Genomic DNA, 72,089 nt, shown 5'->3' with positions numbered 1-72,089 from the left:
AAAATCATCTACTAGACACTAGCATAGATTACAGTGTTTTAATTAATTTTTGTGTACCTGTGTGTATCACAGTGCATTTGTAGAGGTCAGAAGTCAGCTTTTTGGCATCTCTCTCCTTCTCCGAGATGGCTCTCAGTGACATAACTCAAGTTATCAGGCTTACTAACAAGCACCTGCACTCACTGAGCCATCATCAATCTCTCAAAACAGGATTTTTATCTTATACAAGTTACAAGGCCATAGCCATTCAGTAATATCCATTCTAATGCACAAATTGTAGATTCTTCTTTAATCCTAACCCTAGTACTTAAGTACAACAAATGGCATTATTATTATAGACTCTGTATGTGGCAAATTGGTGAGAAATAACAAAGAGTACATGAACATGATCACATCCAGGTGATGATCCTTTGCTTTCTCCTTCTGTACACGACTATTGCTATTGTCTAATACCTGATACTTATAATACTGTAACTATTAAACTTGTCTACTGCTAACCATGTTTAGCAAATGCTAATACAAAACCAACAGTAAGGTTCTGTAAGACCCGTTGACACTAAAGTTGTGTCCGATAGACACAAATTGAAATGAAATGAGATTTTGTAGTTCATCTGACAGCCTCATTACTACAAGATTTGGGTTTTAAGAACAAAATATATTAACCTATCCAGAATTCTGAAACCACATACAGTAACTGCAAGCAAAAATACCCTACCATCATCACATACAAAGGCAGGATTTCTAAGTAAACTCATATATCTTTGTATACTCAATTTCCACACAAAATCTGATGTACAGTGAACTCAAGATACATTATTGAATGGATTGAATTGGTGATTTGATACAATTTCTCTAAGTACAAAGAGTTCTTTCACCATCCTTTCCAGGTGAGTTATTGGTAACAATTCTCTTCATACATCATAACTCCTGATTCTAGCTTAGATCCAATTTTTCGCTATTTTGTAATAATATTAGTAAGTCCAAGTGATACCAGAATGTTTATCAAACATATTCGTTTCCTGGAGTTGAGAAAGCACAAAACAACAGAATTTTGTTTTATTACATTCTGGAAATTAAAAATTAGTAATACACATATAGCAAATATAGCATACACAGATGCTATAACATTTCAATGAAACATTACAAAGATTGAAATAATTGAATAAAAGGAAGAAGGAAGAGATACATCATACACATAGTAAATTTACTATGTTAAGGAATTGGTAGAACTATGCCCTGCTAAAGCCTTCCTTTGTGCAGCCTCTAGGGTTCTGGTTGTTTCTTAGATTGGAGTTGCATCCTTCAGTCACTCCCTCCCTCATCCCTGGGCTACTGTACTACTGTTGACTCATGTCATTCCTTTAATTTATTTTATTTTTATTTCATTTTATTTTTTGAGATCGGATTTCACTATATATCCCTGGCTGGCTTGGAACTAACTCACTTTATAGACCATGCTGGCCTCTAACTCACAGAGATCTGCCTGCCTCTACTTTCTAAATAGTGGGATTAAAGGCATGTGCCACCATGTCCGGCCTGGCATTTCCTCTGTAAGTTCAATTAGTACTCATACTGTTTAGCATTTGTTCTCAACTCAATTCTATCTGCAAGGGCTCTGTCTCCAACAAGGTCATACTGATAATATTAGGGTTCAAATATTAATACATTCTTTTATTACAGAAAAAATTCAACTCATAACACTAACCTATTACAGCCAATATAATTTTAGCATAATACTCGGTTTCTGAACAATCTCACAGTCAGAATTCACATAACAAATATTCCTAACCTTTAGTCCCACAGACTTTTTCATCTGTATCATTTCCTTTCATCAAAGACCTCAATAAGAATCAGTGCTCTACAGTGCACTGAGAAAAGAGACTGGGAATGATGGTTGCCTGTTACATGTTGTATGCACATCATGTCTAGGTTATCAATCTGACCCAATGGAGCAATAATTACCACAACTGTGTCATTTTGACACATGAATATTATTACTAACATGTATCTTCCATCTGTCCCCAGCCAGTAAGTATGTGGTGTTTATATGCATGCCCTACATTTCTAAGGATGCAAATTGGTAATGGTTCTGCATATAAGATACAGGCCAGTCTTATCAAGAACTGTTCAGTTGTTGTTGTACAGTTCACAAAAGAATGAATACTTCCTATTTTGATATAGTTGTATATATTATGTTAACTTAAACTATTACTCTCACTATCGTTCATTTTGCCTGATACATTTTTATGCCCATACCCTGTACAGATGCTATAACATTTCAATAAAACATAACAAAAATTGAAATAATTGAATAAAAGGAAGAGAGATACATTACACACTCATACACTCCCACACACATACACAATAAATGAATATGTAACACATAGTAGGTAGAAATAAAAATAAATCATTCTGAAAAAGCTATCAGTTTTACTTTGATTTTGAGTTCTTTTGGATACAAAGTAATCATGATGAAAATTACTCAATATTTACAGTTACCCTAGAAGGAAAATTCTTTAATAAACGTTTCAGTTTAACCTTATATCCAGAACCCAATTTGTATTTATAGGCCACTAAAATTGATTCAGGTCAGCACCAGCATGAACAAATTCTGTAGGCACTTCCCTGCATGAGCTGATATTTGTGTCCCTTAAGCTTAACAGATAATTGCCTTCTCTAGGGAGACTACTGGGGCCTTTTGTAATGTGGAAAGCTGCAGCATTAGCAAGCTCAGGTATTTTAAAGTGAACTAGGTAAGAGGGTGGACTTTCTAGGATGATAAGGGGGGCTGTAAAACTGCTGACAGCAGTTTGCAGTAGACAATAGGGAAACAGGCAAGTGAAATCAGAAACGTGCACCAAGTCAGAGGCACAGGCTCTTTGGGGTCAAAATAAATATCTTCTTTCATGTAAAATAGCTAGAAAAAAAGGTTTACATTACTCTGATGAGCTGGAGATCACAAAACCCAACTTTTCTTTATATATAAGTAAATTAAGTCATCCTATTTATGAAATCAGAGAGAAACTCTTACATCCCTCTTTAGTTTATTCAATTAAAAAGTTTATATGTTAGGGTGTATGTCTGTGCACCACTTGTATGCAATGCCCACAAAGGCCATAAGAGGATATCTAATCCCATGGAACTGGAGTTACATGTGGGTGATGGGAACCAAACCTGTGTTGTCCAAAAGAGAAATAAATGCTCTGAAATATCAGCCTTCTCTTCAGGCTTGATCTCTTTCTGTTTTATAAAAATATGCATTTGTTGTGATGGATGCTTCTAATGGAATTTTGATATTTGAAGTGTAGGTCGTCTTTCTGCTAAGAGAGCAATTGAACCTGGAGGCTGTGGGCTAGAGTTTATCATGGAGTGATCTTTCTGTATATTAATCAGTGTATTATTTGCCTGTGCTTTTCATTTGAAAGAACAGTACATATATGTGTGTGTATATGAAAGAAACAGAGAAAACTTAAATAATCAAATACCAATCCAATTGGATTCAAGAACAAACAATGCCTTCTCAGTTCAGAAAATGCATAAAGAGAACAAAATATAAAGAAAAAGTGCAGGATGGTAAAAAATATTACAAATAAAGTCCTGATGTTCTCATGGTCCACAAAGCAGGCAGAAACATTCACCAACATAACATTCTTTTAATTTGTTTTTAAAATCTTAAAATCTGCCCATGAACAGAAATGTAGAATTTTAAACATTAATTTTGGTTCACTAATATTAGATGTAGAAAAAAACTGTCTCTTGCTTTAAAATTTTTCACTCTTATTTTGCATTTAAGATCATCTTAGGTATAGAAATTCTGCAATGATTGTGTTTTCTCTGCTCAGTGTGTTTCTGAGAGTTCAGCTTAGCCCCCTTTGCTTCTTTATGCTATGTTGTCCTCACCTCTGCCCAGGGTCTCAGCAAGTGTGACTTTTGCCCTAAAGCTTGCAAATAAAGCAGAAGGTGAAATCTAGGGTTGTAGAAAGTAGGGAGGATGGGTTAAAACCATAAGACATTCTACAGCATGTGTGGCCTTTTATGATAAAGTCATAGTCAAGATCAAATGTGGCTCAGGTTTCACCAAGGGTAAGGGGCAAATTAAGTTCAATTTAACAGGAAAGGCAACAAAAAGTAACATGCAGAAATGTGAGATGCAGCTTTCTTAATTCAGCAATGTTTTTACTTTTTTGTGGTGGAGCTGGGGATTGGACCTCCCCCCCGCCCCCAAAGGACACTTGGAAAGCATCCTGCCTCTAAATACCACTAAACTTCATTCATTTTGAAGAAACCTGTGTGTTTATTTTCCATTACACTAGGAGTAAAACCCATGGCATGGTGCGTGTGAGACAGGGACATTACCACTGATATCCATCTCCAGTGCAAGAAAGCCAGGAGGGCTTGTTGTCTAATGCTGGGATTCAAATCCAGAACATGTATTCATTAGGTGAGGACTCTGCCACTGAGATACACTGTAAGCCCAATAAATCTTTTTCTCTCTTTCTTTCAGAAATTAAAACGAACCATTCCTCCCGTGAATATGAAAATGATAAGAGAAAGAAATACTCTACTTTCAATTTGTAAATTATACGTAATTATAAGAGAAAAGACTGCTATTTTCAAGTATTAAATATAAAGACAGAAGTTCCATGTGTAACCTTAGGAATACAAAGAGCCCTCTGAATAAATCACTGTCTAGGGAGCCAAATAATGAGACAAAAGTAAACTTCTTGGAGAAAGAGGCTGTTATTTTTCCATATTTATGATTCCATGGTGGAGCAAGAGAGAATTCTGTTAGCTGGTAATTAACTATGAAACAAAAGAACTAATACTGAGGAGAGAGGAACTCACATGTCCTCAGCCAAGCTGTGACAATTATAGTGTAAAGTTGAATGATAACCAGGAGTGCCAGCCAGGGACACAGAAGTATTTACTGCTTCTACGTTGTCAAATTAAGAACTTGCTGTTTTCAATCATTTTACTGTTCTTTAAGTGAGCATAAAATCCAACATCCTTCATTCTAATTAAACAGGAATAGTCTACGAAATAGATGTGTTTCCACGGGCTGAATGCTATTTTCTTACTTACTTATCAGCTCCTAAACAGTGCTTAGCACCTGAATGCACAGCTACTCACCAATAGAGATAAGGTTGCCCATCATCAAGGACACAGACAAGCCACAGAATCTTTTATCCTATTTTTTACTTTCAAGAACATTCTTCATGATACAAAAATTAGCCTACCCATCTGAAGAGAAAAAAAAAAGTGCAAATTCAATTTATTTCATTGGTGAAGCTGCAACTCATTCTGCAGAACTACAAAGAAAGTATTGAGGTTTTTATGATGTGTCAGTATAGGTATTCAGTCCATTCAACGTGTGCGGTAATGGTTTCCTGCTGTGGGAATGGTAATACAATGGGCAAGCATATGAAGTTTTAAAAAACACATGAAATTGGATGCTCTGTACAAAATTAGTACTATATTTGTTACTATTTAGAAATTACTGGTTGCTTCTTAAAATGTATTTATTATAATCAACTTGTTAAACATATAGGATATGCATAGGAAATAATTTAAAAGGAGTCACTTGATTAACAAAAGGTATCTCATTCTGATTTTGATCAAGCTAATGATCATCTCTATGACTTTGAATGAACTGCTCCCTCATTAATCCTCACGCTAACCATCTGTGGAATGGGGATGATGCTTTATGAATTATCAGCATCACTGGGGAAATTTACAAAATACAAAATATCTGTGCAGAGTACCTGGAACAAAATATATTCCAATAATATCAGTTCTGACCACTCCACCCCTGTCACTGCCATTATGGTTAATCAGTCACTTAGAAACCAAGGTCAGGTAAATAAAACCATGAGAAAAACAAGCATATGTTTACAGCTAAAAGTTTTGAAGCAAACTAATTCACACCTCTCTGCTTTGTTTGATGGTTCTCGACTTATCAATTTTAAATGGATTCTACTTACTCCACATCCCCGAAAAAAAATTGCTGAGCAGGCATTATGATCTGTCCCCATGTGGCTGAACTTAATTTTTTTTTAGCTAGATGTATGTTATTGGATAAAGGGAGAGAATTTCAAAACTACTCTTGGAGTTTTTGTGCTTTTTGAGAGTTTAGTTTCTAGATGTAATTTGGGTCCCTGTTTATTTTAATTATGTGTATTATTGAAGATATTTTAGTATGAAATTCTGCATCTACATGATAGAGGTTTGAATTTATCTGTCAGTTACTTGGTCCAAATTGCTACCCAGGCTTCACTCTTCCTCCATTATGAACATTTCTCCCTGTTTAAGACTCTAAAACACGCTCTCATATTGATCTCCTTTGATCTTAATAACCACTGCTGTGTGGAGTCAGGTATTGCAATTACTATTCTCATACTAAATAGGAGAAAGCTGGTATCTGAAGACATGGTTATCTCTGAATAGATTAGGTAGCACATAGATTGATAGGTGCCTACAGTAATACTCTGATTATCTAGTCAAGGGTTGACAAACAAGCATGTATAAAGGGCAAATGCAACATGGAGGTAGTTACAGAGCCTAGTTTAAGAAATTCAATACAGATAATCAAGATTATTAGCTTTGTAACAAAACAGAGTGCCCTTAGAATATCACCCTTAAGAAATGCTATTGTAGCAACCTAAAATCAGTGAAATACACTGAACTTCCTAAGGCTAAATATTGTGGGAAGGTCTTAATTTGGAGTCTATGATTGCTATGAATCCATTACCTTTCCTAGCCAAAAGAAGGCAAACCATATGGACATGTTCACGCTCTTAGACACTTTACGAATTTGTCCTCATTGCAACATAGGGACACCTCATATAAAACCTTGGTTCTTTAGACTTAGCTTTCTTGCCAAAATGTTACACAGAAGTTAAGGAGGGAAATCAGCCAAGCTTGAGGGCATTGTTTAGCAGTTAAGTGCGATATACTAGCTATCCATTCCTGTGTGCCAAGAAACATATACTTTCCATCTGGTTGTACCTCTGCTGTGTGGTTAGGTAAATGATGCAGAGTGTGTTAATTGCCTGTGGCAGAAATTCTTAATCAGTGGGGCTAGCACAGGTAAGTTAGTGCCAACTGACTCAATGCTGTGAGTAAAGGACCATTAGGAACAGTTAAGCCATTGCTGAACACTCAGATCCATTCTTGGAAAACAGGATGGGGATAAGAAGATGAGTGTCATGGTGACCAATACCCTAAATCATCAGGGATCACAAGATAGCAAAGAATAGGGCTAACATAATCTCCCACAATGTTCTTTAGATTTCAATTCATTAGTTTTAATTAGAATAAGGTATCAAATATTAGGAAATCTACTATAATTTGGTTTTCATCAATAGTTTATTTGGAACTGGTAACTGCTAAGATCTTGGGTGGCAAGGGAAACCTAAGAGATGAAGAAACATATTCTAACAATACTGATTCTCAAAGTCTAAGAAACAATGAGATGTGTAGTGTAGTCAGATAGTGCTGTAATGGGAGCTATAAAGAGGCATGTGCTGGATTCTGACAACAGAGAACTGGCTAATTATGATCGCAGATAAAGAATGGCTTTCATTCAGAGGTTGTTTAGAAAATAGATCTTAAAGGATGAGGCAGACAAAGATATACTGTCCAGGAGACAAAAGAAGTCACACAGGAGAGCAAGAACGCTCATGGTCAGGCACAGTTGTTGAGAATTCGCTCTATACCATTTGAATACTTTCATCCCCAGTGGAAACCAGCTTATTCTTAGTACACAAAGCTATCTCAGTTTATTTTTACCATAATGAATTTATTTTGTGGACAAAAAAAGAAGTTTAGAGATATTAAATCACTTGCCAGTCTACATTCCAACTGGTAGCTGTTGCCAGGAGTCAACAAATACCTACAATACTCGAACTACCACTGAGTTTTCTGGAATAGGCTCAAGTTGATGTATACCATAGACAAGAATGGAGAATGGGAAAGATGAGTTTGATGTGTAGTCTTAAGACACCTGGTAGAGAAATTTGTCATATTTCAAGAGGAGCACAGAACTAGCACTTAGTGTACAGAGAATCAACAGGTGAGCCAATGGTGTGAACAACAGGCTGCAGCTGAACTGCTAATATGGAAGAAAACTCAAATCAGGGGACAAATGCTAAACTTTATCTAGAGCTAGCACAGTCCCCAGACTGTCAGCCAGGCTAGAGTTATGAACAGAATGACAAAGTTGAGGGCAAGCTGAATCATTCCCCATTAAGAAGCAGGCTACAAAGCAAACAGCCTGCCAGAGAGGCAAAAGTATTGATTGACCATTTAGTGCAAATGATGGAGAACTAATTAATAACTGCAGCTGTCAGGAAGCAGTGATTGTTGAACCTAAATATAGATTTCTTTCCCTCACCTTCATGAGCTTTAATGTTCAAAGCATTGTTTGATGTGAGTTTAATGCTTCCTTTTACCCCTTCTGTAAATTCTCTGGGTATTTTATGCTGTGTCTTTTTGTGGGTATCTGTTTGCATATGTTCTTTCATTATTACTACTATGATTACTACTACTACTACTGCTATTGGGGTTGTAAAAGTCTGAGATTTCCTATAAGTTTTAGTACTAAAAATCATAAGCTGCTTCAGGAAGACAAGTGATAGGGAAGGTCATCAAGGGCGTTTCAACTCTGACTGTGACATTGAAACGAAAGAATCAAGTCAGCCTGTAATTAGCACAAAGGTGTGAGTGTATGTTGGTGTGTGTAAAGGAAACGGAATATGAAAATAAAATGCATAAAAAATACAAATTTGACCACCCCAAGTCTATGGTTCTGAAGTCAAAGTGAAAATGTTTGAATTAAGCGACAGAAAAGAACACTCTTAAAAATGAGCTTAAATATCAAAGTGTACTGTGAAAAGGGTCCATACAGTTTCCCATCAGCTTCAGCTGCACTGTATAGGGGATGCTAAACCATTTGTTTTACTGGACATTGATAAAGTGAAGAACAGAAAGCTAATGGGAATTACTGAGGTTGGGTGGTGTGTGTGTGTGTGTGTGTGTGTGTGTGTGTGTGTGTGTGTGTGTGTATGTGTGTGCGTGTGTTCAAGCAATAAATAGGAACTTACTGACACAGAAAATAGTCACATATGACTGTTTCTTCAGAGGCTGTTCTTCATACCAATTGTTCCCATCTCCCTGTTTTTCTCATAGCTTCACGGGGCGGGGGAACTACTTGTCAAAGTCCAGTCAAAATACTTATAAATAATTCTCTTCTGCATACTTTAAAATCATATTTTTCTTCTCTTTTTCAATTTATTACAGATACATATTTTAAATTTTAAATTAGTTCTTAAAATTAGTGCTGGCTGGGTAGTGGTGGCGCACGCCTTTAATTCCAGCACTCGGGAGGCAGAGGCAGGTGGATGTCTGTGAGTTTGAGGCTAGCCTGGTCTACAAAGCGAGTTCCAGGAAAGGTGCAAAGCTACACAGAGAAACCCTGTCTCAAAAAACCAAAAAAAAAAAAAATTAGTGCTATTATGTATGTATTTGGGGTTTTGGGGATAAAACCCAGGCTTTTGAACACACAAACCAAGAACTGTACCAATGAATTATATCCTCTGCCCAACATAGGTTTGTATTTTTTTAATTTATTTGTTTTTAAAAATGTATGTCTTATATTTTAGTAAGTTTATTTTTGAAGGGTTCTTTTTTATTAATCCTTTTGGAATTCTCATACATGTATACAATGTATCTTGATCATATAAAGCCCTTTTCCCAATTTCCCTCTAGAATCACACATGTATATATGTTTTTAAAGAGAGCAATTCTTTTTTTAACAGACTTAATTCACTTTATTTTTCTTGTAATAAAAATTTTTATGTGGCAGCCGTAGCTGGAGACCAGGTCCTCTGAATGGAGAGTTCGAAGTGGGTTTTCACAGATGGCCAATGAATTCCTGATAAGGAAACTTTGTGAATACAGTATTTTTCCAAAGATTAGGGGGCAAGTAGTGTTAGAGGTCTTGGAGAAGGCATCAAAGGTGTCCTTGGAAAAGTTTGAAATTTCAGGCTATGAACAACGCTTCTGTAAGTAGCCAATGGTAGTGATTCTTCAGCAATGACTAACTTGACTGCAGATAAACAAAAGTTAGGAGTCCTGGCTACTAGACTTTTATTCAGAAATAACTTGTAGTTTATCTCATAGCTCTGAAAAGACAGCAAGTGGCAACTGAAACCTGCTGTGGAATATTTGTTTAACTATATGAAGATTTGTTGCATTTGTTTACATTGAAGAATATTTGTTTAACTATGTAAAGATGTATTACATTGTCTAACTATGTATAGATGTATAGCTGTTTTACCTTGCCTGCCTAAGGCACCTGATTAGTTTAATAAAATGCTGAATGGCCAATAGCAAGGGAGGAGCTATAGGAAGGACATCCAGGCAAGGAGAGTAAACAGGAAGAAAGAAATGAAATGTCAGGGAGACATCAGACAGACACAGAGGAAGCAGGAAAGTAGGTCATACAGAATGAATGAAAGGTACAAAGCTCTGAGACAAAACGTAGATGAATAGAAACACATTAAATTAAGTTATAAGAGCTAGTGAGACAAGCTCAGGCTAAGGCTGAGTATTCATAATTAATAATAGGTCTCTGTGTCTTTATTTCTGAGCTGGTTGGTGGCCCAAAGAAAATTCCAACTACAGACACATAATAAATGATTACTATTACGAGTCAGAGCAACACTTCCATGCCCAGTGTCTCTATAAAGCATCACTTGCAAAATAAAACAGCAAATCAAAGAAGAAAGCAGAAAAAAGTAAAGCCAGAAGTGCCTACTAGAGGAAGTTGTACCTCAGTGTAGTGCCTCAGATATCCTGTAAGTGGTCAGTTTGTTGTGAATTCCGCTCCTTTCTTTCTGCACTAAATGATTGTAGTAAAACCGTGAGAGACAGTGTTGAAGCTAGAATGAGAGAACAACATCGATTTCCCTTTCTCTTTGTTTCTGGGAAAGATTGTTCTGGGGGCTAATTTAAATTATCAGTTAAAAATCTGATAACAGGAGGGAGTACTGAGAAGAAGACAAAAGTCAGGTCCTTTGTCTTTTGACCTTTCACATTTGTTTCCAGCATCCCACATTGAGGATCAGTGCCCGCTTCCAACCTGGAACCTTTCACCGTGAGTGCCACTTGTCCTCTGGCACACCACAGCTGACCGGTGACTAATAGCCTCTATGGTGTGTCTAGGCTTGCAATCATTAGCTTCCAATTCTGACAGTAATCTGTAATCCTTCCCTTCATCCCTCTGCAGCCTCATCCCTTCTGCCTCCTACACTGCAGGCCAACTGGGAGCCACACACTCCACCCTGGTCTCTGTCCAGTCCCTGTCTTTGCTCTTGGGCCATGTTCAGATCACCCCTTTCCAAGCTCATATTCTTGCCAGCCTAATTCTTTGAAGCTGCCAGACCATTGTGAAAACATTGAGCTTCTCCAATAGAAACGTTAACCTTTATTTTTTTTTTTTTCTAATGTTTGGTACTAAGAGCTAGTCTGTGTTTTCTAAGGCTGGTGGGTGTAAATTCTTGGACAGTGAACAGAGGTTGTATATTTAAAATTTTTCTTTCTTTTACAGCTCCTCTGTGGACCTGAAGTAAGCAAGATACTCCATACAAAGCTAATTCTTCGAGTCACCAAACCCAACATAAGGTCTGACCTTTGTATCCTCCTCCATTCTAATGTCATTCAATTTCTTTTCTTAATATGTAGAAACTGAAAACAAAAGCTGAGATGTCATGATTGGGGCCCACTGTGACTCAAGTTTGTGTGTTGCTCCCAAGTTGTTCTTTTATCTCCTCCCATTGCCCTATTGGCCTGGTGATGTTCTGTACAATTCCATGAATCTGTTTCTGATGGAACCAACTTGTTTAATCAAACATAGTTGAATATAGGAAGTGACCCACACTCATGAGGCAGGAGAAGAGAAATTCTGACTCATGATTCTGAATCTAGACACAGCATTTTACTACTCTTAAGAACCTGATTTCTCCTATTTAGGTCTCTCTGTTATAAACAGGAGCTGTTATCATGTAGATGTATATCTACAGTCCATTTCTTGATAAGGATCCATACTGGCAAGAACCTTGAACACAGCCTGTTCTACCACAATTCACTAAGGACTTGAGACAAAACTTGACAGGCTTTGAATCACAGCCTTTCTTTTAATAGAAAAATCAGTGACCCAAAGATAGATCAGTGGTTAAGAGTACTGGCTGCTCTTCCAGAAGACCTGAGTTTGATTCCCACCATCCACATCCACATGGCATTTGACAACCATCTGTAACTCCAGTTCCAGGGGTTCCTACACCCTCTGCTGGCCTCCCTTGGCACAAGACACACAAGTGGTTCATAGACACACATACAGGTAAAATACTCATATAAAGAATATAGAATACAATAAAATTAATATTAAAAATAATTAGATTATTACTGTCCAACATTTATTACAAAATATGGAAAATGTGTTGGATCTTTATGACACTGGCTTATCTTTGTCTTTGTAGATGAATTCACAGATACATATTTTAGATAAATGACAAATGATGCTTATAATTGTGATAGAATGTGTTAATACATGGGAAATAGCTCTTAAAAGTATCTCTTAAAAGATATTAAATTCTCAAGGTGATTACAAACCTTCATGCTTCTGAAATCTAATTTTTTTGGAGGGGGTTTGGTTTTTTCAGACAGGGTTTCTCTATATAGCTTTGGTGCCTTTCCTGGGTCTCGCTCTGTAGACCAGGCTGGCCTTGAACTCACAGAGATCTGCCTGGCTCTGCCTCCCAAGTGCCGTGATTAAAGGCGTGCACCACCGCCGCCATCCTGAAATCTAATTCTTATCTCAAGCATCTCTAAATCAAGCAAGACATCCAAATATAAGAAGCATCATTTTTCTTAACTGGAGACTGAAGAGTACAACCTGGATTTTTTTTTTTATTAAGAGATTTTCTATTCATTTTACATATCAACCACAGATTTCCCTGTCCTCCCTCCTCCCACTCCCCAGCCTTCCTCCCCAACCCACCCCGCTTTCCAACCTCCTCCAAGGCAAGGTCTCCCATGGGGAGTCAGCAGAGCATGATACATTTAGATGAGGCAGGACCAAGGCCTCCTCCCTGCACCAAGTCTGTGCAAAGTGTCTTACCATAGGCACTAGGTTCCAAAAATCCAGCTCATGCACTAGGGACAGGTCCCAGTCTCACTGCCTGGGGGCCCCCCAAACAGTTTAAGCTAAACAACTGTCTCACTTATCCAGAGGGACTCCAGTACCTCTTTAGCTATTGGTCCACAGTTCATGTGTTTCCACTAGTTTGGCTAGTTGTCTCTGTACTTTCATGATTGGAAAAAGTACAACCTGGAATTTTAATAGACAGGAAGACATTTCCTGGAAATGGCCCTTTAATGTTTTAGTCTGAAGAGCTCATTTATATATACTAATTATTATAATTATTTTAAAATTATTTTAAAGCATTTAACCTTCAGCCAAAAATTTCTCAAAAGAGAACCACCAAAAAAATCTTGATTCTGCTGACATTTATATCTACTAAGCCCTTTGTAAATGTGTATTGTGGAGACCTGCTTCCCAAGTAGACACTCCATTAATGTGAAGACACTGTGGCAATACAGAGACTCGCTGTGTATGAGGGATGCACAGGAGCCAGGCTTAAATTATACATTGTTGAAGTTAACAAGGTGTTAGATGAAGTGACTAGCTTTGCTTATAATATATGTATTTATTCAATATTTTAATAGAATTTTCCCAAATTTCTTAACTAGAAGTGTCACCTCTCAGCCTCAGGTGTGAGGATAATAGTTACGTTTTTGAATTGCAAACCTTTCATTCACAGAGCTGATACAAATAGGTGCTATAAATCATATGTGCTAATGTACACATGACAAAGATGTTGCTGTGTGTTACCGAGTCCCTCTGTCACATGACAAAATAAATCATTTATGTCTCTACCTTGTAATTCATCCTCAATTATCAAGACAAGATATATTTTATGGTTGAGCACAAGAAGTTAACATTTTGTAGAAGTTTGAACGGGAAATATCACCATAATCTCATTTGAACCTTGGCCCACAATAGAGAATACAGTTTGGGGCCTATTTAGAGCTGAATCCAAGCTGGAGGAAGTACTTCACTGGGGTGGGCTTTGAGAGCTTAAGGCCTCACCCTACTCCTGGTTCTCTGTGTCTGTCTTTGTCTGTCTGTCTCTGTCTCTGCCTCTGTCTCTGTCTCTCTCTCTGTCTCTCTGTCTGTCTCTCTCTCTCTCTCATGCTTGTAGTTCAAGATGTAAACTCTAAGCTTTGGTTCCAGCTGCTATTCATCTTTCTGCTGTGTCTCCTCAGGATGACAGAATCTTATCATCCTTCTGGAACCATAAGCCAAAATAAAACACTTTCTTTCATAAGTTATCTTGTCATGGTGTTTTGATCACAGAAGCAAAGCAAATAATACACTCTTGAAAGATGAAGAATTCAAATCCTTATTTTATAAAGAAAAACATTATATATATATCAAATATATATATATTTATATATATATATATATATATATTTGATATATAAAATAACAAATAGGGGATAGGGGCTGGGTGGTGGTGGTGCATGCCTTTAATCCCAGAGCCTGGCAGATTTCTGTGAGTTTGAGGCCTGCCTGGTCTACAAAACAAGATCCAGGACAGGCACCAAAACTATACAGAGAAACCCTGTATTGCAAAACAAAACAAAACAAAATGCCAGTACCAAGTTGTTTTTATTATTGTAGCTCTGTAGTAGAGCTTGAAGTCAGGGATTGTGATGCCTCCAGAGATTGTTTTATTGTACAGAATTCTTTCGGCTGTACTGGGTTTTTTGTTTTTCCAAATGAAGTTGAATATTGTTCTTTCTAGGTCTGTGAAGAATTGTGTTGGGATTTTGGTGGGGATTTCATTGAATCTGTAGATTGCTTTTGGTAAGATTGCCATTTTCACTACGTTAATCCTACCTATCCATGAACATGGGAGATCTTTCCATTTTCTGATATCTTCTTCAATTTCTTTCTTCAGGGACTTAAAGTTCTTGTCATACAGATCCTTTGCTTGCTTAGTTATACCAGGCTCTGCTGACTCCCCAGGGAGGACCTTGCCTTGGAGGAGGTGGGAATGGGAGGTGGGTTGGGAGGGAAGGCTGGGGGTTGGGAGGAGTAAGGACAGAGTAATCTGTGGTTGATATATAAAACGAATAGAAAATCTTTTAATGAAATAAATAAATAAAGAGGAATTGGATAAAACAAATTCCATTTCAAAACTTAGGGTGAACTAAAAATTCAAGGAGAAATGATCTTGTTGAGGCATTGAGATGGTGTAAGAGAAACCAGAGGTCTACCCGACTGTGGCAATGGAATGCAGTGACCATGGAAAAACCTTGGCATATATGAAGCATGTGAATAGAATTCAATCTTATATTTAGATTGTAATTTATTCATCTTTTTGAAGACTTCAGGTGTGCCTAGGGAGAAAGAAATGCCCTCTACAAGGAAGTGGTCCGAAGGAAACTTCTGGAGACATTTCCCTTTCTTGGAGATTGTAAGCTTATGTGGATCTTTCTCACATAGTATGCATATTAATGGAAGAATGCTACATAGAGCTTTAAGAGGCTTCTTTCCTACAACTTACATAGAGTCTGACTTTAATTTTACATCTGTTATTAACAGTTACCTGAAATTTCTCTTATTGTTGTGTCAATGTGACATTATAGGATGCATTATAAGATGAAGAGGATATTCAGCACAAATTGCCTTTGTGCTAGACTAGTGTTTCTTAAGCTATTTTCAACCTATGGTACAGGTCATATCTGGTCATTTATTATGTACTTTTTATAAAAGTCTGATGGGAACATGAGCAAATGACCAACTTTGTCAGTAACTATTTCCTGAGCAGAACAATTAACTTGGTCTTCCACTATATCTGCCTCATCTGTCTTAATCCCATACTCATGATCTCTAAAATTTTCTTGCTTTAAAATTCTACAGGTTATGTTCAATCTGTTATGTTAGTATGATGGTTTGCTTAGTCTCGTCTATATTGCCTCTGGGTGATAGAGTAACCCTTAGAAGGTGGGCTTGTTGGAAGGAAAATAGTTTCTTGGAGCATGCCTGCCATGGGGATGTTGGAATGCTATTCTTTTTCTTTCTAGACAGTCTTCCTTTGTCATATAATTCCACCATGGTGCACTATACTACCATGAATCTAAATTGCCAAGGCCAAGTCATGCTGGACCCTACCTCTAACACAATAAAGCAACACAAATTTTCCTTCATATTAAGTGGCTTATCTCAGATATCATAGATATAGCAAACTAACACAACTTAGTTATACATTTTCTATCTTATTTCCTGGTCATATGCTATTTAAAGTTTGCCTTTTATTCCTCTTTCCCATATCTCAGTACTAGAACATAATATAACACAGTTTCTAACAGGCAATGAGGCTAAGTATATAATTCTTCTAGCACACAGGAGACTAGTGGCTTAATTAAGCAATTATTACAGTGAATGAAAATGATATACTTGAAAATTGGCCATGTGTGTCAATGCAAAAATATTATCTACATGATTGCAATGTATAAAATGTATTTAATATTTGATGTTTCATTTTCTTCTCTCCAGAGTTGCAACTTTTATATCAATTAGTTTATTCAAAGTCAATTTTAAAATATAAAAACATCTAACGGTTGTCAGTGAGTCAACAGATGGCTTATAAAATACTTGGAATATTTGAAAGTGAAACGTGATAATCCATGGAAGGAACTTTATTGGGAAGAAAAAAAAATACAAACTTGGAAAAATGTTAGTCCAACAATAGCTTCATAGTATGACTATCTTTAGGCAATACTTAGAAGGAATGGAGAGGTCCATGGTGTAAACCATTGTAGTGCTAACAATTGTAACAGAAAAAAGTAATACATTCCAAAAATAAAGTGTTATTGTCTCTTTGTGTCCATCTATAATGCATAGGTTGACACCCAGTCCCTAAGGAAACCACATTGTGGGGTAAGGAGTGGGCTTGGAAAGGTGTTTAGTTCATGAGGGCGGAAACCAACTACGAACTGAAAACAGAGCAACAGAATGCCTTCTAAAGGATGAGCCCTTAATAGATATTGAATATGCCTTAAATATTATCTTGAATTTATAGACCCCAGAATGATTAGAAATAAAATTTTGGCATTTATGATTTCCCAGATAATGGTATTCTGTGATAGCAATCCAAAAATACAAAGATAGAAATAAATGCAAGGCAATGTTTTAGGATGGTGAGTAGGAAGCCTAGTCCTACGAGAAATGCTTGGTTCCTGTTCCACCATAAGGTAGCTGCACTTGATAGCATTACAGTGAATTACACATTGGGCATCTCTATTCCTTATAGATATTTCCTGAAGATAATCAAACCATGAAGTATTGCTAGACTAACCTTCATGATGATACCCTGAGAAATAAGTTCTGCTTTGATTACAACAAGGTTGGATTATAAGGGTTATTCTAGTTAAGACCAGTTATATACAGTACATCTAAGAATGATGTTATTAATAGTCCTGTTAGTTGGTTAAATGTTAGTGTACTAGGGTTCTGTGAAATCTTATGAGACAGACACATTTGCTAATTTGGCTTCTTTTAAAACTATGAGTTCTGAATTTATTGGCAGGATAACTTGCTTTGTGAGGTGAAAAAAATGTTTCTAAATATCCTTAGGTCTGTTTCACATAAGAAACAGGATCTATCCCTGGTGCTTGAGTTGGCTTTTTGGGGCTCACTACCTGTGGTGGGACAACTCACATAGCCTTGAGGCAGGGGGAGGGGCTTTGACCTGCCTCTACTGAATGTACCAGGCTCTGCTGACTCCCCATGGGAGGCCTTACCTTCTTGTAGGAGGGAATGGGTAGTGGGTTGGGGGGAGGAATGCTAGAAGGACAGGAGGAGGGAAGAGGGGGATCTGTGATTGGTATGTAAAATGAAAAAAAAAAAATTTCTTAATTAAAAAATAAAATAAGCCGGGCGGTGGTGGCACACGCCTTTAATCCCAGCACTCGGGAGGCAGAGCCAGGCGGATCTCTGTGAGTTCGAGGCCAGCCTGGGCTACCAAGTGAGTTCCAGGAAAGGCGCAAAGCTACACAGAGAAACCCTGTCTCGAAAAAAAAAAAATAATAAAATAAAATAAAATAAATAAAAAAAATAAAAAAATAAAATAAAATAAACAGTAACTGCCAATGTATATGTAAGATCAATGCCAAAGCTCTCCCTACTTTTGTCCTTTAAGACAAACATTGTTTAAGTCTGTGTTAACACTGTGGTTTTCATCAATGCATACATGATGCTTAGTGTTAAAGTTTGCAACAACTATCTGAAAGTTCATATGGAGTGCATATAAAATTATTTTTATGAAAACAAATACAGAAATTCTGCTACTTTTATTAATTATTCAGAAATGTGAGAGTTTACCTAAATGCAGGATTTTCAGAAGACTGAAGAGTAACATTATAAAATCTATAGAACATTTACTACCTTGTGTCAGGCATTCATGGCTATTTCAATCTCCATGTAAGGTACTTACAGCATAAGTGAACATCAAAGCAGACACTCACTCAAACAAGCCACATGCTTCAGGCTCACGAGTTCATGTGGCTTTGGTATTTAATGATGAAGATATGGACTAGAGTTTCCATCATGACAGAGCATACTATTTGACAGCTCTTGCTTATTTTAAAGAACATTTCTCAAAGGAATACTTTATAATTATCACGCCTTTAACAAAATATAAATACTTGACCTTTTTTTGATATATGTTCATTCTTTGTTATACAGTGTTTTATATGTATTTAACTAGGTAGATACATACAGGGATTAATCTATATACTTTCCATACTGCTTCTAGGATTTGCTTTCCATGAAAAAAATATTTTTGTATAAATTAGAAGGTTTGGGTTTTTAAAAAGATAAAGAAAATGGAGTAATTTGCATGTTTTCACAGAAAATGAAATACAGCTATACATCTAGAAATTATTCATGCAGAATCGGAGAGATGGTTCAGTGTCTAAGAGCATTTATGTCTCTTACAGAAGGCCCAATTTGGGTCCCTGAACCCACATTGGCCTCAGAAATGCCCGTAACTGCTATGGCTGGGAATCTGATGCCCTATCTTCGCCTTCTTGGACACTGCATGCACATGGTGCAAATAAACCCATGCAGACAAATGCGCACAACGTTCTTGAAAAGGACTTAAGCAATAAAATTAAAGTCTTAAAATTCAGCCCAATAATTCCCAGGCTTCCTTTCTTGTTTTGAGAAGAAAAGGTAAATTTTATTTTTATGCAGGCAGAGAATGATATTCTACATTTTGTCCCTGAACTCTCAATGCATTGCTTGATGATTAAATATGAAAAAATGTCTCTCTTCAGCCTCTGAAACTTGGTGAAAAGACAATATTTGGAAAAAAGTTCCTCAAAACCTAAAACTTCCCCTGTACCAGGATATAATGTATTTGAAAAAATAACAATTAAATATATGCCATACTATTAATGTTTCACTATATAATGCTTTTGAAATCACACTGATAAAAATTTGTGCTGAAGTACCAACAAGACTCATGCCTTTATGATGTATCCAATATAAATTCTTAAATCTTAAGTAAAACACATCTTCAGATTAACCAAATAAAATTATCCCCAAGGGTAGAAATTTTCTTAAAATCACAACTATCCATCTTAATATCTTAACATTTAAATAATATTATTCCAGATATTTACAACATTTCTAGCATTGATTCAGTCCCATATAATAATTATATGAGTTTTAAGACTTAAACCAAAAACATTTAACCTCAGAATTGATCATTTGACAATGAGTTGATGCTTGCTAAATTATATCGGCTGTAGTCCAACTTTGTGTGATCTCTAGTTAATAGCTAAATTCCTATACTCAAAACAGCACCTTAACAGACTTAGTTTTTCCACTGAAATCAAAATGTTAATAAAATCATTTAGGAAAAAACATTCATGTTTGATCTACTTTCCCCCATTTTCAGAGCTTTGGCTCCATGCTCTTTACATAAACAATATAAGCAGAACCTGAACAATGTCCTTAACTCTTCTTTGCAGGTATGATCCAGATATCCAGTTTATTACCAGTGACTAGCACAGTTATCTGTGTGCTCCTGGCATTTGCTAGGAGGTTTTGGGATCCTTATCCTGCACTGACTGCAGTACTGGATAGAGAATAACTTAGTATCCCATTATGCTCTAAGAACCTCTCTGTGACCTTCACATTTGGATTATGATAAACGTTTATGGTGTTTTCCTCAAATGCAGAGCAAAATGAAGAAAGTTTCAAATAAATGATTTGAAATCCTTCTTCTCGAGGAACCCAAAGTTAATAACAGTAATAAAGACACACTAAAAAAGCCATATCAAATATCTCCTTTGACACTTTTCATATAAAACATTATTTTAAATGCCCTGAAATAACATGCTCACCACATAGAAACTCCTCCATCATTCTCAGGTAATTTTTATGAACATATAAGTGCTAGAGTTTTCATATATTTGAGTTTCTCCAACATGTGTGTGAAAGTTTTCATACAACTGAATTGAAATCTAGTTACGACCAGCTTCCTTCTATCTTGTTTATACAGTCAGTCGCTCTGATATGTGATGATCTTGAAAGTCATAACTTTGAGTCTCTCAACGGGAAAAAAAAAATGCTGACCGCACTAAAAATCAGTAATTCTGACTGCTACATAAATAATTCCAGTCACAAGGCTCAAAACCAGGAAGATAAGCTCATACAGAGAAGGCAGCATGCAGGAGTCACCCTGAGACACCAGCTAAAACAAATTTAAGGCAGTCAGGTAATCACTACAAAGGGAGAAATTGTCTGAAAACACCTCAGAGGATCTGCCTTGACAGGGCCTCAAACCTTCACCTGTCTTGAGTTTTAGAGACTCTCCACATTGTCTGTGCAGAAGTGGAAGGGAAACCCCTTTCTTTTCCACCAGGGAAATGGAAAATTAAGGATTCAGAAGTATATCTTGATCATTACCTCTCCTCAGGAAAATTTTGCCCTCATGGAAAACCTTTTTATTAGAGTGCAGTTGACCCAGCTGTTACCAGATTCTAACTACCATAGGGAAGAGAGCTATCTACCCAGTTTCCACCAGCCCTCAAAATGTATGTGTTAAGGGGAGCATAGGAGACAAATAGTTAACTTTACCCCTCTTATATTTCCTGGATCAAGCTGTGGTTAAGAAAGCTGAGAAGCCCTTCTGAAATTCATAGCTGAGAGCCCTGGAATAATGGAAACCCTGTGAGGTCATCAAGGGACCACAGTGCAACTGCCCTGCCTCCAACCCACCCATGCCACCACATGAACAGGCTCTACAAAGGAACAAAAAATACCCTGGGAGAGCAGGCCTCTGGTGTCCTCTAAGACACAGCCTCTGTCTTACATGCTGGCAACAGAGTGTGCACTCATGAAAACACTAGAGGAAATTTTAATCTTGGACTCAGAGCGGCTACAGCAAACAGGAGGCACAAACCAACTTCCAAGTAGACTATAAACTCAATTTTTGCCTGATATATTATGTCTGTCCTTTAATCAAAGCTTATTACAAGGCCTGCTAAAATATTAAAAGCAGTCTGAAGAACCTCTCCTTAACACAGGACAGCCTCATATAAAACAGGTTCAGAAATGAATTCCCATAGTGGAAATGAAGAGTAACTATGTTGTATATATTAGGAGGTTTAGTGGTTAAAGTATGCAACATGTCAGGACAGATGGGAAGAGGGGACAGAAAGGCAGGAATTCTGAGAAATGATTCAAGGGAATTCTGGAACATAAAAGTGAAAAGGGAATTATGTTGATGGGTCTTTAACTACTGAGGCTTATTGATGGTGATAAACTGAACGGTCTTAAAGATGTGTTGGCAACAACTTCCTAAGCTGAAACACAAAGACATGTTTGGTATAGCTGAAAGAATACACGGACACCTTAACTATTATAGGCATCCTAGAAACAGACATACAGACACGATCTCTGCCAATGTTGCAAATGCCAGTCAGTAGAAAAAAGATAGTCTTCATTATGGGGACGGGAATGGGGGCCCAACAAGAGTGCATCCTCATGAATAAAAGCAAACTAGATCCTGGACTTCTGTCATTGATAAATGATCTTCATAGAAGCCCCTTATGCTCTGTTTACAACAGCAGAGATGGCCCTTAGCTTTCCTCTTGTAATTTTATTATGTCTCCTACTTCCTGGTTCTCCACTTTAAAGTTGTGCTATTCTCCCTCAATAATGGTATCTGTTTCTTCAGAATGGAATGTGAACATTCATTCTTACTGTCTAATGATTTCTTTATTGAGGTGTCCTTCATAGTGACACTATCTTTCAACTATAAAACATACTTCACGGCTCAAGGTTTCATCTGATACTAATAAAGCCATAGTGGCAGCACTTAGTGGATGAGAATGAAGACCTCAAGAAAGAGGAGGTGGCTTTTCAGGACACAATGCAGCATCCAGACAAGAACTGAAGCTAGGTCTTAAAACTCTCCCCTAGCCTAAAGATACCAAAACCCAGTTTGTAATATTAATTTTAATATTAATATTAAATATGCATTGAGTAATAGTAACCTATGCATTGAGAAAAGTAAAAGACAAACCTCAAAGTAACTATAGTGCCTAGAAGAAAATATGGACAATGAAATCATAGATTGAGGAATAGGGAGATGACTCAGTAGGTAAAGGCCTTGCCCTGTAAGTATGATGGCATGAGTTTTGCACCCACAGAACGCACAAAAATTCAGAAACTTATATGTAACCCCTGCACTTCTGTGTTGAGATGGACAGAGATGAGAGAATTTATAGAAGCTTGTGGAGGTTTCACATAGATAAAAACAAAACTTTTTCAAAGGAGGTGGAATCGGAGGACCAACCAAGATTTGAGAATGTTGTTTGTCTGCCACAGATTTCCAGAGCAAAAGCATCTCTGTGCTCACACAAAGCAACATGTTCACTCACATACATATAGGTCTCTCTCTCTCTCTCTCTCTCTCTCTCTCTCTCTCTCTCTCTCTCTCTCTGTCTCTCTCTCTCTCTCTCCACACACACACACACACACACACACACACACACACACACACACACACACACGAAAGACAGACTGAATAATAAATGACTTGATTCAATTTGCAGATTGTTTTAAAATATTACCAAAAATAAACAACCATTGGTGTACTAAAATATATTAATTTGTAGAAGTAAGCAGTATAGTTACTTCCATGACTTTCTAGACTTATTTACTATTTTTATCTGCTTAGTAACTTTAAACATGAAACATCTAATAAATGCATATGCAATATTACTTTTATATCATCTAATGCTTTCAACAACCTCTTAATATTACGAACTATCTCTGTTTTATGGTAAAAATGATGATCTCATGGACCTTGTGTGTTTTATTCATGATCACATAACAAGTAAATGAAACAACCAAAACTAAAACGCATATCCTTAACTGCCCTTCCACTGCTCTTTCACTGTATATGGAAGCTTAGCCAAGGACTCTTTGTGAAAATTGTGGATGCTGTGTTTACTGGCAATTTAACACCATGATGGTCTGATAAGAAGAGGGAAAAGAAAGGGTGATACTTTGATTAGATTTATGGTAGCGTGAACCCTACCATACAAAGAACATATGACAAGACTCTCCATAGATACCGAAGACCTAGACATTAAAGTCTCAAACATACTGTGCTTCATCCATTCTATGATAAAATGTATTAAAATCTATTTGGTATAGTAGTTTTGTGAATATAGCTGACCTCTCCCTCTATCCTTGCTGGCATCACTCTCCATGTCTTATTCACTATACTCGCTCATCCTGGGATTATGTGAAATGAAGCAATGACCATGTGGTGAGATGAAGCAAGGGATTCTGACTTAGCATCAGGTTACTAAGTCTTCTAGTCTGCTTTTTGTTACTGTAATAAAACACTGACCAGAAGCAAATTGTGGAGGAAAAGTTTCCTGTCAGCTTGTAGGTGGCAGTCTACTATCAACAGAGGCCAGGGCAGGAGCTCAAGGCTGAAATCTGGAGGAAGGAACTGAAGTAGAGATTGTGGAGGAAGATTGCTTACTAGCTTGCTTCCTCTGACTTGTTCAGCCTCCTTTCTTCTACACCCCAGGACCATGTGCCTATGCATGGCACTGATGAAAATCATCTGGCACCTCCTCCTTCCATAAGAAAATATTACGTAGTCATGTCCACAGACTAATCTGATGTAGAAAGTTTCTGTATTAGAATTCCCTCTTCCAGGTATGTCAAATTGGCCATTAAAATTTTGCCACAAAGAAGTAAGGCTTATTTGAACAGAATCTGTGTATTACTGCAAGACTTGCTTTCAAGGTAGAAACAGTTACCAATGGGTAGGTAATACATATAATATGAATATATTGATAAAGAAACCATTAAGTCACCAACAGGACAGAGCAGGTCCACTTGAAATTTAATTACATTTCTGAGAATGACACTCCATTTAAAAATCTGTGAGTTGTTTGTGAAATTTTTAAAATATTTTAATATTGCAATTTATCTCAAAGGTCTGAAACCATGAAAAGCAACATGATAAATAAGGGGGAGTCATTCCACCCATAACCAAGAGCAACAGTCATCAATCACTTCCTGAGTGATTACTATGTGACTGATTTATGCTGTGCTATGTGGTTAGGAGCTTCTCTCAGTTTTCCATGGCAACTTCATAAGGGGAACAGGTTGGTCCCTCTTTGCAAATGATAAACCAATGTTTACAGTAGCTAGTTGGTGTGTCTAAGGTAAAACCAGTAAATATTTGAACTTAAGCTTATTCTTTTATAATACCATTGCATTTTAATCCTTGCCTAATTGCAGTCAAAATAGTCATTTCCATGCCCTCTGTTTTCTTTCTTGACAATAGGTAGAAATTGCAAATGCAATTAAACATTTCTTCAGCTTGCTAATTGTCTGCCCAATTGCATGCTCTAGCTGAAAGCACTGGCAATTAGCAGACACTGATTAGATGCTTATACAATGTCCAAAAGGATAACAAGTAGTATGCACAACAAGGGGCCTGCTTTGAAGAAGTCACCTGTCACTGGTATAAGTTTTGAAGGTTCAAATGAAGAGAAAAATATCAATTCAAATATTGTGTGAAACTACGTTTTCTAAAAGCATCTAAGAAGCTTGCACTGGTGACAGGATTCCGTGTAAATGTTTATCACATTAAAGCACAAACTACGACAGGGAAGTATTTCTGCAAGAAAACAGGAGTGTAGAAGTCTAGATAAGATGGCACACATGTGGTGCTAACAGGAGATGAAAAACACAATGTGCCTATTATCTCAAGGAATCTATTTTAAAAAAATCCCCTATACACTAGTTATATTGTCATCTCTTCTGGTTTAAGCATTTGAGAGTCAGCAATTCTAAAAGGATTCTCTACACATTATTAGATGCTTCAGCAAATGAGTATTTGGTTTCAGCACTTTAAATTCTAGGTCACTGGTTTGAATCCAACCTGAGCCATTGCCATTTAAAGGGCATCCATTCATTTATCGAAGCCATTACACAAAACTAATTTTTTCCCTCTCTCCATCTCTGAGTAGTGTGAAGTTTGCACATTTAACTGTTTTATTCATGTTCATTTGAACATTGCAGTACCCACAAATCAAAGATGAATGTTATAGAGCGGGAAAATAGTGGAATGCAGAAATCTGACTCTCACAAATTTTCCTTCAGATAGAAATAGTGGGTATATACAACACATTCTCCATTACCTACTAATCCAAATAGAGTATATGGTTTTGATTTTTCTTTTTGTTTTTTTTCCTTTCCTTGAAAACAGATTCTTTTCTCTAACAGTATAACCTGACTATAGTTCTCCTCCTTCTACTTCTTCCACTTCCTGTCCCCTTCCCCCTCCTCCAGTGCTGCCTATCTCTCATTAGAAAAAGATAGGATGCTAAGAGATAACAACCAAACATATCAAAATAAAATCATATAAAATAAAACAAACAAACAAAAAATCACATTGAAGTTAGACAAGGCAAAGCAAGAGAAGGAAAAGTGCCCCCAAAGTATGCACAAGAATCAGAAACCCACTCATTCACACACCCAGGATTTCCACAGAAATACTAAACTGAAAACTAAAATATATATGCAGAAGACCTTGTGCCATCTTGTGCTGGTCCTGTGCTTATTGCTTCAGTCTCTGTGAGTTTATCTGAGCACAGCTCAGTTGATTCAGAGGGTCTTGTTTTCTTGGTGTGCTCCATCCCCTCGCTCTTACAATCTTTCTGCCTCCTCTTCTGTGAAGTTCCCTGAACTCTGAGGGGAATGTCTGAGGGATAGAGACATCCATTTAGAGCTGTATATTCCAAGCGCTCTCTGTCTGTGTAACAACTGGCTGTGGATCTCTGACTCTGGTACCATCTGTTGGGGGAGGAAGCTCCTCTGGTGATGACTGAATAAAGCACTGATCCATGAATACAGCAGAATATCATTAGGAGTTATTTTATTGTTACTTGTTTTTCTTTCAGTCCAGTAGATATTTGGCTTTATACTAGATCTCTGAGCTATCTAATCTCTGGTTCTTGGTCATCCAAGCACTGCTGGGTATGGTTTTCACCTTGTGGAGTGGACCTTAAGTCAAGTCAGATATGGGTTAGCTACTCTCACAAGTTCTTTGTCATTATTGTCTTAGCATACCTTGAAGGCAGGACAGATTTTAGGTCAAACGATATGGGCTGGGTTTTTGTTTACATTTCTCTTTTGGTAGAACTTAGCAGCAGAGGTCCATGTAAGCACCAGCTAAACTTCTTCATGTTCCATGAGTTGTGTGGACATTGTCCTCAGCAACTGGGCCTCACTGTCAGTTTGTGAATAGCAACCCATTGTCTTGGCAACAGCCTGGGTTGTTTTGGGATCTCCATGGGACCCTCTCAGCCTACAACTCTCCCTACTGAGTATATTGTTTAAAAAGGAAAGAAAAACATTCAAATTGCAATTAATCTTCTCTCAGAATTTCATTAAAGGACTTGATTAGCCAGTGGAAATACTAAGTGGAGAAACATTTTTTTTTTATTAAAATAGGAACCATCTTCGTATAATTAAGGAGTTATACATATGCACATAGATCTGTATCATGCATCATATAGCTATTAATATGGGAAGATTCTAAGGCACTGAAATGAGGGATAGATGCATTTTTCCAAATAATAACATAATCACATGTTCATATGTGCAACTACCCTATAGTGTCCAAAAGATAGTTTCCTTTCAGAGATCCACTGCCTCTGGCATTTACAATCTTTCTGGCCCCTCTACAGCAACAATCCCTGAGTTTTGAGGAGAGGGGTGTAGCTTGAGTTTTCCTGCCTGGCCCACAGTCAGGACAAATCTCTCTCACCTGCCAGTCCCACAGCCACTCAAACCCGACCAAGTAAACACAGAGACTTATATTGGTTACAAACTGTATGGCCATGGCAGACTTCTTGCTAACTGTTCCTACAGCTCAAATTAATCCATTTCCATTAATCTATACCTTGCCACATGGCTCGTGGCTCACCGGCATCTTCATATGCTGTTTGTCATCGTGGCGGCTGGCAGTGTCTCTCTGACTCAGCCTTCCACTTCCCAGCTTTATTCTCCTCCTTGTCCCGCCTACACTTCCTGCCTAGCCAATGGCCAATCAGTGTTTTATTTATTGACTAATCAGCAACATATTTGCCATACAGAACATCCCACAGCAAAGGGGTGTATATAGAAATGTACCATTAGGGTTGAACATTCCACAGTCTATCTTTCTTTTAATCTGAACCAGTTGTGAACCTCTGTGTTGTCACTATCTACTTCAAATTGAGGCTTCTCTGAAGAGAACTGAAAGATGTGCTTATCTAAGGATTTAATGATACATCATTAAGGTTTGGTTTAATACCATGTCCATTTAGCAGAGTGCTGTGGGATGTTCTGTATGGCAAATGTGTTGCTAATTAGTCAATAAATAAAACACTGATTGCCATTGGCTAGGCAGGAAGTGTAGGCGGGACAAGGAGGAGAATAAAGCTGGGAAGTGGAAGGCTGAGTCAGAGAGACACTGCCAGCCACCACGATGAGAAACAGCATGTGAAGATGCTGGTAAGCCACGAGCCACGTGGCAATGTATAGATTAATAGAAATGGATTAATTTAAGCTGTAAGAACAGTTAGCGAGAAGTCTGCCATGGCCATACAGTTTGTAAGCAATATAAGTCTCTGTGTTTACTTGGTTGGGTCTGAGTGGCTGTGGGACTGGCAGGTGAGAGAGATTTGCTCTGACTGTGGGCCAGGCAGGAAAACTTAAGCTACAGCAGAGTGATAACACCAGTTTCTCCCCAAAGGCCAATGTTCTGTCTAATTACACATTTTTGACTACTATAATGGTGCCATATTTCAGATTTGTCTTGTGTATAAGGACTTAAATCCAAACAGAAAATGGTTGTTTACATGTATGACATTAGTACCATAATTGCACAGGTGGTCATGTCTTTTCTGGCAGGTTATTATTGTAGCTCGCAAGGTTTATAGCTGGGTAAGACTGATGATTGATTTTCTAGCCCTGGCAATATCCATACTACCTTCCAGAACTATGTAAGCTAGCTAGTAGTGATGAAGCTTCCAGGTCAGTACCAGCTTGATTTCTCCATGTTCTAACATACTGTTTCACTTCTGTATTAGTTACTTTTTTTGTTGCTATGAAAAACATCATGACTAAGACAATTTACAAAAGGAAGTACTGTGGGGGCTTACAGTTCTAGAGGGATTAGGATTAACCATGATGGGGAAGTGTGGCACCAAGCAGTAGGCATGGCTGCAGGCTAGAGAAGGAATCTGATAGCTCATATCACATCCATGAACATGAAGCAGAAGCAGAGACCTGGATGTAGGTGAAGTATTTTAATTTGAAAGACTTTCCCAGTGACATAATTCCTCCAGCAAAGCTGTAGCACATAAACCTCCCAAAATAGTACCACCAACTATTCAAATGTCCCAGACGATGGCAACATTTCTTGTTCAAACAACCACATCTTCCTATATGGACCCTGATCACATTTGCAGACTTAATACTTTAATAATACCAGATTGAGCTAGCCCTTAGTTTCACATTTTAGATAGACCAAAATCAAATGGTGTTTCTACATTAAAAGCTATAGTTTATTCACATAAAAAACTATGAAAACAATTCAACCTTGAAGAAACCCTTTTGATTTTCCAAAGAAAATCAAAGGTGACATATATATATATATATATATATATATATATATATATATATGATTAATATATTCTGTAGTCATCTCCTTTACTGCTACTGCTCTTTATCAGATTTTTAAAATAACAGAACTAATGTTCAATTATTATATTTCATCAGATGCATGTATCAGTCAGTGCAACATAAAAGACAGACTTTAAAATGTACTGTTCAAATCTTCTAATGATACAAAGAGAATCACAGATGTAATTATAAAGCAGCAAGAGATAAATGAAAGATTCTCAAGGACATTGGAGGCCTACTCTTTGGAACTTTGGGGCAAGTAACCCCAAGGAAAGTGTTTTGTGATTCCATACCTCTCCAACTTTCTGTTTCTTTTGTGTCTTTCAAAAATTTCAGGGAGCTCCTAACCTATGATGGTCTGATGGCTATAGGGATGATGTATGCATTAAACTCTAACAATAACAGCACTTCAAATACAACAGTAAAATATGCATAGGAATTTTGTGGGAAATCCTTACTTCATTATGCCTATCCCATTTGTCTTGGGTGTTCAGATCCATTCAGAGAGAACAAATCCTGTTATCACATAAATGAAGTGAGTTGCTCAAGGTTGTTTGTTCATGAGGACAAGTCAAAATGCATGTATTTATGTTTATTTTTCTTAAAAAACTTAAGTTTTGTATGTGCATATGTGTGGTAGCACACATGTTATGGCACACATTTGGAGATTAGAAGAGCATTGTCAGGAGTGAGTTCTGTTTTTCCACTATGTGTATTCATCCGCTTCAACTCATGTTGTCAGTATCAGCAATGGAGAAATAGTGTATATGTACTTAGCATCCCAGTGAACCATCTCTATAGCCCAATATTTATATTTTAAATTGTTAAGTCGATTTCTTGCACCTCTTATTAACTTCTGAATGGATTTTTCAGTAAATTCATAAAAAAGCATTTTCAAAACACCATTTACATTTGCTTTGATTTTTAAAAAACCTAACATGAACTATGTGTAAATATAAAGTTATGAATATGGAAAGTGTGAAAGCTAATGTCTTACATCTGCACCGTGTAGTTTGCATATCACAAAATCTTATACTTGTATGCACTAATCAGCTAATAAGAATGATCACTAACTGATGAAGAGCTTGGATTTCCTTCCTAGTGTAATTAGGATACACATTAATAGTGTCTTCCTTCTTCATTTTTATGCCATCTCCTGGCAATATTTTCAAATTGGTTTGCAATAAAATGATGATACTGTAATTGTTACAGATTTCAAAGTCGAAATTGTAGAGGAATAGTTCTCATGACTGTTGCTACATTATGATGTAAGTTCACTCTGATTAGCATCATTAAAGAAAATAGCATCAAAATTAACAGTGATTGGGGTATTATTTCAAATTAGTGCTAATTGTAAATGAAACTCTTATTGCAAAGGTCGTGTTTCACGCTGTCTATTTGATACTGTAGTATTCCCTCTCCACTGGAAGCCCAAAATAGCATAAGGAACACAAAGTTTCTGCTTGGTAATTTCTTTAACTTGAGATGTTTAGTCCTGTTTCCATTTTTATTACCTTTTAATATAACAGATGAACCATTTTATGCCCTTATTGTAAAGGAATTTGTGCAACTGAGCCAGTGAGATGCTGTTGTGGGTAAAGGCACTTGCCCCGAAGCCTGACTTACAGTGTTTGAACCCAGCACACCTGGTGAAAAGAGAAGAGTGACTATTGCACATTCCTGTCATCTCCACAAGCTCACAATACACCCACATGCACGCACACGCACACACCCCACACACATACAGTAAATAAATACATTAGTACATATAACAAAAGTTGAAACAAGAAAAATCATAACAGTTCTTTGCAAGAACAAAAACCATGAGTCATGTCCATGAGAACTAGTAGATAGCTCTAAGTTCTGATGTACTCTAGTGCTATGGTGAAACACGGTAAAGATAAATAAATACAACTTATGAGTTTGATGGTTTCAACTGTATCTGACAGCTGTCACTCATGTGAAAGCTGGCAAGCTACTGCTCAGATAGTGTTTCATGTAAGCTTTGTTCTAACCTCATGGATTTAATGCTTTTTAGTCACGTTTTGCATATTAATATATTAAAGTATGAGTCATTATCTTGCTCAAGATCACATATGTGATAAATGCTTATCTGAGATGTCATCCTGGGCAGTCTACAGAGTTTAGGGTTTTAACTAATAGCCAGATACTAGCAAATCTTAATGACTATGAATGTGATACACGCCAGATGAGTGCTTGACAATTAAGCTATATCCTTAGAAGATAAGCACAAGAACTACTGAGTTCTACAGACACTGATATCTTGAGAAATGAGAATTTTCCCTCAGTGAAAATTCTATAGTTAAGTCAGGAAATTGACAATATTGATCTCCCAGATAAATCATGTATTTCAGATGAAGACCACCTGTTAATATAATATCTAACAATTTCTATCCAGTTGTTTTAGTTATATCAATTAAACTAGCTCAGATTGCAGAGTATATTAGTTGTTTAAACAGGACACTTTATAGACAGAAAGTTGTTTGAAAGAATATAACCTCTGTGATAGTTCATCTTTCCAGTACAGCATTAGAATTCTTAGAATATAATAGCATCAGCAAAATTGACAGTTTTTGACATTTGACCTAATGTGACAAATATACACTGATTCATTCCAAAACCAAACATATTGCAATTGCTACATCTTAGAGAGATGTGTAGGAAGGGCATATATCATTATTAGACTTCAAGAGAATTGAATCAGCCTTGTCATACTTCCTGAAATATAAGTATTTTGCTACAAGATATGTGTGGTGAAAGAGTCATCCTATAGGAATTTAATACCAAGTGAGAAGGATGAGAACTTCTTAAAACTTACTCTCTGATTAATTCCTCTTAATATTATGGACTAAATATTTATGTCCAATATCAGATAATATGTAACACATAGGTACACTCATGAAATACAGACTTTACCCAGCATTTGAAAAAGTATCATGTTTTATTGCGGCATTTTAAGTGTCCTGGACCTCATAAGACCATCACTAAATATGTACATATGGTCATTTTGTTTATATTTGATAAAATAATATTTCACCTCTCAAAATTGTTTTCACAGAGGGGACAACTTGTGCTGAAAACTGTCACACCCTTGAATATCAGCATGCTTGGATTTGGAACGCTGTTCCTCCTCCATCAAGCTATGTGATGCTATACAACATTTCATCTTTAGGAGAATGTGTAATAATCGCACCATCCACTTTTATTCTATATTTTTGAAGACTAAGCTGCTCAGTATTAAATATTATTAAACATTGCTTTGAGAATCTCAAATGACACATCTACAAACCAACTCCTGCACCTAAGGCTCAGGGATCAATTCAGGAAAGAGAGCAGAAAAAGCTGTAAGAGCCAGAGGAACAGGGAGTTTGCTGTGAGATTGTGTCTCCCAGTAATATCAGAAGTTACATCACCCATAAAGTCTCACCAACATGCCTGCCTAAAATGAGCTGAATAAGGACAATAACAGACATCTTCCTTATGTGCTGTGCATCTTCTGAATTCTTCTCATGGACATCACAAGGACCCAGGCAGGAGCCAATGGGAGTACAGAGTAAATCCCCACAATACTCCTGCATTGATTTTTTGGGAAGAAAGAAGCACATGTCATTTGGCATTTTGACTTCAGCATTTAGCTATCAGTTTAGTGAATTGTTTGTGTTTGGTAGTATCTGAGATTCTGCTTTTGTTTTAATTTATTCCTTCTTGAAAACATAAAATAGTCTGACACTGCATAAATTGCTGGGTTGAAACTGATTATATTGCTCAGAAACTGTCTTCAGAAAATTTAATTTCATTGCCTTCTATATTCTCCTCTTTAAAATGGATGGTCATAAAAATAAAATTTAACTAAAATAAATCAGGCTTATTTAATAAGTTAATATTGAAAATTAAGTCAGTTAAGGTTCAGAAACTATGGCAGGTGCTAAGTATGTGTTTGATCAGGAAGGAACTTATAACACTATCCCTTTCAGAGGGTTTTTAGGTGGTTGAGGGAGGAGGATTCATTTTCTTTTGTGGCGTAACTACATATAAGTGGCCTTTGAAACTCCATACTCTTGGACAAGTAATTCTAACTGGACTCACTGGGCCATATACAAAATAGTGTACATGGACTTCAAGGGAGGGGGACTTGTTGAAAAGATGGGTTATAATGGGTCGAGGGAGGGGGATAAGGGAAGAAGATGGGGTGAAAATGACTAAAATTCATTGTATACATGCATGAAACAGTCAAACAATAAAAACTTTTAGAAAATATTTTATAATAGTTTTACCCAGTCAAAAGGGAGAGAAACTATTGGGAGTGAGGTAGTGCTTTTTGTTATGATGTCTCCTGCATTGGGTTATTCATTTAGTTTAACAAACTATTCATTATTGTGGAATGTATGTTCACTGTGTGAAGATTTATTGCTGTGATTGGTATAATAAAAAGCTAAATAGCCAATAACTAGGCAGTAGGTATAGGCAGGACTTCTGGGCAGAGAGAGAACCCTGGGAAGAAGAAAAGCAGAGTTTCCAGCCAGACATGGAAAGGAAACAGAAGGCGCAAGATGGAAGAGAGTTAACACCACATGGCAGAACATAGATGAATATAAATGGGTTAATTTAAGTTATAAGAGCAAGTGGGACAAGCCTAATCTAAGGCCATGTCATTTTTTCAGTGCTGGTGGTCAACGGAAAAGCTTGCTGTAATTCATGTAATATTTAGCTTCTTTGGAAATATATGACAATTTCACTGTACATAGAGCAGTAATCTGTGACTTACTTGCTAATATAAATCACTCTAACTGAAGCTCCTGTGTCCTATTGAGCATTGTGTAATTATTCTTACTAATTAAATGTGCAAATTTTCAACAGCATAGATTAACTTATGTTCAAGCTACAGTTAAAATAAAAGTAATTACTGTACATTTGTTGTCTATGTTACATTTTAATAGTCTTCACATTTTCTTTAAAACAATGCATTTCTAAAAGTTATAAATGTCATAATTATGAGAATAAATGCACCATTTATGTCTGCATGGACTTATATTCATGAATATGATTCAGTCACATATCTAACTGCCTAGTATCAGAAATCATAGAACCAATATGTAGCCTCTTCTACATTATTAGGATACTGTTAAAAATAAACAGAATACTAAATTATGTGAAAATATCATATGCCAAATGTAACATAGTATAAGTTTTTATTTAGATATAACACAGAATAATCTTTATAAGATCATTATAGGATTAAGTTATACAATATTATAGAAAATATTGCAGAAAAATATGAGTATATAATTCAAGGGGCAAGCCTCTAACCATAAGAGTCAATATATTCTGGAGAATTCCAATGCAAAGGCTATGAATGAAGCAGCCTCAATGCTAGGGCTCACTTGAGCTTCCTGGTACCTAAGACAAGTAGAAAATGGCATGGGTTGTTCAATTTTGTTGTTCAAAAGAATGTGTAAAGAAAATATTTCCAGTGATTAAGTGCAAAGTGAAACAAGTGGTTCAAGGCATTATTTGAATGTAGATAAATTTCAAAGTTTGAGCACATGACCTGAACTGGTAAAGACCTGGCCTACGTCTATCACAAATTACCATGTATGTGGGTAAAGCTTAAATGTTGAGCACCTGCCCTACACAGGTTCCATGTTATAAAGATCATTGTCTTCAACAACAGGCATTATGATGACTCACTTATGTAAGAATGTTGCAAAGGACAATGGTGTAATGATTTTGACCAAGAAAATATGTGCGATGAGTTACTCTCACAAATACCTTCACTCAATAAGCATTAACCCAGTTAAAGTCCCTTGCAATCAAATAAAAGCTGCTAGTTGCCTTCACATATTCAACCAGGTATATTTCTCAGATCTGTTATGTTCTAAGCATGTATCACTCATAATAAAACCATCAAGAAGCCTTGCTATAGCTTATGTTGAAGGGACTGAGACATGAGAGGCTAACACAACCAGTCATCTGGGAGGGTGAGATGCTGTGAAATGTCTTTCTGTATGCTGTGAATATGTATTTCTGTAACTGGTTAATAAAGATGCTGCTCTGGCCTATGGTGAGTCAGGATATAGCCAGGCAAGAAATCCAAGAGAGAGACAGGAAGAAGAAAGGGAAAGGCAATAGAGATGCCATTCTACCATCCAGGGAGCACATTTAATGGCACACAGGTAAAGCCATAGAACACGTGGCGACATATAGATTAATAGAAATTGGCCGAATTAGGTTGTAAGAGCTAGCTAACGAAAAGCTTGAGCCATAGGCCATGGCCATATACTTTGTAATTAATATAAGCCTCTGTGTGATTACTTTATAAGTGGTTGCATCACCAGGCAGGACTGTGGGTCCAGACAAGATTGGAGAAAACTTCTGACTACAGTGAGATCTTGGCCTTGGGTTGTTGGTCTCCCTAGCCTGAGTTCTAAACTCAAGGCTGAATTTGTTTTCCGTATCTAAATATGTGTTTCTATCATTTGTAAAGTCATTAGCCATAAATCCTAATTTTCTCTGGTCAGTTGGGAATATATGCAGCCAGCCATAAAAAGAAACAGTAAGGACAAAGCTGATCTGCAATGAAAGCAATTTCCCCCAAACAAGACCTGATTCACTTCACATTTCCTGGCTTTTTTTTTTTTTTTTTTTGCTAATGTCTACAAAGTGTGTGTGGTGCTCAGTAACAAACCTTAGGGACAGGCTGACAAATAAGATGTGACCTTTGCATTTCCAGAGTCGCAGTCCTTCTGGCTTAGGATAAGGACATCCTAATAAGCCACATCTAAATACATCACATTAGCATAAGGGATAATTTCAGCTGAGGTCACTTAAGAAACAGTGAACCCAGGAAGCATTTTCAGCTCTAATTTTTGCTTAAAATCCAGACCTAAATGTCCCTTCCTGAAGGAAATTTCTATCTGTCAAGGTGTCCTCTGTAAGACAAGGAAGGAGACAGCGCATTCTCTGAGGTGATTTGAGAATATAGAGATTACAGAGCCAACCTCACATGACAGTGCCCTTTTACCATATGCTCCTATCACATATGTAACTACCCTATCATTCTCTTGTTTTCATTTATCTTGTCCCTTCTCCATACCCAGTTACCACAGTATGAAAGGCCCTGGTCTAGTGCATCTTTGGCATTATGAGTTCTTGGAGACCTCATGCTCGTTATAATGAAACAAATCCCTCCCCCTCCCAAATCTACTTTAAGGCAGTTTAACTCAGGCCCAAGTACAGAGAGTCAACAAAGTAGAGAAGCTTTTTCTTTCTTTCTTCCTTCCTTTCTTCCTTCGTTCCTTCCTTTCTTTCTCTCTCTCTCTCTCTCTCTCTCTCTCTCTCTCTCTCTCTCTCTCTCTTTCTTTCTTTTTTTTGTTTCTTTGTTTTTCTTCATCTCCTGCATGGGGTTAGTGGGGAAGCAAAACCAGAAAACGGAAATTCATTGAAGAAACTGCAAGGATATCTGATTGTTCTGTACACTGAAACGCAGGGAAGGGCCCAATCCTTCCTTGAGACAATCCTGGAAATGTTAGAGTCTGTGTCCATATCATCATAATCATAAATATATAAACGCATGGCTGTGTGTACACAGATTCAAATGCAGTTAGATCAATGGCAAAATAGTAAGTCAACAAAAACAAGTAAACCAGTTCACTAAAGTTGGCACAGAAAAAAGTAGACGCAGGAAAGACAAAGGAGGATGGAGGGGGTAAGAGGAAAGACCTATGTAAGCAAAGGGCACTGTTAATGTTGCAGACGAGTTGCTTTCATTTTGAAAATGTGTTTCCTGTCAGCTGCATTTTTCTACTTGAACTATGCACATTAATATCCTTTTCTTTGATGCTTCTCTTATTTTTCTTCTAATATAAATCACTTGCAAGCCTGTACTTGCAGGAAATCTTGACTTTTCTTCCAATCTAGCTTTGCTTCAGTTTCCACAAAGGGCCAACCTCACTTAAAGAGAACAAACCTCAGGGTTGCTACAGCGGTTTGAGAACTTTCCTCTTAACAGTACCATGTGCCCAAAAGTGATAAAAATGACTTGATACTCCGGGTGGTTATGGTGCATGCCTTTATTCCCACCTCTCAGGAGGCAGAGCACAGGCAGATCTCTGTGAGTTTGAGGCCACCCTGGTCTAACAGAACGAGATCCAGGAGGTGTCATACCTACACAGAGAAACCCTATCTTGAAAAACCAAAAAAAAAAAAAAAAAAAAAAAAAGCAAATTCGTACATTTCCCTAGGACTGTGATTTTACTCATCCTACAACATGGCTTGGGTTTTTCTCATATGTGTGTGGCTTATGGGTTTTGACTCAGATGTGTTAATTACTTATTTTCTCATTGTTTTCTACCTTGAAATTTAAGTGAATTTTTGGGTGGTGTTCTTTAGGGTTTTACTAAGAGAATAACTGAATATTCCATTTCCATAGCCTTCTTTTGGTCTTGATATATTACCCACTCTTCAAGTATTTATAAATTCTTCTTGCCATTCTAACCACATCACATCCTTTTCCTCTCTAAACACTATACTTTTCTCCCTGTTTGCAGTTCCTCTAACATTTTTTTTTATCTCTATATTCTTTCTTATATTCCTGACTGGACATATGATCTACCCCTCTCCCAGACTGCTATATTTTATACAGGATTGCCTCTGATATAACAGTACCAGTAAGAAGTCCAGAATTTGAATGACTTAAAAGTTAAAGCCAAGGATTATGAATGAGAAATTTCATGTCCTTTTTACCTTAACTTTTCTGGCACAGAATACTGGAAATTGCTAAGGAATGCTGAACAATTAACATACATCACTCTCCCTACTAATTTATGTATATTTCCATATTTTAAGAAATAAGGTGAAATTTGAGTGCCCAAAACCTAGGCACAATGCCAGTTAATTAGACTAGGGACACAAAGAGAGCCTCCTTAGTTGATCTACAGGAAGCAAATTCTTCCAGTGTAACTAACACACTTGATTACTGACCTCTTACATTTGAATTCATTTATGCAACATCAAGGTTAGCAGTTCTTTATCAGCATTCAATAGAATTTATATTTTTCTTACCTTATTTTAATTTTTTCTTTCTTTCTTTCTTTCTTTCTTTCTTTCTTTCTTTCTTTCTTTCTTTCTTTCTTTCTTTCTTTCTTTCTCATTTGTTTTTTGGTACAGTGTTTCTCTGTGTAGAAATGGCTGTACTGGAACTAGCTCTATAGACCAGGATGGCCTGGAAATCAGATATCCGCCTACCTCTGTCTCCTGAGTGCTGGGATTAAAAGCATGCATCAACACCACCTAGGTTTAACATTTTCTTTTGATCCCTGTCATTTACAAGTGCTCACCAAGCACACATTGTATACTTGTACACAACCTAGATCAGCACACCTTCCCATGGAGTTGCTGTTTTCTTATGCTCCAACTGTTTTCTTAAGCAGATTCTGTATTCTGCCACTTGGTTGAAATTGTCAATCATTTCTAGAAGTTTTCTGGTAGAATTTTGAGATCTCATACATACATAATATCACATCGTCTTCATATAGAGAAAATTTGACTTCTCTCTGTAATTTGTTTACTTGATCTATATTTTGGATGATTTTTTTTCTGGAAGCTGAGAAATAAATGGACCAGCAATGAAATGGTTTTTGGTTGGCATAAATAAGTTATTATGTTCCCATTAATACGTGGAAAGGATTAGCTGGGACATGGTATTCCAACGGCGGGAGCTATCACACTAGAACTGGACATTTCATCACATCATCCGAACATTTAAATGCTATGCAGACACTCCCAACTAGATTCCTAATGATAAATTAGTCCAGAACATTGTTTTAAAGATCAACAAGGTAATCTTGATGGATTTCTGATGGCAAAAGTGGGTAATACCAATAAAATGAAACAAAACCAAAACTGAGAAGATGAAATTAAAGCCTGGAGTTTACTGAATATTTCCAAAGAAAACAGCCTGTGAAAAGAGATTTTGAAGATACACACACACACACACACACACACACACACACACACACACACACATATATATATTAGGTGAGTCAATACCAAATGTCTTTCAAATGTCTTTTGTACATATTCAGTTGTCAGATTATGTTGCAACCCATTATCAGTTTATATTGCAGAGTTGTTCATATTAAAATTACATTTATCCATTTCACAAAAGAAACAAATTTTCTATTACATTTCTGGCATAACTACTATATATTGTGAATGGTTCTCATATGTATTTTAATGTTACTATTATACCTGATATATTATGATTGAACTTTAGTTAAAACCGAAATGAGCACAGTAATGAGAAAAAATTTACAGACAAGTGGTTTCGAAAACAGTACAGATGACTTACAGATTTCTGGAAACAAGACAAACCAGAGGAATTCAATGAAAAGCATTAATGGATTCTAAAATGAAGGTTATAAAAGTATAAAAGCCAATGAGGGTCATTTGAATATCAAAGAGATTATGCATGAATCTACAACTGAGAACTAATGTCAGAAGAAAAATTACTCCCTAGAATCTACAGCATTTAATGAAAAAATTAAGAATGAAATCAACCAAGAAGAATTTTGATAAGAAAAAAAATTACTAAGCAATAGGCAGTAACCAAAACCATAATGGTAATTTTAAGTGGAAAATCACATTTACTGCCTTAATGCATTCAGACTGCAAAATAAAATAAAAGCCCATTAAGAATACTGCTTCTATCAGAAGAGGAACAAGAAGAAATACCAGCAAATTTTTCTAGCATGATTGAGGGACTGCAATCATAATTATCAAGAATAGAAGTATTGGCTCACATATTTCAAAAGTAATGTGGTGTCAATTGTGTGATTGATTAGTGATTCTATCTTTCTAAAGCTTCTAGTATTGTTGCCCACCATATTTGTTTGGCAAATCTCAACCCATGGTTAATACTCCTAGGAACTTTGGAATCTGTTTTGGGTATAATCATAAGGCTGGAAGTATTAATGATGTTTCAGTTTTCCTGTAGAGGACACAGGTCTTCCCATATCTCATAGTCTTTGTTGATATGACTACCCATCTTTCCCATGCAAGGAGTCTATCCTCTTGTCCCAAAGCACACATATGTGTTTTCAAAATACTTTGTTTGACTTCCTTTTGCCATGAAAATAGATCACGTTTAGATAGGGGTCTTAGAAATTTATACCCTGAGCCTTATGAACCTTTATCTTCTATTCTTACTGTCCTGATGCTCTGTCTTTGTTCACACATGACACAACCATCTGCACTAATTTGAGTTGAAGGATCAACTCAAACTCCAAGACTTTCTAAAATATTAATGTCTCATACACATAGAAAAGTAAAGTCATGAGGATTATTTCAGTGAAGAGAGATTTAGAGTGTGCATGATTCCTGGGTTTAGAGTGGTGATAACCAAGCAGGAATGGGGAGGCAGAATTTGTAGTGGGCTCCATTTATAGATAACTAGATAGAAACATGATGAAAAATAATATTTTTATAAGTAGAGAGACAAATTGCAGGGCTAAACTGTGAAGTATGACTAGTTGCGTTCTTACTCTAGGTGTTTTTCTACATTAATGATTTTCCATATTCCTCTTAAAGTTATATGAGTTCACAGTTGTTATATGCAACTTTGTAAGTGGAGACATTAGGGCTTACAGAAACATTATTTATTATTTTTATTTATTGTCTGAACTCCAAATATAACTCTAATGATGGAAGCAATGGAAACACTAGTTGAAATTTAAAAAGTTTAGTTTTAATATGAGAAGGGGGATAGAGAGGCACAGCATGGGAATAGGAGCATGAAGAGGTAGCTTCAAAGGAAGAATGTGATTATAAAGTTAAAGATTAAAAGTTCTCAGTCTCTTCTCTCATTCCAATCCTTAGTCTAGGTCCTTTCATCTTGACATATTTTGAGGGTGTTGAGAAACATTCCTTGTTGGTAAAAGTTGCCTTCAGCAAAGAGGTTGACAAATGTCCTTGTAACTTAGGTAAATGTGAGAACAGTCTAAATTCTTTTAATTTTTAAAAGAAAATCTACTTAATACCAATGAGAACTGTGGGGAGAAGGTATGGGGGATTATGTTATTTATTTATTTTTATCATTTATCATGTTTTGCTCAAACGTTCAAGGTAGGTAGAATCGATAGGAATTGATCATGCTTGTGAATTGTGAATCAATAGGTGTCTCTGCTCTTGGAAAACAAGGAAGGAGAGCATCTGATGAGATGAAGTTATGAGGGAGTTTGGGTACTTCTTCTAAAGCCCTACCCCTGAATGAGGCTGCTCCTCTGAAATTGAATGGCATGGCCCAGTATAGCAAGATGGGGATAGACAGACACCAGGACCACCCTGAAAAGAACCACGATGCTCCATCCCTTTCTTTACTTGGGAAAGACAGGTTGCCCTGTTATGGTGTGCAGCTGTGGCAGTTCTGAGTTCTTGAATAATTGGCAGTGGTGGGATCATGATGGATATCTGGGCTTTCCCTTAATAATTTAAGAATTGAGAATGTGTCATAAGACAGCAGTTATCTATCTATCTTACTCTCCTTAAGACAGATGCTTACATTCCCACCTCTAGTTTGGAGAGCACACTTTATCTACTTTCTTATTCTCTAAGGCAGAGGAAGTTTATTACTTCATCACCATGTGTCTCTACACCCAGGGAATTCTCTACATGCCTGGAAGTAGGTCAGAAGATTTAGACACTTTCTTTGCTAGACTTCACACATCTAGAAGTGAGAGGTCTGGTTTGTCTACTGGGCTTCAGTTCTAGAAATATCTATGGATATGCTTCTGACAGATCCTGCATCACTGTCCATGAAGTAGGATGGTGTGAGTTATAAGAAGGACCACAAAAACTGACACTTAGCTTGCCAGTTCCTCCCACAGGTGATTGCTTCTCAAAGTGATGTTCAAAGTTGAGGCTTTATACAGTCCTGTAACTGAGAAAAGCCACCTAAGAAGCACACAGCTAGCTTTCCCGTATTCAGCACTTGTGACCTACGGAAAAGCATAGATTTATCACTTCTAGATGGTCAGAAAGTTTTTGGCCAGTGTCTGATTCTTCCATGCGCTTTTAAATAAAGACAAAACTGTTGGGATGTGGCTCACTGATAGAGCACTTACCTTCAATTAAAACAAAGCTATATGGAACAAGTGCACACACTGAAGAACTGGAAGATGAAGGAAGAGGGCTTTAATAACTTCTCTTTTCTGAGGCTCATTGCACGATGCGATGAGTCCACAAAATGTGAATGCATGGTCTTCAATTGAAACCAACATTTGATTCCACTATAAGAGCATGACAATGAGAGACCTATGAAAAATTCATGTCCCCTGCTCTTGGTCTTCTAAATTGCCCCAAAAAATAATGTTCAAAGTAGTTATATTAGGAAATAACTTAAAAATGCACTGGAAAAATGTTTCAGTGGCATTAAATCTTAAAGTTTAAAAGGAAAATATAAATAGGAGGTGTTATATATGAAAAGGAGGTTTTTCTGAACTCTTTTCAATACCGATGTCTAAGTTGGAGGAGGTGCTGTGAGTTATATCACCCTTCAATAACTGCATGTTTGATGTTTGTTCTGTAGCACTCCTGCTCTGAGAGAGTTTGTGTGGTATCTATAGCTTGCTCCCATACCAACATTTAATAATTAAATATATTATAAATATTTCTGCACAAAAGATGACATCATATCCTTTAAAATACATAGAATGAAATCCTATGCTAAGAGAAATACATAAATTTGGTGTTGGCATATGCTTGATGTAGTTCAGTTATACTAAGTAAATAGTTAAGAAAATTGCATAATACCTTCTCTATGGGAAATGTTGTAAGATTGGATTAAGAAGTCCAGAATTAAATAGCATTCCTTTGGAGATCAGTGTCAAAATAGCTACTGCAAAACCTGCATGGCAGAGAGATGGGAATAGGCTAATGGCTCCAAGGACTGCTGAGGACATGCTTGTTGTTCCTCAGTCTGCCTCTAAATCAATCTAAGGTTTGGGGCTATAAACCATATTAACATAGTTTTTATCTGAAATGTATCTTTCAAGAATACACTTTTGTATTGTGGGATATTGTTCTGTTGCACAGGTCTTGCCTAGATGTATCAGGCTCTGGATTTGTATCCTAGCACTCATGTAAATTAGACACGAATGCACATGCCAATAATGACAGCACTTGTTAGTTGTCAGCAGCAGGTTCAGAATTTCAAGGTTAGCTTCAGCTACACAGTGAGTTGAGGACAGTCTTGGTTAATGAGTGTAACTCAAATGTTTAAAGGTCTTATAATAGAAAACCTGAAGGCAGATTAGTGTAAATGCTGAAAGATTAGAGAGACAAATGAACAAGCCACTGGACCTTTTTCAGGCTGAAGAATCCTAGAGGTAAGAGGTGGCAGTGGCTTTTTCTCTTTGAACTTTCATTATTTACCCTAATATCTGGTTCCAAGGTTTTTATTAAAAGACTTTTAGAAATTTGAGACACATCTGAGGCCCAATGGTTTAAGTCTCTTTCAGTTTTCTGCAATGAACCATGACCATGCCTAAAAGCAACTTTGAAGTCTCCAAAAAGATGATGGAATCCCAAAATGACGATTCCATCAGGACAATGATAACAACACCAAGCTGACAAACATCACCTAAAGATTGGCTTTGGACTACAAACTTCTCAAGACAACATTGAGATGTCTAGCTGAGATGATACAGCCTCACAGACTACTCCAATCAGCACTTGACCATAATCCTAAATTATCTCTGTGTCCCCATAAGACTACCAGCACCTCCTATCAGTAGGAAGTAGCCTAGAAAACTACACTCACATTACCAAAAAAGTGGATTATGGATGTTTGTCTTTGTTTAGGGGTTGGTTAAAAATTGTTATTGATCATAGTCAATCTCTTTCTAAAAGAAGAAAGGAGATAATATATAGAAATGATAAGATATAAGGTTGGATTATTGAATCTACTCTGAAAAAAAAGAGGTATAGAAATAATAGGATAAAAGGGTAGATTATTGAACCTACTTTTAAAAAGCAACTATTAGTTTTAAATATTTTACATTGGATTGGATTTTTGTATATTGTATACAAATTTTGTATATTGATACAGATTTGAGATTATTTTTGTTGGAACATATTGTAATATAGTTCTACTTTTGTTGAAAGTATTGTACCTACACAGCTCATTTAACAATGTAATGTACATTTCTAGTTCTTAAAAGTTATTATTATCAAACAGATATATTTTAGATAAATAGTTCATCTCATCAGAGATCAACAGATTATGACATTTAAGATGTTTTAATAACATAGATTTTTTTATGACTATGAGACATGTCTGCTCCTGCCAGGGCCAATCTATTTCAGAGAAGATGATGGGCATCAAAGGAACTCCATATGGAGTTTGCTTTCTTTGTGGCAAAAGTTAGCCACTGAGCAAGAAAGTTCCCCTGCCTTGACAGCTGACAGTATGCTGTCCAAAATGCAGAAGCAGGGCACAAAAGAAAGGACTGCTGCACCTTGCCAAGACAAGGTAGGAAGGCCCTTCAGAATATCCTGCTTCACAGATGAGTCTGTCAGATATGCTACTCCTGTAGGCCGAAGATGGATGCCCAACATTGCAGAGGAACCTTGGGTGATGATCTAGGCAGCCAACTTTTTCAGTCATTTCTCTCATTTTTGGAAGTTGTTTTCCTGCACTTCCTGCTTACTTAGGTAATATTATTTACTTCTCAGGTCTCTGAAGGTGTTGAAGACTAGATAGTTATAGTTATAGTTTTCTTTGTTAACAAATTCAGAAAAAAATACTCACTAAAGAAATGTAAAGTATATAAATTTGAAAGACATCAAAAGATAGTAAAGACCTTCAATCAACTCAGAATGGATTGTAGACTCAGAACAGTGTTGCATAACAGTTTCCTTGGAGATTTAAACTCTCCATCCTGTGGGAAAGTTCTTAAGTAGGAAGGGAAACAACTAAAATAGCTTCAGAAGTTCTTGAAACTGATCAGATTCACTAGACACCTTCAAACAAGGTAAACATTAAATATCGATGAGGGTCGCTCTCAGACAAGCCAACCTGCAAATAAGACTCTGAAAGCAGACCAGCTACCTGAAAGAAGTAGAAACTAGCCGAGCTGCCTTGAAGAGGCTCAGACCCACTGAGCCACCTAGAAAGGACACTTTCTAACATGTTGAGCTGCCTACAGGCTATGTAGTATGCTCCATGTTCTCAACTTCGTGAGCTTTCACACTTGTTGGGGTGGGCTTTGGTGATATAGCATTCTTGAGTAATTTCTACCACTGTAAGTAACCCTTTACCAGTATTCCTGTAAGGAACCAAAATAAAACTTACGGCTCACCAAGTTCTGACTTTGGTGGTATCTGTACTTGATCTGTTATTGGATCCTTATCTTGGGTGAATAGATATCTTGTGTCTTCCCTAGAAAAGTTTTGTCACATAATGAATTATAACACTTCTCAAAAAAGCTGGGAAAAATTCTTTGTGACATACGCTTGAGTAGGAGTTTCATATATACATCATAAAGATAAGACCCACTGAAGAAAATAAAACAAATGAAAATTAAAATTGATTCTTCTTAGAAAGCACTGTTCACATAATAAAAATGCAGCCTAGGTAAAATATTTGCAAAGCTATATTTATAACTAATCATTGGTAAAACACACACACACACACACACAAAATGAACTCCTACAACTCTATAACTATGAAACTTAATTTAAAAACAAACATGAAAATTATATGCTTTATAAAAAAAAGAGATAAATTGGGGAAACAGATAAAAAATTATTCAACAGCATTTGTTGATGAAGAAATTTCAGGTTGCATTCACATTGAAAAGCTATCATCTCTTTTGAAATGGAATCTCTTTCTTTTCATATATCTGTTCATCTATTTTTCAGTGTAAAATTGCACAATACCATATATTGATAATGATTTCAAGCAACTGCAACTCACATTTCTGTGAGAAATACAAAGTGGTCAAAACATATGTTGTAATTCCTGACAAAATTAAACACACAAAGAATGCACTTACCACTGTAATCCTACTCTTAGGCTGCCAGTCAGTATAAAAGATGGCATCAGTCCTCATAATAATCTGTACATGCAAATTTATAGAAATTACATGCAGTATTGACACCAAGGGAAATCTGAAATGCTCACCTCTCAGTGTGAGGATAAACAAATTCTACACAAGTACATCATAGCAGAAATATATAATTTTCAGAGGATTGGAGGGAACTTTAATACACAATCCCACTGTGACACCCCAAACCACTATACCAATTTAAAAATAATTGGGTAAGTACAGATTCCATGACTAAATACTTATGGTATTTCAGTAAGAGAAAACTGGAGAGACAGACAACAAGGGCCAAGCATGAAGCATTGATTGAACATATAGAAGGAATGGATTTTAATATATAGTAAAACTAGGGCTGGTGGTGCATACTGTAATCACTGTACCTGGGAGGCTGAGGCAGGAAGATTACTAGTTTGGTGCAGACCAGGGTGACCACATAGCATAACCCCAAACTCCCCAAATTAAATTAAAACAAAATAACCATAAAAGCTGGCAAAGTTGTTTCATTTAGAGAAACAGAACAGAAAGAAAAACAAGGAAGGCTCTGGGCCCATATATTTAAAATTGGCCAAAATGTGGTTGAATTCAAGGATACCTGACTAAGAGTTAAATTGCTGTGAATCTGAATGCACAATTTCCTGAAAGACAGAGAAAGAAGAGTGCAACTTCTTTTTGGGGGTAAATATTCTTGGAGCCCTCCTGTACTGAGAATGCAATGACACCTCAGTGTCCCTGAAGAGTAAGTTGCACTGTGTGACTACCCACCATCACCTCCGAAATGCAGGCTCTCTCCCTCTAAGAACGAAAACAGGGATTCCCCATCTCCCTTTCACATCTCTGTGTTAGAACCACTGAAGAACAATGGCTTCTCATTTCTGGTCTGAGTTTCTCAGGACACTGAGTAGGTAAGAACCAGGAGACATAAGCAAAGTTGGAAGGATGCAACTTGGTTTCAATGATGAATCAAGGTTACAAAGCTCCCCCTTTGTCAAACAGAAGTCAAATACAAAGTAACACTATGTTATAAAACCTCCTGCCTCAGTCCCAGTGAGGATCAGTGCATTAGCTTTACTGAGTGAAATTAGTTTATAATGCAGAAAATGTCTCCAACATTTGGAGACATCTAAAAACCAAAGGAAAATGTAGCAGTGATTTACAGACACTGAATTATGCATGCTTCTGTTAAGTTCGTAACATCAGTTTAAAAGAAACACACATCATCATTTTAAAAGACCAACTCACTGAAATTTATTTAGCCAGATAATGTAAAGGACTCAAGTACACCCAGCTATTTGTCAGCACAGTAGATTTCTGAACAAGTGTCCCCCAGAAACCTCCACACTTTTAATGTATATGTATATATGGGCACATATGTGTGCAAGTGCATGTGCATGTGTGTAGAGTCTCAGGGATGATGTCAGGAGTTTTCCTCTGTAATTCCCTGTCTGGGCTTTACAAGCCCTGAAATTGTAAGCTTGTTGACAGTCTCAAACAGCATTTACATGAGTTCTGGGGATCCTAACTCTGCTTATCATGTCTGTTGCTTGCAGGACAAGTATTTTATCCATGGATCAATCTCACTAGTCCCAAACCAGTCTGTGGTCCTGAGAGTTATCTCTGGTAATTCTGTCTTCTAAAGAGCTGCTGACTAGGCCAAAGGGATTTCCACTGTTACCTGTTCCCACACTAGTGGGAACCATTTTGTGAATGTTTTATACAGAAGAATATAGATGGCGATTTTGTGAAAAATCTTATGATCTTGAGAAAGGTATTTGCTTCTCATTGAACATTTTCTATAAAGTTACTGAAATATGTTGAACGTTCTTAATTCCCATTAGTTATATTTTATGCATTTTATATTAGCTCATCTGCTTTTGGTTCTGTTCTTTTAATTTTGGATGATGTTTCATAAGTCACACAAATGTGAAATTTTCAATTTCGACCTTTAGCTAGCAACCTGTCCATTTTTTCCTCCTTACAAGAAGACTATCAACAGCACTGTCTGAAAAAGCTGCCTATTATGTTACATGCTTTCCTTTAACATAACAAGGTATTCTATGAACTTCAGTCAGGAAGGAGGTATTGTCCACATGATTCAACCCCTTTTGATTTCAGTTATCTCCTGCTCTTTGGAGCAGCACAGAACATTTCCACCTTTTCAAAGGCCTTTACTTACCAGATATGAAGTCCTCCTTAGTCTTCTAAGCTGGTTTTCTCCATTTATCATGCCCAAGACTCTGTTGCCATAGTAACTTGCCATCCTATTAGTGACAGATGATATCTAAGGTTTACATACCCTTTCTTAATGTTCCCTGGACAGATTCCTAGATGGCTAGGAATTAGAAAACTAATATGTTCATGATCCCATTGCCAACTTAGTTTGTCATGTTTGGAAGTATAACTGAAAATCAGAGAAGGAAACATTAGTTTTCTCCAGTAGCCATCTAAAAGGTCACAGAGCTGGAGGCAAGTTTGTGGTCTGGAATGTAGAGTCTCCTTCTTTTCCTTCTCCTCTTCCTCCTCCTCCTCCTCCTCCTCCTCTTTCTTCTTCATCTTATTCTTCACCATTCTTCTATCCTCCCTTGGTGTGTCAGTGGTTTACTAAATGTCACATACAGAAATAAGGAGTAGTACTTTTTGGTCACTGGGGTAAAATACAACTGACATTTCTTTTATCTGAACATTCTCCTTCCATTAATGAGACCATTGATTCCATTTGTTTTTCTGTAGAAGTCACACTCTGAGTAAAACTCATGCTCAAATTCTGTTTGAGCACCAACACTTCAGAGTAGCTCAGAATTCCAAACTCCTATTTCAGTCATTGGATGTTTTATATTTATTGTTTGTAATTTACAGAAGCAGCCTTCCCATTACTTCACTCAAGAGATCCTATCCTGGACAGTGAATAAGAGATTTCATTGCAATTAGAAGTCAAAATCAGAGAACATATTCTGGGACTATTCTGTGCTCTATTTTCCTCATGGTAGGACACCTGTCATGCTCCTGCAGCTCCTAACCCAGGAAGCCAATAGTCACACTACGTGAGAAAACACCAAGTTCTCACTGGCTGCTTGAAAGGGATCACTTAGTGACATGTGAAAGTAAATTACTTCTGTTTTGTTTCCAGAATTTGACATGAGTCAATTACAATTGTTAACAGTGAGCAGTTTTAGAGACAAATGGATTGTTTCAAGTATTTACATTTAGTTATTTCTTTTCATAATTCAATGACTTTTAAGATAAAATGAGTAAGAATAAAGATGGAAGACAGTATTGCTTAGTTCATTTGCCAGGTAAAATAATTTGGGATAGTGAAGTGTGTGTGTGTGTGTGTGTGTGTGTGTGTGTGTGTGTGTGTGTATCTGTGTGTATGTGTGTGTATCTGTGTGTGTGTGTGTGTGTGTGTGACTATGTCTGTGTATGTTTCTGTGTGTGTATGTCTGTCTCTGTGTGTGTGTTTCTGTGTCTGTGCATGTGTCCGTGTGAATGTCTCTCTGTGTGTCTGTATATCTGTGTGTGTTGTGTGCATGTAATGATCTCCACAGACAGAACAGAAAGGACAATCAGAGATGAACTTTGGACTTCAGCCAAAAGACCTTACCAGCTGAGACATGCAGAGCAGAGCAGAATGATTGAAGGTTGTTTTGGTGTTTAACGGGGTTATGATTTTATTCGGTGGTTTGTCTTTAGAGCAGGATACTAAATTACAAATTTCTAGCTCTGCCTGTTTGCCATCTGTTTTTTGAGAAATTATGTCTGATAATAGACCGTACAGAAGCCTGACCTTGCTAAGCTTCAGTGGACACCACCCAAACAAAACCTATCACATTTCCCTCCTATTTATAGAGAGACATTGAGAAAAGACAGGGAAGAAACATTACAATGAAATCATCCTCACATTCAATTTTATTTTATTTAATCACAGAGTAAATCACAGACTGCTGCTCTTATGGGGACTATACTTTATAATTAGCTACAATTTCATGAAATGTTTTCTATAAATATCCATAAAATGATTTAAAACACAATAGAAAACCAAGTAGTAGTAGAGGTTCCCATACCTGCTGATCATATGTACCTACTGCATTACTGGCATCATTTTTGTGTGAATTATTTCAAGAATATAATGTACAGAATGACCAATCATGGCTAATGTTCACAATCACAGATTTTCTTTGTCATTTATATTTCCAGAGATCAAGCATAATGTAAAATGGATTTACTTCTCAGTGTAGTGTGCGTGTGTGTGTGTTGCATGCTAGTTTGCATGAGCAGATGTACATGTATGTTCAGCTTCATACACATGTGTACACATGTGTGTGGAGACCAGTGGATGACACCAGATGTCTTCCTCAATCCATCTCTACATTCTATACTGAAGTAGAGCCTTTGGCTTGGACCATAGCTTGTGATTCATCTGGTCCAACTCAGAACCTTGCTGTAGAGCTGTCTCATGTCTCTGCTTCCTGGGCATTGTGAATAGGCTGCCCTGCTCATCAGGCCTTTGCCTGCATGCTGGAGATTTGAACTCTGATCCTTAGGCTTGAACAATAACCAGTTTTATCCACTGAGCCATCTCCTAGTCTCTGGAATTTATTTTTATTAAGAATGATTTTCAAGAGTCATCTGTACATAATAAAACATGGTTTTTCAGGGCTGGAGAGAAAGCTCAGAGGTTAAGATCACTTTCTGCTCTTTCAAAGTCCTGAAGCTCTCTTTCTGGAGCCCATACCAAAAGGCATTTGACCACCTGTTCCAGGGAATCTAATATTTTCTTTTGGCCTTATCCAGCACTTATACTCACATAAACAAATCTCATGTAAACACACACACACAACACACACACACACACACACACACACACACACACACACACACACAACACATTTAAAGAAATAGCAATGACAGTGATCATCCATAAATTCATTTTAGGTTTTCATCTAGTTCCAAGTAGTTATATAATGCTATTGCAAATGTCTTTCTTTAGGAGTCAAAGTGTTCCAGTGCTTGGGAGACAGAGGCAGGTAGGTCGATTCCCTGTAAGTTTGTATCAGCCTCAACTCTGTTCTACAAGGCAAGTTTCTGGCCAGGCTTGGCTACATAGTGAGACCCCCATCTCAAAAAGAAAAATTTAAAAATGGCTGTTATAGAAACATAATAGAAACACTTATATATGTATAAAAATGCCGTAAATCTCCTCCCTACGATAAACTAAAGTTTATACTCATCACAATAACTTCATTCAAGCAAATTACCCATTAAAAATCAACAACATACATATTAAATTATGTAACCAAAACTATATATGAGATTTTATTGAAAGAGTTCCAAAGACACATTTCCAAAATGTACTGTTTTTGTAATTCCATATATATATATATATATATATATATATATATATATATATATATACTATAATTCATCTTATTATCAATACTTAATATTCATTTCTTTTTATGAAGAAGCAAATCACTTTCATGCATAACCTATCATTTATTTCTGGAAAGCCAAACTATTAGCCTACTTGTCTTTGTACAAAGATATTTCCAATAGTGACTTACAAGTGCTACAAAACCCACACAACTCACTGTAATGATGAGGACCAGGGAAGTCACACACATTCATCAGAATAAACACAGGTGACCCTTGCATGCCAGGCCATCTATCTGCTTTGAGCTGCCATCCTGCTGAGCCTGGCCCAGCTCTCTGACAGTAAATCTTTACACCATTATTTTGTCCCCTGCACTGACAAGACATCTCATGCTGTGAGGAGCCAAATGTTTATGTGCAAGGACATCGCGTCCATTATTGTCATTAGAGTTCTGTCGCCACGCATGAGCAAGGAACATTAAAGGCCACATGGGTGAGGAGAAGAGTTCCCCTGGGCCTCGGCTTTACTAACAGAGCCTGGTTTCTGCCAAACGTAGAGAGGGATTTATCTCTTTAAAATATACAAAGAGCTGTTCTCAGACTCTAATTCATATCATCAGACAGTGGGAACAACCAGCTCAGGCGAGCGCGGTAATGAAGAGAGTGCTGGGCAGAGCCAAGAAATGTGATCTCGGTTTTTGTCACTCACAGGTTACAAGACCTTAGTCCATCTCCCACTGTGGTTGTTCCTTCCCTCCTATGGCTGCTCTTTTCCTGGGAGCCATTAATGTATTATATATAAGGCCTAAATGATTAGGTGCTCCCTGGCTCCTCTCCCTCCTTATAGACTTTAGCTATGGTTACCTGCATGTACTAACGTGATTACTCCAGGCCCCTGTGTTACAAAAGGCACTCCTGAAAACTCACATAAAAAATGGGTATTTATTTTATGTGTCTGAGTGTTTTGTCTGCATAAATATATGTACAACTCCTATATGCCTATTGCTGACAGAGGACAGAAGACTGTCACATGTTCTACAGTTACAGTTATGGTTCATTGATTGTGAGCTACCATGTGGGTGCTGGAAACCAAAGCTGGGTCCTCTCAAGAACAATAAGTTATCTGGATTGTTGAGTCATCTATCTCCTTAGCTCCCAGCCAAGTGTTATCACTTGTGAATTTTCTAGTCATTTATCATTATATTAGCAATCAGCTATTTATTAACCAGGTGCATTTTTTTAAACACTTAATCTTCTTTTTCCGGACAACATTTTGAAATTCAGTACATTGTGCAAATTGTATTTTATAGCTGTTAATAAAAATGTGCTATTTTTTTGTTATTGTTGTTGTTGTTGATTTTTTTTTTGTTTTTCAAGACAGGTCTTTTTTTTGTTTATCTCTGACTGTCCTGGAATGCCCCCTGTAGATGAGGCTCTCCTCAAACTCATAGAGATGCCCCTGCCTCTGCCTCCCAAGTGCTGGGATTAAAGACATGCACCACCACCACCACCCAGCTTAAAAATGTGCTTTTTTAGTGAGTAAAGGAATATCTTGTATATTTTAAATTTACAGAAAGCCCTAATGTACTCTTTAACATTATATTTTTAGATAAAGTGTCTAACACAATTCAGCTTCCTATAAATATTGAAAATAAGTAACAAAGTTAAATTGCCATAGTTAAAAGAAAAGAAATGGAGTAAAAGCCAAAGAGAGTTTTGTGGCTCTGAACTAGAATTGGGAGGCAGGGCTTCAAACCACTTTTTCAGTTAAAAGGAGAGTTGAAAGTTGAACATGGACCCAAGTAGGAGGCAGGCTTAGTAAAGGAGATGCTACAGGGATTGCCATGCTGCCCTGCTGCCCTGGAGTAGCAGTCCTGTCACTTATAACTATCGCTTGACATGTCCAGATTTAAAAGATATCTAGTGCCTACTGAGTTCAGTGTATCGGCTGGGGTCTGCTCGCAGAAATGAATCTTTAGTCTGGAAATGGGGTGACAGAATAGCTAAAGGTTCATCTTTTCTCACCTGATCTTCTCTTTGACAATATATGTTAAAAATAACACTGTATATATGTATACATATATATTCACAGGCACACACACACACACACACACACACACACACACACATTGTAGCACTCCAGAGAAGCAGTTGTTTCCCCAAAGCCCCAGCCCTATGTTGACTGTCTTCTCTCCAATTCTTGAGTGGTTTCTTCTTAGGGACCTATTTTTCATCAGTAAATTAACTCAAATAAAATCATGATATTTTAAAACTGTACTTATCCTGTAAGTGGGTCCACGTTTTTCCCTTTCTTGTCATTCTTTAAATTGCAGTTTAGGATTTCCTTCTTTGTCATTGTTTAATCCATCATTACATTAATCCTTAATTGTAATTTGGATACCTATTGTGAACTTTAGAAATCCTTCTTATACACTTTAGGTTCCTTACTTTCCCTTCTGCCCTACTTCTCTTTCCCTGGATTCTGGTTGGTCCCCTTGAGTGAGGCTTGTGAGTTGCTCAATGGGGGCAGAAAAACAAGCTTAGGTAACAGACTGGGGTCCTCTGGAAGAGTAGCATGCAATACTCATCATTAAGTCATCTCTTCAGCCTACATTTTTTTTAAAATATCCCCCTCTAAGTCATTTTCTCTTGAAGAGTCTGTTTTTTTTTTCTCTTGTCTCTACTTAGCAAATACCAGAAACATCAGAAAATGGAGGTAGAAGGATTGTTCTTGCTGATTTCCTGTAAATTCAGTGATGAATCATCTAAATAACATCATCAACTGTTTCTAGAGCATCTAGTTATGTTCTAACATTAGGGACTTTCAGAGCAGTGAGTGCGTTATCCTGCCAGAGACGTGATCATGCAGTTCTCCTTTTCACTAAGTTCTTTTGTTTCTTCATCTGATTAAATACATGTCTTAGCATGAACTGTGCAATAATCAGCTTCTTGGCATTGCCTTTAAGATATTCAGTAATAAATGAGATAAGGAGCTGATATAGAAAGGAATAGCATTTCAGAATATTAGTATAATTGTCTAAAAGCAAGACTAAGGAATTGTAGATTAAAATAACATCACTACCCATGGTGAGAAATTAGCAGAATTAAATAAAGGAATCTTTCCTGCTGAGAAAATGTAAATTATTTTAAGTCTACTTCATAAGAATAGTTTCTAAAATTAAAAAAGGCTAGTATTAACACTCATTCCTATTTTCTTCTGCTTTGTTTGTTTTTGCGTTTTAAAAATGTACTTTCTATGTACATACATGCACATATATGCATATGACAACCGTTAGTGAAAAGAAGAGGCTATGGATTTGAAATAGAACAAGGGAAGGTACATGAGAGGCTATGGACTGAGGAAAGGAAAGAGGGGAAGGAATAAGAAGGGGAAATCATATAACTATATTATAATCTCAAAAATCAAAGCAATAATTAAAATGAAATATGGAGACTTGTTAATTATTTAGAAGTTATAATGATACCTTCTCTTTCATCCCCCAAATCCTACCATTCACCTTTCCTTTGGTGTCTCTCAAACTCATGGTCTTTTTTCTTTAATTGTTACAACTCCTGTTTTTATTTTTCACTGAAGTTTGAATAACAGAAATATGGTACATGAAATTAACCTTCCAACATGGATCCGGCATGCAGTTAGACATAGCAAAAGCCTGATGACCTCACACATTCATCACTCTCGAAAAAAATAGCATATGTGTGTCGCTCATTACCATTTTAACAAGGACTTTCACCGATGAACAAGGTGGCCTATGTCTCTGCTTCAGCTCAACTTTTTCATAATTTCATGAAAATAGAAGTTGACTAATATGCATATTGGCTTAATATAGACTCCTTTTAAGACACAATTAGTTCTCCAGAATCATAGAACATTCACTGAGTAAGATCTATCTTTCACTGTCAACTTGATTACATTTGGATTTTTTTAAATTGTTAATTAAATCTTTGAAGTAGAAAGACTCACTTCTATTCTGGATCTTTGATATGGGAAAAAGATCCACCTTTAATCTGCACCACATTTTCTGCTGGTGGCCTATATAAAGGACATGGAAGAAGGAAGCTTGCTCTCTTTGTCTGCTTGCCCTCACTCTTACTTGCAAACACATTCCTTCACTGGCATTAGAGCCTACTTCTTCAGGGTCCTGATGTATACTGAAGACACCTGAGACATCCAGCTTCATGGACTCAACAGTTACTGGATTCCTGAAACTTCCCTTCATATGTAGGCACTGTTGGATTAGATGGACTGAAGCCTGTAAGCCATTCTAATAGACCCCCTTTCAATATGTAGAGATTCCTTCCATCAGCTCTGTTTCTTTAGAGAATCCAGACTAATAACAGGGAGTGTCTAAGTGTTCTGTTTCTTTTTCGGACATCAATTTATTCTTCGATTTACGTTTCTGACAGTTTGGCTTTTCCTTTTCTTTACTCCTTTTCTCTAACCTCCCCATCATAAAGTAAAGACAGCATTTCCTTTAATCTATCAGCAAATAATAGGTTTAATTTGATTAAATTGGGAATTATCTTGTGAAAGACAATCATCAGCCATTCTTCCCTCTCTGTTGATTTGATTCATTCTTTTTTTCTATTTCCATTTTAATAATTATTTTATCATTTCACATTAAATGTGCTTCTTATAAATTAAATTAAATGCATCAAAGGGCTTCAAAGCAATTTAGCTTTTTGCTATGTCAGGTCTTCAAGATCCAAAATATGATTTTGTTTTTTCTCTGTAGGTTATAAATATGCATCACACATTGAAGAAAACAGTTTCAAATTAATTTTCCATTGTTTCCAAAATATCCCAGTGTTCCTTCTACACTAATAAACAATTTCATCTCAAATTTTTATCATCTAAATTTATGATCTTCATAAGCTTTTTTTCATAAAATAATACTTTTTAATTTAAAAGAATTTTGACTGACAAAAATATCAGTCAGATGAAAGAAAGTTGTTTATCTTTTTCTGATTCTCAACATTTCTTAATTTAAAATTTTCTTCTAGAGATGATTATTAGTGCTTTTTTTCTGAATATACATATAAAGAGAATAGTCACTTCCTTACAAAGTTACAAACAATTAATTTTTTCCCCAAGGGAATTCTTTGTTTCTCTCCATCCCCTGTATGCTGAGAATTTGAGATGCAGACATCAAGCGTCTTACCAAGGAGCACTTGAAGATCTTTCTTTGGTACTCAAAAATCTGCTTTTTAAAATAAAGCACCGTATATAAATCCCCTCAGTGTTCCTGAAGAGGAAAATAAGTAAGTGCTTAACACTGTGTGATATCAGGGTCTGCCTTCCATGAGCAATGTCAGAGATTGCCCTTCCAAGTAACCTGTGGACATTTTCTGGCTCAGGTACAGGTAAGGGGGTGAGAGGATCTTCCTGTTGTGAGTTATGTACAGCAACGATGAGCACATTCAGATGTTCCTAACTTCGTTACTTGCTGGGTTCCTTTGTAAGCCTATGTCCCCTGCCCTTGAGCATGGCACCGTCTGTCTCTTACATGAGATTCATGCTCAGGATGGATGCTGGTTAGGAAAAGAGAGCAGGAAAGAAATATTCTAACAAAATTTTCAGAGAGAGAGAGAGGTGAGATGCCTACTTTAGCAGGGAAAACAATTGCGTGTAACAGCTGGGATGTACCTGGGCCAAATCAGAGCTCAAACCCTGTGATTCTATGCTGACTTCCTTCCCAGGTCAGTTCTGCCATCTTTCCACACTCTCCAAGGTCGATCCCACTCCTGATACTTGACTCAACTATTTTCATTTTGTCATCATTGATGGTGGTATGGTGGTAGAAGTTCACATATTTTCTTGTCTATATTTACTTTGAAATTAAGTGATTGATGTTCATGCTCGTTGTACACTAACAAGTAAGAAATAGGCAAATAGGAAATAATGTTACAAGATTGTGTTTAGAACATGGCCCTTTAAGAGCTGTGCAAAGAGGCAGGGGACTAATTTTGGCCAGGGGAACTGCTGCTGCACAGGCTTCCCCAGGTCCCTGTCAACAGCAGCTGCCAAGATGTGGCTCCTCTTGTTATCCATTCCCTTATTGACCTGCAGAGTCTGCCCTCAGTCAGGCCTCTGATAAGATGGAGACATATGTCAGAGAGTCCCTGTCCTCCTGAGGCCACTGATACTATGCCCTGCCTCAGAGCCTTTCTAGCTGAAGAATAATTGCACATCATTTATCTCCAGTGCCCTCCAGGACTCTCAGGCAGGTTTGTCCTGGGGCAAGCTGGCCTGCATTCACTTTAATTTCGTTCTTTCTTCCTGGTCACTAACACTCTCTCACCGTTCCAGCTTGACTTGTGCTTTTTTGATGCTCTAACTGTGGTTTACAGAAGACCATGTCCACCTGCACATGACTGTTACAATCAGGTTGCACATCAGTGACTCAGGAATCCATAGGAGACTAGAACTTGCTTAGACAAGTCCATTGAATGTGGATAGGGGAGTGGCTTTAGTCAGAAACCACAATACTATGGCTGTCAGAAAACTTAGAGAGTGTGTCCAAAAATAAGAGAACTTTAGAAATATTCCTATTTGAATATGACACCCTATATGAAATGGCACCCTTGATTTTATTTAAAATAAATAATTTTAAATATTGTCAATTACTCACATATGTTAACATGTTAATATAGGTAGTATACATTCCATTGTATATTATGTATTAATCTATAATTTATACTATAAATTGCATTACTATAGATTATACTAATTAATGGTATTAATTTTATAATTAAGTATATTTTGGTTCCTTTATGAGCCCTCTGAAGAGCCTATTATAAATAATTAAGTATAACAGTTGCTATAAATAAGTTAACAGCATACCCACAAGCACGCACAAACACATTTTAAAGTGTTATGACATTTGAACAAAATAGTGGACACTGAAAATGTTTGAATTTTCTTCTGGAACATATCAGCTATTATAGTAAAAACTTTTCCTTTCTTCTTTCAAGACTTACTTAAAATATATATGTTTATGTATATGTTTGTGTATTGCATGTACATGTGTATGTGCATGTAAACATCTCAATAAAATATTGTGTTCATGAGTTTGGCTGCCTAAATCAGAAAAGAGTGGTAGATTCCCTGGAGCTGGAGATACAGGTGCTTTGAGACACTTTATAGATGCTTGAAATCGAGCATGGGTCCTTTTTGAGTACTATACATGCTCTCAAGTGCTGAGCCATCTCTCTAAACCTGTTTTGCATATTTTTCTTGTTTGTTTTTTTTGGAAATGAGGACTTCCTTGGCCTAATTTTGCAGGCTTTTAAAGAATCTGTTATTCTCTTTTATTAGAACAGGGGAGGCTTACTTAGATTTGGCAATGTATTTGTAAGTTGTGAACAAAAGCTTGTAAATCACTAATGTAAGCTTAATGTGGGAAACCTTTTCACTGGGGGCTTTTATATTGGAGTTCATTTGTTACCTATAGTCATGACACATACAACTTCACATAGCTTACTGTAAAATTTCAGTCCATATCTTTAGAGAAAACATATTTGACAAAGCTCAAAGGAGAAACGGCCAACTTTAATAAGCTATTCCATCAATTTAAAACAAAGATCAATCCAGAAGTCCTGTTTGGGTTTTATCTCCTCACACACTTATGCTCATACATTCACTCAGTTCACACATATTTTACACACACAAACAAACATGCCCATGCATACATTCATTGTGTAGATGAGGGGAAATGTTCTTCCCCAAATCTGACATGAGTTAAGACCATATTACTGGGACAAACTGATAGCTCAGTGAGCAATAGCACTTGGCAAGTAAGCCTGATGAAGTAAGTTCAATCTTTGCAAAGACATAACAGACTTCCAAAAGTCCTCTGACCACTACATGTATGTGTGTGTCACTAGTATATCCATTCTCATACATGAACTTCATATAGACAGACATGCACAATAATAACACTTGAGTATTATTAAAGGTAATACAGTCTTTGAGTACAGTAAAAAGTATTGAATATTTCAGTGTAAAAGGGTCAGCTACATGGCATGTGGGTTAGTATAACTTTAGGTTTTGCATTCGCTATGCTTCTGAGTGAAGCAAGGCCCAGTAAGCCCACCTCCTCCCCTTCTCATCCAAGAAGCCTCACTTTCCCATAGTCACATGGAAGCAGCTCTTGCTCCCAAAAAATATGTAGAGTACCATGGAGGTGAAGTTTTTTTACTGGTACTGTGATAGTGGGAATGTAGACTCCTGTACCTGGCAAAGAATGAAGGATCAGGAGGGTCAAGGACTCTACCACTTCCTTCATATTGTGCTTCCTCTCACTTCTTATCCTGTGATTCTACCAAACATCTGCACTGAGACTAGTAGTGATCTACCTGTGTGATGTTCCTGAATGCAGTTATAATGGTTTTTCCTTCAATACACATATTCAGGCATCAATTTCTTCATTCATTTAGTACACTATAAATGTAAAAATAGGACAGTCAATAAGACAGCTGAAGGAGGGAGAATTCCTTTTCTCTATGGGACAAGACCCTGACAAGCTATAAAGTCCCAAGTAGTTAGCTGTAAACAGATACACAAATGAGAAACACTAAGTGGACTCAACAGATTTCATATATATACATTAATGCACATGTACACACATATATATATGAAGCAATAGTAATTATAGAAGAAGAGGTCATGAATCTAAGAGAAAATAGGGAATGAGGGAAGAGTTGGGGGAAAGTGAGAGAAAGGTAGAAATAATATAAACACAATGTTCTCATTATGGAAATCTTAAAGATAATTTAAAAAAATATTTTATAAAAGACAGCTGAACTTCCTGTCTTTGAGAGCTTCCATCATTAGGCCATGTTATTCCTGGATGATTTAATCACCAACTTCCCTTCATATTTTAGTAACTGTTTTCTATTTAAATTTCTACATTTTAAATAAGATTTGATGTACTTTTCTTTTTATCATAAAATAAGTATATGCATATAGATTATAAAGTCATAGGCATACTTGAAGTACAGTTAGAGTACTCTCTAACTTTGTATACTTCATTTCTATTGTTTGTCATCCATATTTTATTCCATGATATTTTTTTCTTGAATTTCTCATTTACAAAACAAGGAGATTCAGAAAAATGAATCCTTTTTTAGAATCAGCTGAAAAACTGTTTGGATTTTTTACATCTAAGTTCTCAAGCAACAAAAACAAAAACACAAACAGATTTTAAAATGCTCAGTATTTATCAGGTAGATATTTACCTGTCCTGAATCTCTGCCAGCCTTGTGATATTGTGGTTCTATCTGAAATGTCAAAGGCATAAAGTAAAGGCCTTTTCCCACTGCCTCCCAAACACCTGCACAGAACTCTGGAGTAGAGAGCAAAGAGAATCAATCCACCAGAGTCTGATAAGCAATGGACCACATCTCCCTATCACCTGCAGGGCATACCCCACAGAACCACAGAGGGAAGAGCAGAAAGATGGAGACTGTAATGGAGAGGGAGGGGAAGTGAGGAAATTCAAAGAGGAAAAAAGAGATAAAATAATTTCTCTGTTTTCTTCTAGATTATGGATAATACTCAACACATACTGTGTTCTTCCTTTTACTGTGCTACCCAAGAGCTGCCCAGGCATGCCATCCTGTGATGGAAGAGGCTTGTTTTCTCTCCTCTCCAAGGCTAATGTCTCAGAGCCCCGGCTTTGCCTTATTTCTCACAAAGCTTTTTTTGGACACGTTTTAGAGAGTTTTTTTTTTTCTCCTCTCACAATCGTTAATAGATAGGCCTGTTTTCCAGCAGTTGTCTCCCTGTGCTTGCTTATTATTCTCTCCACATTACCTCCAACACTGAGATTTATTTCCTTTTCCTTTCTCTAAGCCTATCTATTATTTTCCTGTGCAGAAAGTCATCATCAATTCTTCCTTCAAACATTCAACTTAAGTTCTCCCAGTTAGGTGCTTTATATGAAAGGTGAGAAAAGTCTACCAAGCAAGAACAGAATCAGATGGGAACAACCATGGGGATACTGGCTGCTTCTTAGGAAGCATCTATTGTTAAGTGTCGTGGATAGTTACCATAGAGGGAAATCTTAACTTTTCTTTGGGATTCACATCAATGTTTAGTATAATGCATTTCTAAAGTCTACATAGAAATATTCACCAATAAGCTAACTAAACAGAACCTTATAGGTAACTAATAGTTTATGTTCTTTTTGTAATTTTTTTTTTTTTGCTAAGATGTTTTGGGATAAGTGAGGCTTCTTTATTCTTGATATATCTCTAAATAGCCCTAAGAATCAGACAGAGAAACAGGCATACCATACACTTGACAGGATACCACTGGGGCCCCAGGATGACTTCCTTGTGCTCTGACCACACCCGAAGATGTGCTTATGTTTAGTAGCAAAGGCTGGTACCCCTCATCTCTTATCAGTTACTGAAGCAGCCTCTACCACCAGTCTGCTTTCCTTCCATTTCTGACACAGCCATCTCTTAGCTATACTTGTCTTGGCCATCAAAAGTCCCAGTATCCCCTTCTACTAACACTGAGATGACAACATCATCAAGTTTAGGGTACCACAGGAGGCGATTATTGAAAGTATTGACCATAATACCAAGCACACACAAAGTGCTCAGTCACTACTAACCACAGTTATGATTACTAGTAATTCCTCATTTCAGTCCTCCTCACAGGGGAAGGCACCAGGTTCCTGTGTAGATGACAATATTGCTAAAGTGTTAGTTGATGGGTTTAAAAAGTGGTGCTGAATGCTGGGTAAGGAATGATGCACACTCAATGGAATTTTACAGACTTTCTGAAGTAGCGTTTCTATTGGATAATTCTTATGAGACTGCATGAGATGAGGTAATACTTTGAAGGCTGTTAGTATGCACAGGATGTGGCACACAGTGAGTGCTCATTGAAGACAGTGGTTATAGTCATTTTCTCTGTTACAGAGAATGATGTCATACTCTACATTTTTCCAGTAAAACATTTTACTCTTTTGAAGTAGCTGATATGAAAGCCGAATTTTCACTAGTTTCTGTTTTTGCCCTTATGGTTTTATCCTTACAATATTAATTGTATAGTATATGTGGTTTAAATGATATTTTAATACATATACACAATATATAATAGTTAAATCATGATAGTTCACAGGAACCTATTTTATATTTTGTGAGTAACTAGAAAAGAGGATGTTGAAGGCTTCAAACATAAAGTAATGATGAGCAGATGGGGAAGTTTAATTACATTTATATGAACAGTATACAGACATACACACAAATACTTAAATAACTCTATCTATACAGAGTTAGGCAGATAATAGATATATCAATTATCAATTATACTGAATGTCAAACACACATGCATTTCTTATTTTGTTCATTTTGAATGTGTAAGGTAATGGGGGAACATTTGGCTATTATATTCTAAATGGAAGTTTCTATCTGTCTCTCTCTCTCTGAAATAATTTAAAAAGGTTTTCTTAAACTCAGTCCTCAGGGTTGTCCTTTGCACTTCAACAGAACACCAGTTGCAGCCTCCCTTCTTCCCTCCACATGCCTCCTATGAATCACACAGACCACCATCCCCCTGCCTCCAATGACAGCAAGTACTCCCTGTGAACACACCAAAAGAGCAGGCTGGTAAAACAGGCAACACACAGCCCACACATTATCTGATATTCCAGAAAGGAAAGAAACCAAGGAACAAAATATCCATCCAACAAAGACAAATCCAGAAATCAGCACCTAGACCTATAATCATCCCAAAGACAGATACCTAGATGTTAGTGTAAGAACACAGTCAATAACATCCAGGACAATATGTCTCCAACAGAGCCCAGCAACCCTACCACATTGGGCTCTGAACATTCCCGCATAGCTGAAGTACAAGGTAAAGACCTTAAACCAAGTATATGAAGACGATAGAGGCCCTTAAAGAGGAAATGAAAAAAATAATCCCTTAAAGAAAACCAAGAAAAAACAACTAGTTAAAGGAAAAGAACAAAACTGTCCAAGATTTGAAAATGAAATAGAAACAATAAGTAAACCACAAACTGAGTAAATTCTAGAAATTAAAAACTTAGGAATGCAAACTGAAATTATAGAGGCAAGTTTGACCAACAGAATACAAGAGATGGAAGAGAGAATCTCAGATATTGAAGATACAATAGAAGAAATGGATACATTGGTCAAAGAAAGTGTTAAATCCAAAAAATTCCTGATATACAACATCCATGAAATCTGGGACACTTTGAAAAGCCCAACCTAAAAATAGTAGAAATAGAGCAGTGTTTCTCAACCTTCCTAAGGCTGAGACTTAACCATAAAATTATTTTCATTGTTAATTCATAACTGTAATTTTGCTACTTTTATGAATTGTAATGTAAATATCTATCATTTCTGATGGTCGCAAGCAACCCCTGTGAAAGGCTTATTCAACACACAAAGTGATCATGACCCATGGGCTGAGAACCACTGGAATAGAGGAAGAAGAATAATCCAGGCTCAAAGGCCAGAAATGTTTTCTACAAAATCATAGAGGAAAATTTTCCTAACCTAAAGAAGGTGATGCCTATAAAAGTTGAAGAAGCATACAAAATATCAAATAGATTGAACCAGAAAAGAAAGTCCCCTTGACACATAATAATCAAGATACTAAACATACAGAAAAAAGAAAGAATATTAAAAGCTTCAAGGGAAAAATAACAAGTAACATATAAAGGCAGACCTATTAGAGTAAAACCTGACTTCTTAACAGACTTTAAAAGCCAGAATGTCTTGGAAAGATCTGTTGTAGATCCTAAAACACTAGCACAAATTACTATGCTCAGCCAAACTTTCAATCACTGTAGATGGAGAAAAAAATATTCCATGATAAATCAAATTTAAAAAATACCTGTTTACAAATCAAGCATACGGAAGGTACTAGAAGGAAAACTTAAACCCAAGGAAGTTAAATACACATATGAAAACACAGGAAATATATAATCTCACATCAGCAAAAACAAAAGAAGGGAAGGACACATACACACCACCAACAACAACATCAACAGCAATAACAAAACAACAGAAATGAACAATCTTTGGTCATTGATGTCTCTCAATATCAGTGACCTAAATTCCCCCAATAAAAAGACAAAGGCTGACAGAACGGATGCAAAAATAGGATCCATCATTCTGCTCCATACATGAAACACACTTTAACATCAAGGATACACATTACTTCAGGGTAAAAGATTGGGAAAAGATATTCCAAGAAAATGGACATAAGAAGCAAGCTGGTCTAGCCCTTTTTAATATCTAACAAAGTAGACTTCAAACCAAAGTTAATTAACAGAGACGAGGAAGGTCCATACATAATCATCAAAGGTAAAATCCTACCAAGATGACATTTTAATGCTTAACATCTGTGCCCCAACATGGGCAACCACCTTTGTAAGAGAAACATGCCCACAGTCGAAATCACATATTGAGCTTCACACACTAAAATAGGAGACTTGAATACCCCACTTGCACCAACAGACTAGTGATCCAGGCAAAAACCAAATAAAGAAATACTGGAATTAACAGATTTTATAAACCAAATTGTCCTAACAAATATCTATAGACTATTTCACACAAACACAAAAGTTATAAATTCTTCTCAGCACCTCAAGGAACTTTCTCAAATATTGACCAATTACTCAAACACAAAGCAAATCTCAAGAGATACAAGAAAAAGAATGAGGAAATCCAGAGAAGTATAAGGATGTACTTTAAAAGCCTGTACTCCAAAAATAAGAAAATTTAAAAGAAATGGATAATTGTCTTGATAGGTACCACTCACCAAAGTTAAATCAAGTCCAGATAAACAATTTAAGTAGACCTATAATCCCTAAGGAAATAGAAACAGTCATTAAAAGTTTGCTAAGCAAAAGAAGCCCAGGGCCGGATAGTTTTAGCACAGAATTCTACCAGACTTTCAAAAAAAGTTTACATCAATATTCTTCAATTAATTCCACAAAGTAGAAATAGAAAGAGCATTGTCTAATTCATTTTATGAGGCCAGTTACCCTGATATCCAAACCACAAAAAGTCAACATAGAGAATTACAGACCAATTTCCTTTATGAACATAGATACCCAAATACTCAATAATATACTTGCAAACCAAATCCAACAACACACTAAAAAGATCATCCACCATGATCAAGTAGGCTTCATTTCAGAGATGCATGGATGGTTCAACATACAAAAATCAGTAAATGTAATCTACCATATAAATAAACTAAAAGAGAAAAAAACCACATGGTCATCTCATTAGAAGCTGAAAAAGCCTTTGGTAAAATACCACTTCATGATAAAAGTCTTAGATTAGGCACATAATAATGACAATTTACTGCAAGCCTGTAGTCAACATCAAATTAAATACAGAAAAACTCAAAGCACTTCCACTAAAATCAGGAACAAGACAAGGTTGTCCACTATCTCCATGTCTATTCATTATAGCACTTGATGTTTTAACTAGGGCAATATGACAACTGAGGGAGATTGAGAACATACAGATTGGAAAGGAAGAGAGGTCATAGTATAGTTAATTGCATTGGTATATTAGTATATATCAGTGACCCTAAAAATTCCAACATAGGACATCTACAGCTGAAAAATACTTCCAGCAAAGTGTCTGGATACAAGATTAACCCTCCCCAAAAATTAGTAGCCTTCCTATATATAAATGACAAAAGGACTGAGAAAGAAGTCAGGGGAATAGCACCCTTCATAATATCCTCAAATGGTATGAAATATCTTCTAGTAATTCTAACCAAGGAAGTGAATAACTCTATGATAAAACTTTCAAGTCTTTGAAGAAGATATCAGAAGATGGAAAGATCTTCCATGCTCATGTTCCAGGATCATTAGGATAAACAGTACAAATGGCCATCCAACCAAAAGGAGTCTACAGATTCAACTCAATCCCCATCAAAATTCCAACAATTCTTTTCATACCTTGAAAAGAAAATACTTAACTTCATATAGATAAAACATTCATGGGCAATAAAAGAACTGCTGGAGGTATCACCCTCCCTGATTTCAAGTTGTACTACAGAGCTACAGTAATAAAAACCACATGGGTTTTACAGAAAAAAAAAACTCAAAACACATATGTTAATGAAATCAAATTGAAGGTATAAATCCACATTTCTATGGACATCTATTTTTTATAAAGAAGCCAGAAATACACACTAGAAAAATGACAGCATCTTCAACAAATGGTGCTGGCCAAACTGGATGTCTGGATATTGAAGAATGCAAATAAATCCATATTTCTCACCCAACACAAAACTCAAGTTCATGTGGATCAAAGACCTCAACATAAAAGCAGACACATTAAACCTTATAGAAGAGAAAGTTGGGAATAATCTTGAATTCATAACCCAGGAGAAGTCTATCTGAACAGAACACTGATAGCATAGGTACTAAGATCAACAATAAATAAATGGAACCTCATGAAAATGAAAAGCCACAGTCAACCAGACACAGTAGCAATCCACAGAATGAGAAAAGATTTTTTGCCAACTTCACATCTGATAAGAACTAATATTTAAAATATATGAAGAACTCAAAAAAACTTGATACAAAAAACAAATAATTCAATTAAAATATTGGATACAAATCTAAACAGAATTCTCAGTAGATGAATCTCAAATGGCTAAGAAATAAATAAATATTCAACATCCTTAGTCATCAGGGAAATGCAAATCAAAACTCTTCTGAGATACCATCTTGTACATGTCAGAATGACTAAGATCAATAACACAGTGATGTTGTTGGTTGTTCTTGCTCTTTTGGGGGATTACCAATCAGCTCCCAAATAAATCGCACATGGAGGCTTATTCTTAATTATAAATACCCAGTCTTAGCTTGGCTTGTTTATTGCCAGCTTTTCTTAACTTTATTATCCTACCTGCCTTTTGCCTCTGGGCTTTTTCCTTTTCTTACTTCTGTAATCTTACTTTCACTCTTAGTCCATGGCTGGCTGTGTGGCTAGGTGGCTGGTCTCTGATGTCCTTCTCTGGCTACTTCTTCCTTTCCTCCCAGATTTCTCCTTCTATTAATTCTTTCTGCCTGCCAGCCCTACCTATCCTTCCTACTGCCTCCCTATTGGTCATTCAGCTCTTTATTAGACCATCAGGTGTTTTAGACAGGTACAGTAACACAGGTTCACAGAGTTAACAAATGCAACATAAACAAAAGTAACACACCTTAAAATAATATTCTACAACACAGTGATATCTCTTGCTGGTGAGGTTATAGAGAAGGGTAATATGCCACCATTGGTTGGAGTGCAAACTTGAACAGTCATTGAAGAAAGCATTGTGGCAGTTCCTCAGAAATTTGGGGATCCATCTACCTCAAGACCTAACTATACCACTTTTGGGTGTAGATCCAAAGGATATTCCATCCTACCACAAAGACACTTGCTCAACTATGTTCATTGCAGCTTTATTCATAATAGCCAGAAACTGGAAACAATCTAGGTGTCACTCAACAGAAGAATGGATAAAGAAAATATGGTACATTTACACCAATGGAGTATTTATTACTCAGCTGTTAAAAAAAAGACATCTTTTAATTCCCAGGCAAATGGATGCAACTAGAAAAAAATCATCCAGTGTGATGTAGCTAAGATTCAGAATGACAAATATGATATATAGTAACTTATAAGTGCATACTAGCTGATAAGTAAATGATAGTTAAGTTACAGTTCACAGACACAGTGAGGTTAGATAAGGAGGTCTCTATAGTGGAAGCATGGGTATCCCTGGGGATGGGTAATAGAATAGCCTTTGCAGATGGACTGGAGGGAAGATAGGGACAGGAGCAGGAAGAATGGATGGAGGAAGAGAATGTGGGAAGAAACCGCCTCCTTTGGGGGGGGGATTTTTGGAGCAGTGTGGAAACAGTGCAGTGGAATCTCCAAGGGTGATCCTAGTGAGGACTCCTCATAATGGAGGAAAATGAGATTGAACTGGCCATCTTTTGCAGCCAAGTAAGGCTTCCAGTGGTGGACCTGGGTTGCATTCTGTTGACTTATTGGCTAAGGGAGTCCCGTGGAGGTCCTCAAACTACCTAGACTGATGCTAGGACAGAGGGTTGCTCTCCACAAACTGACAGTAGGGCCTCATTGCTGCAGACAATATCCACACAGCTCATTGAACATAAAGAGGTTAACGGGGTGCCTGCAGGGAGCCTTCAACCCTACATTTCTAGTCTCTTTGTTATAGGAAGGTATTTTGCAGGCTATAGAAACCTGCATAACAACCCAGCCATAAAACCTTTGACCTATAATCTGTCCTGCCTACAAGATGTGCTGGGGCAATGACGACACAGAACATGTGGGAGTATCCAACCAATGTCTGGATTAACTTGAGGCCCACACCATGAGAGGGAGTCTGTGGTGATATGTTGTGTCCCCCAATATATTGTGTATACTGATAAAACTTATCTGGGGTCAGAGAACAGAACAGCCACTAGATTAGACATAGAGGCCAGACAGTGGTAGCACATGTCTTTAATCCTAGCATTTGGGAGGCACAGATCCATCTGGATCTCTGTGAGTTCAAGGCCACATTGGAAACAGAGCCAGGCATGGTGGCACACACCTTTAATTCCAGCACTTGCGATCTCATGTCTTTGCTTGGGAAAGACACATGCTTTTAATCCCATGAAGTGATGGCAAGAAGCAGAAAGGTATATAAGGTGTGAGGACCAGGAACTAGAGGCTTTTATGCTTTTAGGCTTTTAAACAGATCATCTGAGATCCCTTCCGGATGAGGATTCAAAGGCATCCAATCTGAGGAAATAGGGTCACCTGAGGAATTGATGAGGTGAGCTTGGCTGTGGCTTGTTCTTTCTCTCTGATCTTTCAGAATTTACCCCAACAACTGGCACTGAGTTTTTTTTTTTTCTATTAATAAGACTGTTCAGCAATTCATGTTACAGGAGTCCATGACCAATACTGCCTGGATGTCCTGGAAGTGGAGACTGGGTATATTAAAGGCCTAGGGTAGAACCAAACATGATTGCCCAACCCCCTCCCCCAAATCAATAAAATAATTTCTATTGATATTCTACTGTACTCATAGATGGGTGCCATGTCCAATTGTCATCAGAGAGGCTTCCTCCAACAGCAGATGGGAGTGGATGCAGAGAACAACAGCCAAAAATCATGTGGAGAGTCTGAGGCATAGAAATGGATTCTAGAACCACCAATAGCTTCAGTGGGACAAGTCCTGGAGATTTGTAACAACCTTAGACCTGCGCTTGGCAGTGAGGTTACCCAAGGATACAAACTAAAACTTGCTGGTTACAATGTTTCTGGAGGATACTTTAAACTTCCTACTTGAGCACAGAGTTTTCTGTACATTTCGGGAAGTCGTGGCTCTTCCCATTTGTAAAAAATTAAGCTGTTCAAACTTAAATAATACTCCAGAAACTTTTAAATTCATAGGCTCTTTTGTTATAACAACATCTTGTCACTGACTATAAATGGTGATATTGTGTAAGTTGCCCTGTGTGTTTGGAGCTCAGTGTTTCCATTGGCAAAATGAAAGATACAAGATAAATACATTCTCATCTGTTTGTTAATGGTATATCTATATTTTAATTTTCTTTCTCTGGAGAGATGTTCATGAACAAAGTGAGAAGAAATTCTATTTGGGACTTTAAAATAACATGATTTTTAAATTCCATAAAAATAAAAACTTGGTGTAGTCACCTTTTATCAACAATATATAAAATCCACACATACACTTTCATTCTCACATAGAATCAAAGAGTTTTCACTAATTAGAATGCTTTAAAAAATATTGTCAGATTCATGATGTATGTTTTGGTGAACTACCAATAAGATTTCAAGTGAAAATTGTCCCTGTGAAATGGAATGTGTATTTCAGGACTGACGTAGCCCACCCACTTTGTCCAACAAGGCCCAGGTCATCTGTCATAGCTCCAGGAACTGACACTGTGGGGATACAGGGATTTCTTTCAAGCCTTAACAGTTTAAGTCATTGTCAGTCCTTTCTTCCAGGTATGCCATCATTTGGGAATTGTCATAAACTTCGTGTAGTTCAGTCAGTGTCTTGTAACCTTGATATGAGCTTGTAGGAGGGATATAATAATGTTCTATTAAACCCAGCCATTGTTAGAGGTTGTTATACAGCCTGCCCACAGGGTGTAAGTTAGTGCAAAAGGTATGTAGATGACTGAGAATAATGTGAAATGTCTCCGTAGCCTCCATATGTTATCTCATGAGTGAGTTACCGCCAGTAATTATATGATGATTTGGTAAGAGAGTGGGTTTCTAAAATTCACCTCATTTAAACATGAATTTGGATTTTGCACTTAAAAATCAATTAGAATGGATGCTGTTCACAATGACATCATTTGTTAATGTTCTTATAGTATATTATATTTTAGGATTAGCAATGCTACATCCAATTGCCTTTCTACATGGAAATAAGAATTAGGAATCAGTTCTTGTACTGTGTGATTCAGAGGCACTCTGGGCAGGTATGTTACATAACTGTGTATGTTCAACTTATAAATCAATCAGGTCCTAAGAATATAGACAATGATTCTGTAATTCAGGTGCCGTTTAGTAACTAACTTGACTGAGAACTTGTGATTGAATATTAGTGAACCAATAAAAAGCAGGTGGCTGATGGGGACAGTACTAACAGACAATGGGTTTCATATGGAAAAATTGTGGGAGCCCGATCTCGGGTTCCTCATAGCTTTACCCAGCAGGTCCTCATAGAGGATGATTAGACCACGGGCCTAAGTGCAGGTGTCTGAGATGGTCTGCACTTGGCTGTGCTGGGGGAGGAGGTCTTTTGCTCCATCCCTTGGTGTCTCTATAAAAACCCTGGGGCAGAGACAGTTGGGGCCCATTGGAATAGGTTCCAGGCCCTCTCGAGGCTATCCTTTATTTTCTATCTGTTTATCTCTGCGATATTCTCCGCAATAAATCCTTCTATCTAATATTTCCTGCTGCTCGCACTCAAGAAAACTCTGGGGAACTGTGGGGGTGGTTGGGTAAATGCCCCACAGAAAAATAAGTAAAATACTGGTAAAAAAATTTTAAAAAATGAAAAGAAGCATGAGAGACAGCATGGGCATAGCTGAGAAGATAGTTTAGGAAGGAAA

The sequence above is a fragment of the Peromyscus eremicus genome, chromosome 3 (assembly GCF_949786415.1).
Source record: "Peromyscus eremicus chromosome 3, PerEre_H2_v1, whole genome shotgun sequence".
Classification (NCBI taxonomy): domain Eukaryota; kingdom Metazoa; phylum Chordata; class Mammalia; order Rodentia; family Cricetidae; genus Peromyscus; species Peromyscus eremicus.
This window is presented reverse-complemented; position numbering follows the sequence as displayed.